At 44.3% G+C, this 72,089-nt stretch overlaps 1 protein-coding gene across 3 annotated transcripts; it reads left to right on the top strand.

Moving 5' to 3' along the window:
* The first annotated feature begins 16,679 nt into the window (after window positions 1-16,679).
* Window positions 16,680-54,751, top strand: tle3b (TLE family member 3, transcriptional corepressor b). Of its 3 annotated transcripts, none has more exons than XM_062989963.1 (21): window positions 16,680-17,062; window positions 17,555-17,681; window positions 19,226-19,326; window positions 20,272-20,335; window positions 22,411-22,455; window positions 31,232-31,294; window positions 31,519-31,623; window positions 38,088-38,292; window positions 39,127-39,143; window positions 41,678-41,797; window positions 42,120-42,170; window positions 42,261-42,413; window positions 43,263-43,395; window positions 44,256-44,416; window positions 44,623-44,699; window positions 44,788-45,037; window positions 45,948-46,195; window positions 49,347-49,494; window positions 49,635-49,785; window positions 50,757-50,833; window positions 53,799-54,751. In XM_062989963.1, exons 2-21 carry the CDS (start codon window positions 17,658-17,660, stop codon window positions 53,904-53,906), a joined length of 2,301 nt encoding a protein of 766 aa, XP_062846033.1. In that variant the 5' UTR covers window positions 16,680-17,062; window positions 17,555-17,657; the 3' UTR covers window positions 53,907-54,751. The 3 variants fall into 3 exon arrangements, with proteins under 3 accessions (XP_062846033.1, XP_062846034.1, XP_062846035.1); XM_062989964.1 differs by having other exon boundaries at window positions 38,091-38,292; XM_062989965.1 differs by having other exon boundaries at window positions 31,519-31,593.
* Window positions 54,752-72,089: the final 17,338 nt, after the last annotated feature.

Consider the following 72,089-nt stretch of genomic DNA (forward strand, 5'->3'; position numbering starts at 1 on the left):
CCAGATTTGATCCACAGAGCAACCCACACCTTTTATGTAATAGACGCAACAGCCAGTATTCTATGCCGGGTCATATTTGACCCATAACACCACAAATGTCACTTTTTTTATTAGAGACATTCAGAATGGACTAAAATTATGAAAATGTATTTTGTTGTGTTAAAATAGCTGTTTCTGAGGATATCATGAAATCTTGTTCCAATACTAAAAAGCAAAGGGTACTTTTTACATACCTGAACTTAAAAACGGGTCAAATTTGACCCAAACACAATATAAGGGTTAATATGTGGGGATTTGTGACTGAGAGTGTGTGTGTATACATGTACAAGCTAAAAAACAGCCTTGGGCTTGTTTGATTCTGTGTCTAAACCCCCGCTGGCTGTTTTTTTTGATAGCTCTATGTTAAAAGAATGCTCTGTTTTTCCCACAACTACCTTGTTTTTTTTTTTTTACTTCTATCCTTCTCTCCCCGGCCACCTCCAGCTACATATCGGCCTCTACTCGAGCGCTTCTGACAGGAGGTGCAGCTCAAGAACGATCCATCGCCGGTGTAGGAGATATTTTTAGAGCGCTCATGTCAGTCACCGGGCGTGGAAATTTTCGTGTGAAGTCAATTTTGCCCGGAGGGGGAGTTCTCGATCACAGTGTGGCAGCAGGCATGAGCCCCAGAAAAAAAAAAAACGAGACTGCGATGAAAGTGTGAGTAGAAGACAGCTTCTCACATCTTTTTTCTTCTTCTTGGTTTCTGGTAAGGTCACAAAATTAGCAGGCTGTGTGACAGAGGCCCTGCAGGGACAGATAGCCTTTACGTCTAGCAGGCTGCCTGGTACTGACGGCTAAATACACTGGACCGGTCCTGACATGTCAGCCTGCTCCATTCTCCACTGTGCTTACAAACATTTCCACTGCCTGAATCCTACCATGCTGGACTGGTAATCTGAAGGTTGCTTATTCAAGCCCCATCACTGTCTGGTTGCTACTGTTGGACCCTTACTTTGTTTGATGGATGGATGGATGGATGGATGGATGGATGGATGGATGGATGGATGGATGGATGGATGGATGGATGGATAGATAGATGGATAGATAGAAGAATGGATGGATGGATGGATGGATGGATGGATGGATGGATGGATGGATGGATGGATGGATGGATGGATGGATGGATGGATGGATGGATGGATGGATAGATAGATAGATAGATAGATAGATAGATAGATAGATAGATAGATAGATAGATAGATAGATAGATAGATAGATAGATAGATAGATAGATAGATAGATAGCAGAATGGACGGACGTACGGACGAACGGATGGATGGATACTTTATTGATCCCGAAGGTTTGGACTGCATTCTGTCCAAATTAAAAGTCGCTTTGGATAAAAGTAAAACTATATTTTGTTTTTGATACATGCAAACCCAGGGTGCATGCTTTATTCTTCTTTCTGCCTCCATTATTCCACTCTCATCAGCACCGAATTGACTCTTCACTACGTGCCAATATCTCTGTGCAAATTAGAACCCGCTACAGATTGCTTCAGACAGACCATGAAGAAGTGATGCTCGCATGTGTGCATCTGTGCGCCTGATGATGTTCCCCGGCTCTTCCTCCTACTTGAACCTCTCTCCGGCGAGCTGAAGTGTATATACGCGTATGAAAGCGATAGCCAGACGGAGAGCCTCTCAGCTCTGACCTCGCACCGTTGATCACGTTTTGTCTGAAACTCATCTGCTCCGGCCCGGCTCTGAAGAGGCCTGTGAGAGGCTCTGTCATTCACAGGGAGCCACTCGAACCCTGACGCCCTCAGCCCCCCCCCCTTCCCCAGCAGATCCCAATTAATGAGCAAAAGGCCTAAAGGAGGTGCTTGAATCTGACAGACGCTCTTTAATTGTTCTCCTCCATTCCCCTGGTAACTGCATGTCTAACATTCAGATACTGAGAGCTCTTGTTTCTTTCTTTGTTGATGGATAAAATGTTGCTTAATCAGGATACAGTTTTAGTCTCGGCATTATCAGGGTCGCAGTTGGGGCGGCACCACCCAGAATTACACCCTGGACAAGGCGCCAATCTACTGCAGGGCACTACACGTTCACCTGTTCACTTACTACCACCTATGGGCAGTGTGGTAGTAAGATGTTGACCCAGATCTCTATGAGCTCTAGTCACTGTCCATTTTATCACGTAGAAGCACTTTGTAGTTCTACAATTACTGACTGTAGTCCATCTGTTTCTCTGCATGCTTGTTAGCCCCCTTCCATGCTGTTGATCATTCTCAGCACTGCAGTGACACTGACATGGTGGTGGTGTGTTAGTGTGTGTTGTGCTGGTATGAGTGGATCAGACACAGCAGCGCTGCTGGAGTTTTTAAATACTGTGTCCACTCAGCGTCCACTCTATTAGACACTCCTACCTGGTTGGTCCACCTTGTAGATGTAAAGTCAGAGACGATCGCTCATCTATTGATGCTGTTTGAGTCGGTCATCTTCTAGACCTTCATCAGTGGGCACAGGACGCTGCCCACGGGGCGCTGTTTGCTGGATATTTTTGGTTGGTGGACTATTGTCAGTCCAGAAGCATTACTCATACCAGCAAAACAGTGCAGTGCTGAGAATGATCCACCACCCAAATGTCTACCACCCTGACTACAGTCAGTAATTGTAGAACTACAAAGTGCTTCTATATGGTAAGTGGAGCTGATAACATGGACAGTGTGTGTAGAAACAAGGAGGTGGTTTGAATGTTATGGCTGATCGTGTGTATCACACTCATCACCCTGATATTCTGTGCCCTAGGGGACAAACGTTTAGGCGTACACTGTTCTCTTGGTGTATGCTACACATGCACTAAATGCACTACATTGTCAAATCATAATTAAGGCCCAATAATTCTGGTTTGCAGTACTTCTCTTAGAAAACCTCTGACTCATTTATTTTGGTTCTTTCTTCACTTTGTCATCAGTCTGGATGTACAAAGTTTGCTTTTATGGCTGTTTAAGTTAAAGAGTGCTTTCAAAGCTTAAGCCTCTGTTTGTCGTATTGACTTTTACTCATGACTCAGCGTTAAAGCCGGAGACATTGATTTCACCGGCTTTTCCTGTTTGTCTTAACCTGCACTAACAATTCAAAGCCAGCCGGGGTATGCCAGGCGCAAATCAGATTTCATGCCTGGGACACCGAGCTGTGCAGGCCCGTCTTTTTCTAATGATCGTGTCTGGCTTCTCAGAATTGATCTTGTTCCGAGCATGCTAAAATCTGATTCCCTCAGTTTTCTGCTCAAGCGTGTGTACCTAATGTGTAGCTAATGCTTATAGCTGCAGTCTGCAAAGGTGGCACAGTGGTACATAGCAGCCATAACATCGGTCCTGGATTTGATCCACGTCTTTGGTCACTTTTGTGTAATCTGAACACCCAAAACTACAATCAGTTAGTGTTGGTATTGATCCCTAGTGTTGGTGAGTTAAAGAGGTAATTTTGTGTTGCCCTGCCATGTTCTCTGTGTTGACAGTTGGCACCAGACCCTACATGACCCTGATGAGCCTTCATCAGCACTTTGTAGTTCTACAATTACTGACTGTAGTCCATCTGTTTCTCTACATGCTTTGTTACCCGCTTTCCTGCTGTTCTTCAATGGTCAGGACCAAGGTATTATTTAGGTGGTAGTGTGTTACTGACATGGTGGTGGTGTGTTAGTGTGTGTTGTGCTGGTATGAGTGGATCAGACACAGCAGCGCTGGTGGAGTTTTTAAACACCTCACTATCACTGCTTGACTGAGAATAGTCCACCAACCAAAAATATACAGCCAACAGCGCCCAGTGACCACTGATGAAGGTCCAGAAGATGACCAACTCAAACAGCACCAATAGATGAACGATCGTCTCTGACTTTACATCTACAAGGTGGACCAACTAGGTAGGAGTGTCTAATAGAGTGGACGGTGAGTGGACACGGTATTTAAAAACTTCCACTCATACCAGCAGAACACACACTAACACACCACCACCATGTCTTCTGTATCACTGCAGTGCTGAGAATGATCCACCACCTAAATAATACCTGATTATTACTACGAAGTGGAGCTGATAAAATGGACCAGGAGGTGATTCTAATGCTATGGCTGGTCGGTGTAGATCCGTATTCTTTATGACACATTACAGACCTGCTGCTTTGGCCGCCTTTGCCGGGCCATTAGAGCATCATGCATGCTGGGAAAGTGCTGCCCGAGCCATTAATGGAGGCTTTAAAAACTGAAGGTTAAAAGCAGTCCATCCGACTTGGATCAATTATTTTATTGTGCAAAGACGAGCACGACTTTTTCACCTTGTTAACATAATGCACGCTTTAAAAAGCAACAGCAAGAATGTTTCCACATAAATAATGCAAGTGACAGGAGCTCACTAACAGCAACAGGTCAGGGATAAGTCATCAATTTTAAAGCTATTCCTATACGCACTTTAAAAGCTTTTTTTTTTTTCTTTCAGGAGACGGGGACTGAGTAACCTTATTACACGAGAAAATCTCATCCCTGAGAAAGAGGAGTGAATAGTTTGGAATCACACTGTTGTTAATTCATGTATTATTACTCACCACCTCTATAATATATCGATGTTAACATAAACCGATCAGCCATAACAATTACTGACTGTAGTCCATCTGTTTCTCTGCATGCTTTGTTAGCCCCCTTTCATGCTGTTCACAGGACCACTACAGAGCAGGTATTATTTAGTAGTGACACTGACATGGTGGTGGTGTGTTAGTGTGTGTTCTGCTGGTATGAGTGGATCAGACACAGCAACGCTCACCTCACTGTCACTGCTGGAATGATAATAGTCCACCAACCAAAAATATACAGCCAACAGCGCCCCCTGGGCAAGCGTCCTGTGACCACTGATGAAGGTCTAGAAGATGGCCGACTCAAACAGCAGCAATAGACTTTACATCTACAAAGTGGACCAACTAGGTTGGAGTGTCTAATGGAGTGGACAGTGAGTGGACACGGTATTTAAAAACTCCAGCGGCGCTGCTGTGTCTGATCCACTCATGCCAGCACAACACACACTAACACACCACCACCATGCCATGTCACCTAAATAATACCTGACCATTGAAGAACAGGGTGAAAGCAGGCTATAAAGATATGTAGAGAAACAGATGGACTACAGTCAGTAATTGTAGAACTACAAAGTGCCTCTATATGGTAAGTGGAGCTGATAAAATGAACAGTTAGTGTCGAAACAAGGAGGTGGTTTTAATGTTATGGCTGATCTGTGTATTCCACCATATTCACTAGTAATGTTAGAATTCACCACTGTTCTCATTAGTGTGCCCACTGTTTGTTTGACTGATTTTGTTCTTTTAGATGGTTATAAAGCTACAACCCTCCAGAACCTGAGGTTGACACCCCTGATCCAAAGTCTGGAAGATCTCAAACACCGAACAAGCCTGCTATTAACAGTAGGCTAATATTTAATCTATCACTATGTAAAACTGGAATCAGCTGGATTATAACACTCGGTAGGAACTGATCCTCCAACACATCCACACTGTCTGTCAGTACCGTTATAGAGTGCTCAGGCTCATCAGGGCTTAAAAGCATGATTGGCTGGGGAGTGATGGAAGCCATCCAAGCCTCTCAGAGCGGTGTATTCACAGTGTCAAGCCCTCTGTTGATAGGCTAATCAACGTAAATAAGGCTACAATTACAAGTTGGTCAAATAGACGATCGGGCTAATTGGATCTCTGGGATTTTAAGCTGGCTGGTCAGTCTGACTATAATACAGAGTATACAGAGCGCCTAATGTTGTTCATTAGTTTATATGGTCATCTTCTGTAACAGGGTGAGGGTGAGGGTGAGCCTGAACACTGGGTATATTGCTTATCCTGGACGGGGCATACTGCCAGGGCATTCTACCTGCTGTATAATATCATCATATAGTTGTATAGTTACTGGATGACAATGAAGCAACGGGAATGGCTGTTTGTCCTCCGTCTCATTGTGCAGGTGCCACTGATCAGCCAAAAGAGCCCGGCTGATAGCAGAGCTGAGATTCAACATTTGTGTTGTGCTGGCATGCAGTACCAGCATCACTACGACCTGGGGTCAGACCTTTGTTTTACTCTCTGTCTTTTTAGTTTTCAGTATAGGTGTAATTGAGTGAATGGATATGTGATGCCCTGCACTGGACTGGCACCTCTACAAGTGCTTTCCAGCCCATGTGGCTATATTTATCACAATAGCATGACATTTCTGTCTGTTGAATTTAAGGTCATGCACATTCAACAGGTTTCTGACCTCTCCCTTCACAGACTGAGAGTTCTCTGGGTTCCCTGAATCTTTTAACAATATTATGTATAGTAGATGGTGAAAAACCTAAATGATCTGCAATCTTAGGGGTTTGTGCATGTACCCATAATACCCATGAGGCATAACATAATGGCCACCTTCTTAATATTGTGTTGGACCCCTTTTGCTGCCCCATACGCAACAAACTGTGATGCACTGTGTATTCTGACACCTTTCTATCAGAACCAGCATTAACTCCTTCAGCAATTTGAGCTACAGTAGCTCGTCTGTTGGATCGGACCATCGGTTCGTTCCCCATGTGCATCGATGAGCCTTGGCCGCCCATGACCCTGTCGCCGGTTTATCACCGTTCCTTCCGAGGAGATCGAAGCTAACCCACATCCCCTCCGACACGGGAGCAGCAAGCCGTATGCATCTTGCCACCCACACATTGACGAGTGTGGAGCCACCTAGCGTTGCGTGCGGAGAGACACACCCTAAGAGCACTGCTTCCTCATCTAATCAGCCAGCAGAGGTCGTAACTGCACCATTCTGACAGAGAGAGACCCACTTCCGACCTTAGTCCCACCCATCTGAACAACAGGCCAATCGTTGTTCATACAGGTGACCAGCCTCGGTCGGTAAGGCAGAGCTGGATTCGATACGACGTACTCGAGATCCAGCTCCAAGCACCTGAGCAGCCCCTTGGACCACTTTTGATAGATACTGACCACTGCAGACCGGAAACACCCCACAAGAGCTGCAGTTTTGGAGATGCTCGGGTTAGGGGTAGGGTTAGGGTTAGGGTTAGCCATCACAATTAATGTTTACTTGGTGCCTAATATATCCCACCCACTAACAGGTGCCGTGATGAAGAGATAATCAGTGTTATTCACTTCACCTGTCAGTGATCATAATGTTATGCCTGGTCAGTGTATATCACCTACATATTTTGTGTATTCTTATTTCAATGTTTCTTTACAAGCATTAGAATAGCATAAAGGGATAAATAGTTGAAGTTAACTGTGATGTCATAAAGAAACGGTTGTTATTTAGAATGGAACTTGCTTTGTTCTGCATTAAGCTGTTCTCCACAGTGAAAGCGGTCTTTAGCCGTACATCCCACAACATTAACACAGTGACCTTTGCTTCCTGCATTGCTGCTTTCTGAAGATTCTCCGAACGTTCTTGGCTTCCGTTATTTCACCTCTAGACAATAAGCACGTCCATTTTCCTCCCCGCAAAGGTGCGCCGATTTTACTCGCCGGCCTCCGGGACTCGGAAACGTGTTTCCTTGGAAACGGGGCAGAGAGGCCGTCGAGCTCTTGTGACCCGAACAACAAAAGAGCGTTGACCTTTCTCCCGGCGCTAAAAAGCCTCGACAGAAACCCGGCTCTTGATTTGTCTCAGCGGGGCACGTTACAACCACAAAGCACGGTCGGGTAAAGGGAGTGAAGCCGAGTTCTTTCTTTTTTTTCACGGCGGCTTCTGTGAAACACAGTAAACAGAAGTAGATTTTTGGAAGAGGCGGAACTACAATAAGGGGGTTGCTACGTTGGGTAGGAAGTGGCAGCATTAAGGGATGTGAGATTAGAGTGTGCTAACCACTTAGCACCAGTGTGTGTGTGTGTGTGTGTGTTAATGAGACTCTTAGGACGGAACAGAAGTGACTCCTGTTTGCTAACTCGAGAGGAAGTGATACCACGGTCTCGCTAGGGCTTTTCTATTGGACGAGTGGTTACCCCGACAACTCGGGGAGAACCAGGGTGACAGGGTTAACTGTCATTCACGGGTAGTAGAAAGACCCACAATGGCGTCCGTTAGGTAGATGTCATTGTGTATTCACTGACTGAAAGACCGGGAGTCAAACATTAACCAGTAACCACCCTGTCGTTTTGCTTCACACTTCGGGGATTGTCCTCCTGGGACAATTTGGCAGACGCTTTGAAGTATCCACAATAGGCAGGAACAGCAGGCCGAATCAGGTGAGCCGAGAAGACAATAGAAGAATGCGACCAGTCAAAGGGAAAGAAGACAAAGTGTCAGAACAAAATTAGCACCACTGAAGTGCGTTACACACGCAGGATCGTCTGTGAAAGCCACTCGTCGAGAAAGCAGCTGTGAAAAGCTTTTTAAAGAGCAATTTTACGGCTAGAGAGGAGCGCTATTGTAAGCTCTGCTGTGAAGTATACAGACGCCGGTGGGTATAAGTATGCACGAGTGTCTCCACGTAGGTGTTACAGGTGTGGATGGAGAGCAGCTGAGCCAGCTCATAATGCCGCTTGGCATCGTAAGTGCTGAAGAGGTGCTTCACACCTTCGGCCCGACGTTCTCCCCACTCGGCGAGGAGCACTGGACCACTTTGTTGACCCGCTTTCAAAAACTTAACACTCGTGTCTCCATCAAAAATAACACCACCTTTCCAAAGACACGTACTCTAGGCGTTGTTTCGATGACTCTGGCTTTATGAGCAGAGCTTGCTGAAATGAATTTTAAACAAAGTATTTATGATTTGCATGTAAAGGACCTGGTTTGGTTAAGTTGACCATTTCGGTCAGTGATGTTCCCTGTTCTTTTTTCTTTGAAGCCACGTTTTTTTGTCTTCTGTATACACAGATCAGCCATAACATTAAAACCACCTCCTTGTTTCTACACTCACTGTCCATTTGATCAGCTCCACTTACCATATAGAAGCACTTTGTAGTTCTACAATTACGGACATACAGTGTATCACAAAAGTGAGTACACCCCTCACATTTCTGCAGATATTTAAGTATATCTTTTCATGGGACAACACTGACAAAATGACACTTTGACACAATGAAAAGTAGTCTGTGTGCAGCTTATATAACAGTGTAAATTTATTCTTCCCTCAAAATAACTCAATATACAGCCATTAATGTCTAAACCACCGGCAACAAAAGTGAGTACACCCCTTAGTGAAAGTTCCTGAAGTGTCAATATTTTGTGTGGCCACCATTATTTCCCAGAACTGCCTTAACTCTCCTGGGCATGGAGTTTACCAGAGCTTCACAGGTTGCCACTGGAATGCTTTTCCACTCCTCCATGACGACATCACGGAGCTGGCGGATATTCGAGACTTTGTGCTCCTCCACCTTCCGCTTGAGGATGCCCCAAAGATGTTCTATTGGGTTTAGGTCTGGAGACATGCTTGGCCAGTCCATCACCTTTACCCTCAGCCTCTTCAATAAAGCAGTGGTCGTCTTAGAGGTGTGTTTGGGGTCATTATCATGCTGGAACACTGCACTGCGACTCCAAGTTTCCGGAGGGAGGGGATCATGCTCTGCTTCAGTATTTCACAGTACATATTGGAGTTCATGTGTCCCTCAATGAAATGTAACTCCCCAACACCTGCTGCACTCATGCAGCCCCAGACCATGGCATTCCCACCACCATGCTTGACTGTAGGCATGACACACTTATCTTTGTACTCCTCACCTGATTGCCGCCACACATGCTTGAGACCATCTGAACCAAACAAATTAATCTTGGTCTCATCAGACCATAGGACATGGTTCCAGTAATCCATGTCCTTTGTTGACATGTCTTCAGCAAACTGTTTGCGGGCTTTCTTGTGTAGAGACTTCAGAAGAGTCTTCCTACTGGGGTGACAGCCATGCAGACCAATTTGATGTAGTGTGCGGCGTATGGTCTGAGCACTGACGGGCTGACCCCCCACCTTTTCAATCTCTGCAGCAATGCTGACAGCACTCCTGCGCCTATCTTTCAAAGACAGCAGTTGGATGTGACGCTGAGCACGTGCACTCAGCTTCTTTGGACGACCAACGCAAGGTCTGTTCTGAGTGGACCCTGCTCTTTTAAAACGCTGGATGATCTTGGCAACTGTGCTGCAGCTCAGTTTCAGGGTGTTGGCAATCTTCTTGTAGCCTTGGCCATCTTCATGTAGCGCAACAATTCGTCTTTTAAGATCCTCAGAGAGTTCTTTGCCATGAGGTGCCATGTTGGAACTTTCAGTGACCAGTATGAGAGAGTGTGAGAGCTGTACTACTAAATTGAACACACCTGCTCCCTATGCACACCTGAGACCTAGTAACACTAACAAATCACATGACATTTTGGAGGGAAAATGACAAGCAGTGCTCAATTTGGACATTTAGGGGTGTAGTCTCTTAGGGGTGTACTCACTTTTGTTGCCGGTGGTTTAGACATTAATGGCTGTATATCGAGTTATTTTGAGGGAAGAATAAATTTACACTGTTGTATAAGCTGCACACAGACTACTTTTCATTGTGTCAAAGTGTCATTTTGTCAGTGTTGTCCCATGAAAAGATATACTTAAATATCTGCAGAAATGTGAGGGGTGTACTCACTTTTGTGATACACTGTATGTTGCTCTACATACCTTTTTAACTTTTTAACTTGCTTTCACCCTGTTCTTCAATGGTCAGGACCCCCACAGGACCACTACAGAGCAGGTATTATTTAGGTGGTGGATCATTCTCAGCACTGCAGTGACACTGACATGGTGGTGGTGTGTTTGTGTGTGTTGTGCTGGTATGAGTGGAGTTTTTAAATACCGTGTCCACTCACTGTCCACTCTATTAGACACTCCTACCTAGTCGGTCCACCTTGTAGATGTAAAGTCGGAGACGATCGCTCATCTATTGCTGCTGTTTGAGTCGGTCATCTTCTAGACCTTCATCAGTGGTCACGTGGGCAGCGTTGGCTGGATATATTTGGTTGGTGGACCATTCTCAGTCCAGCATGGACAGTGAGGTGTTTTAAAAACTCCATCAGCGCTGCTGTGTCTGATCTCATACCAGCACAACACACACTAGCACACCACCACCATGTCAGTCACTGAATAATCCACCAATGACCATATTTAAAAATTACATTTTGTTTGACTATTTTGTTTAAGGAGGGAAATTATTTTTAATTATTAATTATATGTGGCCTGTCAGTGTAGGATAATGTTTTTGTTTAAAAATAAAATGACATACTCGTGTTGTGCTATTTGGCAGTAATTGGCCGTACTGATGACAACAGACTAATGCTCCACAGGTTGTGCAAGGGCTTTCAGGCCTTCATTGTGGAATTAAAGCAAATCCGTCAGAGCAGATAGGATTGGACTGGACTCCCTAAAGAGATGGCCTATTCTTTTCCCATCATCACTGGCAGCTTCCCATTAGCAGCGTGGGATTAGCAGACTTAGATCCACCACTGTGGAGCCCTTTTATATGGATATATCATCCCAGTGATGTATGCTGATGTATGCTAAATCTGTTGGCAGTGAACGAATTATCACTGACATTGTCACCGCTACTGTTCTCAAGATATAGCTATGAAGCTATTGATGTTGGAGAATTTGAATTTCAGAGAGCTTATTGGCTCTGTTCCTTTCCTCCTTTTTAGCATTCGCCGAACAACAGGGCCTGCAGCCAAACCTCCTCGTGTTTTTTCTTCCTCTTTGCATTGGTGACAGTGCTCATGTCTGTGTTTGTCTCCTTTGATAAGGCCTTTCATCCTGTTTGCATTGATTGCCGTTTGACGAGTCGCCCTGATACGCTGCAGCCTATTCAGGGCCCCGAGCGGCATACTGGCGCTATTATGGACGTGAATGTGTCTCTTTTTAGAGCTGCAGCCCACGAATGAAAGCATGTCAATAATCCCAAGACACCGGTGCAGCACAATGCAGACATGCCACGCAGAGTCAGGCCTTCTTTTCTGCTCCACTACCGGGCAAATCAGGCGAGGAGCAGCGAGAGAGTCGAGAAACGTTCCTCCCCTGCTGAGAATAATCCTACTAGCTATCATTTAGAGCCACATTAACATGCAAACTCACTTAAACTCTTGAGTAGAACCGAGACGGAGCCGTGAATAACTCGCAGGTTTGCCAAAATGTACTTAAATCAAGCATTAGTATTTAGAATATCTAATCAAAAATGCAAACATTGTTTTTATTTTATTTTATTATTTATATCAGCTCCACTTACCATATAGACGCACTTTGTAGTTCTACAATTACTAACTGTAGTCCATCTGTTTCTCTGCATGCTTTGTTAGCCCCCTTTCATGCTGTTCTTCAATGGTCAGGACTCTCCCAGGACCACCATGAAGGTGGTGGTGCGTTAGTGTGTGTTGTGCTGATATGAGTGGATCAGACACAGCAGCGCTGCTGGAGTTTTTAAATACCGTGTCCACTCACTGTCCACTCTTGTAGATGTAAAGTCAGAGACGATCGCTCATCTATTGCTGCTGTTTGAGTTATCTTGTAAACCTTCATCAGTGGTCACAGGACGCTGCCCACGGGGCGCTGTTGGCTGTATATTTTCGGTTGGTGGACTATTCTCAGTCCAGCAGTGACAGTGAGGTGTTTAAAAACTCCAGCAGCGCTGCTGTGTCTGATCCGCTCATACCAGCACACAGTAAAAAACACAGTATGTAAATATAATTTATTCACTTACATTTAATACCCAGGACAGGGGATATTTTTATTTTAGAAAATATTCATTCATTTGCTTTAACTGCTGTTTCTGGTCAGGGTTGGGGTGGGTCCACCATGTGGAACAGAGCACTAGTGGCAATTTAGAGCTACGTGTTGTTGTGACGGGGTTAAAATCAGACAGCCCAGAGAAAATCCACACAGGGAAGACCGTGCCAAGAGGTGCGGGTCGAACCTAGGACCCATTTTCCTTTAAGGCAGCCACACTACCAGATATAATACTGTCACCTTCTGTGTTTCTATCTTTTTTTTCTCAACAGGAACTCACCAAACTGTCTTTAAATCTGGCTACGATTGCATAACTACATCAGACGCCTGAAGGAATACTGCCAAGTCAAGTTTTTACAATGGACATTGTCTCAAAGCAACTTTACAGAATCCAGGACCAACAGACCAAAAACCCCTGCTGAGCAAGCCGAGGGCGACAATTCGCATCATGTACATGAATTGATAACATTTCACAATGTCATCATCATGTATTTTGCCATAAAATGATGCACTGTTGAATGTTTTAATAAACAGAATAAACTCTAATGTCTTGTAATGCGCAGCGGGCACAGGTCGTCGTGTTGACGGTACTACTTATCGACCTTCCTGACCACCCCATGTATCACCACAGGCAAAAAAAGAATATACATAATGTTGTTTAAATACCTGGTTATCAATGCACATGCTGGAGATGCTGGACATCATGGTGAGGTTATGGGTAATTAGAAGAACGGGATGGACAGATGACCGCCACCCTTCAGCTGGAAAAGTCAAACTCTGAATAGAAACCCATTATTTTTCCTTACAGTATTAAATTGCTTTGCATGAAATGTTAAATATATGTAGGGATGGAAAGGGGTTAGTTATGTTTCCTTTGGGTACACCAGTCCATCTATCTTTCAAAATGTACTATCAAGTGAAATGAAAAGACAGAGTTTGCTGCCGCCTGGCACCCAGAGTTTCCAAGTGGTGTCGAACACACTGCAGCTTAAACAGGATTAAGCAGCACAGTTTTTAATAGCAAAATGCTTATGCTGTCAGGTTTAATGTGTTTTTACTACAGTATATTGAAATACTGTATTATAATATAGTTGTTAATCCTTCAATATAACTTACTTTTAATACCAATGGAAATAGACATGTAGAATTAGATCTAGGTGATGTGGTGCTCTATTAAACCTAATATACTACTCAATATAAATAGTTTCACTAGTGTGTATGCGTGTGTGTGTGTGTGTGTGTGTGTGTGTGTGCGTGTCTGCCCGAGATCACATGGTGAAAGTTTTACAGCATCTGGGGTTTCTGTGTAAATAAACAGCGCTGGGGTCTCCATTACATGTAGGTGCTGGTTTCCATTTGTTTGCACTAATAGCACCTACTATTGAGGAGAATAAAGGGCTTTCCACGAGAGATATGATAATTATGTAGCAGCTTCTCTCTCACACATATTGAATAGTTGTGGCCGTAATCATGAATGAAAAGCAACTGCAGTGAAGGGACAGATGTCTGGACTAAAGTCCTGATTATGTGACGTCCAGTAGTTCACTCACATGCATGCTACATTCAGAATTATGAATTAAGTAGTATAATAAAAACACTACTGTACTGAAATATTGTGTATACATTGTGTCAGTTCATTGCAGGGTATTACACACACACAGTGTTCCTAAATTTTATGATCTAATGCGGCTCTGGTTCAGAATAAATCGGTCACTAAAAATATATGAAACATTAATACTTTAATAAGCAATTCACTTTTTGTCCCATCAAGTACCACATAATGGAAGAGGGTACTGTCTGTGGTACGTCTCATTCACATTTGCAACTTACTGGGGGTTTAAGGGCCTTACTCAGGGGCCCAACAGGGGTAACTTGGCAGTGCTGGGATTAAACTGGCAACATTTTGGTACTGGATCAACAGTCCAGTATCATAACCATTGCCACTGAAATCAAAACAAGTACAGTTGTAAGTAGGTAAACGTGTGCTGTCCCACAATGGACTGACATCCAGTCCAGTGTTTATATCCACCTTGCACCCAGTGTCCTAAGATTGGCTACAAACCCATCACAGTCACAACCAAAATAAAAACAAACTGAATGAATGTTAAATGTCTGATAGCTACACTACAAACCTACTGTTATATATTTATTATACTGTATATTACCACACACTAATAACAGCCTGATGGCTCTATGTGACCTAATTACTTTTAGTCCATTGTAGTACAGCTAATAAAAAGACTAGACTAGAATCACTCTAAAAAAGTTTACTAATTGACTCAAGTAGAGGCGAAATTCAACCACCCAATCACAGACTAGCATTTAGAGGGCGGACCTTCTGCGATTGGCCAGTGGTGGGCGAGCGTTTGTTTTAACATGTACCTGAGCCAACGACAGATAATATCGATCAAAATTGTAACCAGTTCACTCCAAAAGGAGGATTTTTTAAGTGTCCGTCCTAGCGTTGCATGGGCGGAGGACTGGCAGCTGAAAAACCGGACTGTCCGACCTAAAGCCGGACGGCTGGCCACCCCACTGACAACGTGCACATCCAATGACTACGTCGTAATACCAGCATCACTGTTGATTTAATAATACACCTTTATTTGTCATATATGCATATACACATGTACAGCACAGCGAAAGTCATTCTTCGCGTATCCCAGCTTGTGTTCGGAAGCTGGGGTCAGAGCGCAGGGTCAGCCATCATGCGACGCCCCTGGAGCAGACAGGGTTAAGGGCCGTGCTCAAGCCAAGGGCCCAACAGGCGACAACTGTTCCATCATATTACTGATATTATTCCCAGAATTGCCCGTACAGTCTGTGTTGAAAAATGCAAAATGTATTTAAATGCAAAATAAAATGAAGGTAATTTCACTGCATCATAAAGCATAAATGTGGAATCAGACTGGCATTGTGCTCAGATGAGAAGACAGTTGGCAGCCATGTGCCAGGGTCTGAGCCGAATAAACGCTTTGTTTAGCGCTAATACAAATGCAGACGTGAGTTAAAAAAAATCTAACTGATATTTAGCCCCTGCTAGCTTTTTTTCCCCCTCTTTTGTTTTACGCACGGCTCTTTTTTACCACATGGTAGTGACAGATTGTTTGAGCTGGAAGGAAAAGCCATTCGGAGCTAATTAAGCAGCCATTCCGGGCGCTATTCGCAGGGAGAGAGAGAGGAGCGGCCATTTGTCAGCGCTCACCCCTCGTGGGCTTGAGTGACAACGCGCTGCTTGGCCTGACAAGCCTGGGTGCTCGGGACCAATCAGATGCGCGTATGGAAATGAGCCTGCTTTGGATTGGTCAGGACCCCACGTGGGGGTGGGAGGGCAGGATAACGCTGATTGGTGCAGACATGACGCGCCTGTGTTGTTGTTGTTGTTGAGCTAAGAGCATGAATCGGGCTTGATTTTACGGATTTATTTATTTGTTTCGGTCATTAGGAATATGGAATATCTATTATTAGTATATATTTAGGTGCTAAATGTGAATAAAAACACTAGCGCAGTGTGTTAGTGCAGACTAACCTAAAACAAGAGTATTATATCAAGTTTAGAAGCCAGATGTGATTCAAAATAGCACATCTGCATCAAAACAACCTGTTTGCTATTTTCCTGTCACACTGATCAACCGCTTCGGTTGCTAATTTCTCCTTTAGAACGAATTTCAGTCTCTCTTTGTAAGCTGTTCGTCTAAAACAAGCTCAACTCCAAGATGGCGAGCGTGATGTCAGATATGTACAGGCCAATCACAAAGCAAGGCGGAGGAAACCCCCACGTGGGGTGGGCGAATCCGATTGGCGCAGCGAGATAAACTCCTCGCTGTGTTTTGATTGGACCGGTTGAATCCTGGTGTCAGTGGGCAAGGCTGTGTGTGGTAGGTACGGAGAGCGGTGCGGAGTAAACCGGGTGAAAGCGAGCGCAGGAGACACGCACGGGTCCCGGGATCAACTCTTCTCTTCGTCGTTGAGCTTCCCGACGAGCGATTGATGTGGATTTTTTGAATCGTAACGGTTACTCGTGATCAGAGGGTGCCGACTTTGATGTTTGAAGTTTGAAATTTAAAATTTGAATCGTTGCTTTATTACGTCGGAAAGGATTCGACCGTTGGAGCTTTGGACCGTTGGAGTGGAAAAGCGCCTCAGCCGTCCGGAGTCGTTTCAGTTCTTGGAATAAACACGACAAAACACGACAAAACACGAAGGCAGCACCTAGGGGACGGTTCGGACGCTTGTATTTCAGCGCTGGGGGAATATCTGTCTTCATTCTGTCTCATTTGAGGAGTATTTCACCCAGACAAAAGGTATAACACCGAGGATACGCTACTGAGAGAGAGACGGAGGTTTGGTTGTATCGCCCTGCTGTTTTGAAACCTGTTATCGAAGCGCCATGTATATATAGCCTGTAGACCAAATTTCGGTCTTTATAGCGAGCGGACGGGCTGCACTGTCGCCTCACAGCAAGGTTCGACCCCCAGGTGGAGGGGTCTGGGTCCTTTCTGTGTGGAGTTTGCATGTTCTCCCCGTGTCCACAGTACACAGTGCAAGTGAGGTGAATTGGAGGTACTAAATTGTCCGTGAATGTGTGTATCACGAATGTAACCGAAGTGTGTAAAACATGACGTTAAAATCATAATAAATAAATAAATACATGTTTCACGGACCGATCAATCATCGTAAAGTAAAAACAAACAAGATCTGAGTGAAGTATGAACCCAAACAGGAAGCTTTGATTGGCAGGACGTTTACATTAGGCAATCCGGCCAACGTGTTTTTATTTCGACTGTTTGTATCAGGATCGTGAGGTTAACTCGAACAGGAAAGCTGGGCTGGGTGGAAGGAGACCCTGATCCGATACACCTCCAATACACCCCACACATCGGATAGGATACACCCAAGATGTATCCACAGGGCCGGCATCCGGTGAGTACACAGGTTCAATGATATATATAACGTATGCGTGCATTTATTTTTCTCTCTTTATCTCATAAACCGAGCTGATTACCTTTCTGAGATGTTCACGTTGCTGTAGTGCGCATGTGTAACCGCTCTGAGCACCAAAAGCCCCTCAGTAGTTCTTGTTCAGGGCTAGAATAAACAAAGGAACCCTTCTTGGTCGTGTTTGCTACGCCCGGGCGCACACCAATTGCCCGATTATGTTCAGAATGAAAATACTCCACCAGCTCAAAGCAAGACCAAGACCAAGACCAAGACCAGGCGTCTGAATGTGGTCTGATGATCTGAGGCAATTTTGTACACTAGTACACTACAAGATCCTCAATTAGGGTTTTTGGTTTTTTGTTTTGCTGAAGGAACCTAATAAAGGGTCTGTCTAGAGTTCCCTTCTGTTACAGGACTCCAGGAGAACTCTAGAATGTCTGTTTGAGCTGCATCTATATGGTTCTTCTAATAATAATTTACTAACTAGAACCCAAACCCTTATGGAACCAACTTACTTTAGTGTTTTTGGTATTGATATTCATGTCTATATTTGTTCTTCAGATAGAAATAGTCGACCTTCATCAGTAAACATCTAGTGAACTTTTTGGAAGCTAGTATTCTCAGATCCCAAGCTGTTTAGGACCTTCCAGTGGTTCCTTAAAATGGTTTAGCCAAAAACCATTTGCCTTCCAAAGGAAACCATTAATGTTCAGAGGTATTAAAGTACGAATGGTTCGACCAAGAACCCGAAATCGTTCATTAGTGTGAAAATGTTGAGCTGCAACCAGAATCTGTAACCATAAACACAACACAAGGAGAACCTTAAGTGCTGAAAGTGCTTTATCTTTCCTGGAGAGTAGATAGAAAGTTGCTGACAGTACAAATTTGTCCAAGCGTTAAAGTAAACGTGCATTCATTCTTTCATATTGTTTAGTTAATTATTGAGTGCTTAAATATATTTTGTCTTGATTTGTAGTACCATTATCAAATGTTTTGTAAGTCTGTATTTGTACAAAACACTTATAAACTTGCGAAGGGTTTCCTAACATAGAACCCTCAACCATCCGAGGAACTGTTTTCTAAGAGAACGAGAAAGAAGAGGCAGAATAAAAATGATGAAGGTGGTGGAAACGGTGACCATCTTTCTCTAAGGCCGTTAGACGCAGTGACCCATCCATGTGCAGGAATATACAGTTGAGTGATGGCAGCTATTCCCACCAGCCCAAAACTGACTACCGGATTGAGCTCCAGGGGACCGCGCGGCCGCGGCTCTGACAGACTGCTCTCCAGCCCCGCGAGATGAAATAATTTCAAAGAATCAGGCAGCATGAAATGTGTTATTGACACCATGGGCGGTTATTTCCTCGAGTCACATTACTCACTCTCAGTGCACGGGAGTCTAATGTAAAGATCGGGGTGATCGTTTCGGTAACGACAGCAAGCCAGAGTAGTCTCGCAGGCACGGCCTGGAAGTATCGGTTGACTTTGGAACAGATTGTGTGAGCGAAATGATCTCGGTGTTGCAGGCGCCTCATCAACCCGGTCAGCCTGGGTTCAAATTCACAGTGGCGGAGTCCTGTGACAGGATCAAAGATGAGTTTCAGTTCCTGCAAGCACAATATCACAGGTGAGCACTTACTTATGTCTTCAGACTGATAATAATACAAATATAATAATAATATAATATCTATTTAGTATCTCATAGAAATGTTTACGTTAGTATTTACTTTGATGTAACTACAGATTTCTTACTGTGGCTTTCTTGTCTTGTTAAGCAATTTCTAGGTAAAAATAAATATTAGGACACTATTCTAGTCAAACATGTTTTAATGCACCTTGTGCGCTTGGGTGGCTTTATGGCATATTATGTAAGTCTTAAAATGTACTGTGGCACCATGGGTAAATGCCATTGCACCCACAGTGCTGCAGCAGCGACTTTGGGAATGCGGGTAGATGAAGAACTTTGGTTGTTTGTACCCTTTTCAAGTGAACACATAAAAACTAAACTATTAGTGTAATTATAATCTAGCCTGTACGATGTTTTTGACATTGATTAATAGTTTGTCTTTTATTGCAGTTACCAGTCAGTTAAATTTCCATAATTCAGATCTTTTTTTATTGCTCTCAAATTTGCTTACGGGCGGCACGGTGGCTTAATGGGTAGCACTGTCGCCTCACAGCAAGAAGGTCCTGGGTTCGATCCCCAGGCGAGGCGGTCCGGGTCCTCTCTGTGCGGAGTTTGCATGTTCTCCTCCGGGAGCTCCGGTTTCCTCACACAGTCCAAAAACTTACAGTCAGGTTAATTGGAGACACCGAAATGCCCTGTAGGTGAACGGGTGTGTGTATGTGTGTCTGCACTGCGATGGACTAGCGTCCCGTCCAGGGTGGTACTGTGTGCCTTGCGCCCATTGAAAAGCTGGGATAGGCCCCCCCCCAAACCCCCCCACTGCGACCCTAATTGGATAAGCGGATAAGAAAACGAACGAATGAATAAATCTGCTTAAGAATGATGTCATTGTTTTTAATGAAGTAGCCTTAACCATTTTGTTTATTATGTTCTGCTTTATTTCAGTCTCAAGGTAGAGTACGACAAACTGGCCAACGAAAAGACGGAGATGCAGCGTCACTATGTCATGGTAAGGCCCCGTATGCTGTGTGCCATGTTATCAGCATGTTCTCCAAAAGATCAGAGCCAGAGTTCAGCCACACAGGCTAATGTTTAGTGTTTACGATTCTCGCTTATCTTACTGATAGTGTTTGCAGTGATAGTTTGTGAGGATCAGTTGTGATTAGAGGTACGTGTGTGTGTGTGTGTGTGTGCTTATATTGTGAAATGCCAGCGGGGTCAGAGTTTAGGACCGGCTACAATTCATCTCGTTCTGAATTACAACCTGACATGACGGTGTCTGTAATTCTGTAATCCATGTACAGTCGGTGTTACAGACCTGTGTTGTCTAGCGTAGTTAATGTTGTACTTGAGGGGGTAGGTATGGTTTAATCTTGGTGGCAGTGTAAACAATTCAAATTCTTAGTAGATGTCTATCATTATGCTGCTGGAAACGATCGATTTAGAATGATAGTACTTATTGGCTTACTGTTCGCCCTTGTTTGGGTTTTTTTGGGGTTTGCTTTGCGAGTGGACAGCAGTTCCTGCAGTCTGAACTGTTTTAACCAGCCGTTCTTATCTTATTTGGCCATGCAAGGATTGACGTGACATGCCAGTACGTTTGTTAAATATTATTTTTCGTCGGAATGCAGGCCGTAGGAGATAAAAGGCCGGTACTAGATAAAGAGTCTGATGCGGACGGGAGGGGTTATTCTCACTGACCGCAGGAAAATCAGCTGATGCGAGTTACAGATTAGATGTACCTAACTAGAGTCTCATGTTTTAAAGTGCTGCAGTACAGTTAAAGTAAACATGGGTGATCTTATATAAAATAAAATAAATGAGCGTGGCAGGCTGCGTCCCAAACCGCATACGTGCACTAATCACAATGTCACGGTAGGAACTCGGGTGGCACGGTGGCTCAGTGGGTAGCACCGTCGCCTCACAGCAAGAAGGTCCAAGAAGAGTTTGCATGTCCTCCCCGTGTCTGTGTGGGTTTACTCCATGTGCTCCGGTTTCCTCCCACAGTCCAAAGACATGCAAGTGAGGTGAACTGGAGATACTAAATTGTCCATGACTGTGTTCGATATAACCTCGTGTGAACTAATGAACCAGTTACGGTCATGAATGTAACCAAAAGTGTAAAACATGATGTTATAATCCTAATAAACAAACAAACAGTAGGAATTCTATTGGTTCTATAGTGTACTCATTTAAATCTGGAAGCTTTTAGGTTGGAAAGATGATCATAAAAGTGTTGCAGTACTTTGTCTTGTTATAATAAAGCAAACGAGGTTCATAAGAGGTAATTTATGTTAAAATAAAGTGTCATTTATGTTATTTCGCAACCAGTAAACCCACATTGATATCCAGGTATTTTAATGTTGGTTGTAACTATTATCCCAACCAGTTACATTCTGGTTAGACAGAATGTGTGGAACGTACTCGATCTGTATCTCTAAAGCCTCCACACTGTAACCGGTTTATTTAAAAGAACGTTAGAATGCACCGTTTGACCAAAGTAGCTGGTTGTATAGAAGTCGATAAGATCTGAGGGTGGTGAGTGGAGATCCGATTGCAGCAGGAGGAGATTGATTAAAGTGTAAACAAAGTGTGACTCATTGATAAACCAATATCTTCTGTCTGTGTGTGTGTGTGTGTGTGTGTGTGTGTGTGTGTGTGTGTGTGTGTGTGTTCTGTTTGTGACTCATCCCAAAACCATCACAGCTGGCATGCATCCGCAGCGTGGGTCCTGATTTGTGACTGCTATTTGTTCTCAATCAATGCCGATTTTTGCTAATTGTATCGTTACTGGCTGAAAGTGCCTGACATTTAAAGCGCGCTTCCACTTCACACCGACATGTCACCTTGAAAACAGGAACAGGCAGCAGCCTGCATGTCGTGATCATTTCTCTTCACGCTAATGTGTGTGTGTGTGCCTGACATAATGATTCAGTCATTATAGTAATGTCAGGACGCATATTCTTCCCCTCATTCCTTTGTGTTTAGAGTAGCTATGCTTGTACTGCTAAAACGTTTATAGTACTGTTGCAGTGCTGATGTGTGTGTGTGTTTACTAAATCATATCCATTTCTTCTCTTGCAGTACTATGAGATGTCGTATGGACTCAACATTGAAATGCACAAACAGGTATTTAAGCTCAGATTTTCATCAGCTTAATGATGGTGTTTGTATGTAAGGAATAGATGAACCAGTTGTGTACAAGCATAAGGAGATATATGACATGAAGCAGAGGCACATTTGGAGACGTTGTGGACTAGCAGTTCTTCATGAGTAATAACATGAAGGCATGAATGCCGATCTACAATCAATATATATAATAATTGGTATACAATGATTAGGCATAACATTAAAACCACCTTCTTGTTTCTACCCTCACTGTCCATTTTATCAGCTCCACTTACCATATAGAAGCATTTTGTAGTTCTACAATTACTGACTGTAGTCCATCTGTTTCTCTACATCCTTTTTAACCTGCTTTGACCCTGTTCTTCAATGGTCAGGACCCCCACAGCACCACTACGGAGCGGGTATTATTTAGGTGGTGGATCATTCTCAGCACTGCAGTGTGTGTTGTGCTGGTACGAGTGGATCAGACACAGCAGCGCTGCTGGAGTTTTTAAATATCGTGTCCACTCACTGTCCACTCTATTAGACACTCCTACCTAGTCGGTCCACCTTGTTGATGTAAAGTCGGAGACGATCGCTCATCTATTGCTGCTGTTTGAGTCGCTCATCTTTGAGATCTTCACCGCTGCCCACGGTGCGCTGTTGGCTGGATACTTTCGGTTGGTGGACTATTCTCAGTCCAGCAGTGACAGTAAGGTGTTAAAAAAACTCTGATCCACTCATACCAGCACAACACACACTAACACACCACCACCATGTCAGTGTCACTGCAGTGCTGAGAATGATCCACCACCTAAATAATACCTGCTCTGTGGTGGTCCTGACCATTGAAGAACAGGGTGAAAGGGGGCTAACAAAGCATGCAGAGAAACAGATGGACTACAGTCAGTAATTGTAGAACTATAAAGTGCTTCTATATGGTAAGTGGAGTGTAGAAACAAGGAGGTGGTTTTAATGTTTGTGATGGGGTTTAAGCTGGAGGTTGAAAGCACAGACGGAACCATGCGCCGGATCATGTGTCGCTCGTAAACGCTTCGGTAACCACGTCCACATGGAACGACCAGCACGTGGTGGATGGGTGGTGTAGCGCGACCACAGTCGTGTCTTGTGTTCGTTCATTGTGAAACTTTGCAACGTTTCGGCTCATGCAGCTTTGAAAGGAAAGGGGAAACGTGGGGTTTTGTTTTTGTGTGTTTTGGAAACAAAGTGTAGTTTATTTATTTGAACTGATCGTGCCAAACTTCAAGAGAAAATTGTCAGTGGTGAGACACAACTCATCGCTGCGTGTAAAGACCTGACGCTTGGTGGTGGATCAGTCACCAAACTCGCACTTGTTACTAATTTACCTGCTTGTTGTGGAACGTTTTATAACAGTGTAATCTGAATATTCTGAAAACGTTTAAACTTTTATTTTGTCCCGTCCCAAATAATGTTGGCCAGGTTGAGTATAGAGGTTAATCTGTTGGATCTCACTTAGCGGGTAGATTGCGAGTCACTTGGCAGGTATGCTTAATAAGGGCTTTATTACACTTACTTTGCTCAAGGTTAATGTTCACAGGTATGTGTGTGTGTGTGTGTGTACAAGGGTGTAGTAGCTCTGCATTTCCTTTAGGCATAGATAATAAACCAGCTAATCAACTGGCAGGTTTGTGAGCTGCTGTTTTATCAATAAAGCTCTCGGCAAGTGAATTTAATCACTGATTCACACACATGGGCGTGAATTAACCGCTCACTACTCGTACAACAATAATGACATTAAGTATAATGTTTCATACGTTAGGTAAAATGGGTGATTAGTATGAAAGGTGTGGCAACTGTCACTGGTCCCTTGACCGATTGTGGTCACGGGGGCTCTGGGCTGACACGTTCAACAGTCCGCTTGATTTTTGGCGGTCATGTGCTATCTCCTGGGTCTTTGCAAAGCTCCTCTGGGTCCATTCTGAGATGTTCTCGGCCCACTTCTGTCTCTGCCTGCCTTTTCTTCTGGATCCTTGGACGGTTCCTTGCAGAATGACCTTCTCAAGGCCGTTGCTTCTTGTGACGTGGCCATACCGTTTCAGTGAGGAGGTCTTCGTATCGTCCGACGACTTGCTTGATGGTGCTGCGATGTGGTCTACATAGGAGATATGCATGACCGTTGTTGCATGCTTAAACAGGCTGCCAATCCAATAGAGGGCAGAACTCACCTAGGGGCAATTTCCAGCAGTCAGTCCTCCTTCCATTTGTTTGTAAGAGGCGCCAACTTCCACTTGCAATTACTGGCGATATATTACTATTCAATCCGAGCGTGTGCATGTAAGCGAGTAAGTGTCCATCCCAGTCAGGTTGCGGCTTAGTGAGTCGTGGGGCGTCGTTAAAGAGGATCGAGTCTGGCTCTTTAATTACCGTGCCTCGTCGGCCTGCCTCGTTATTGTGGCACCCCGCTGATCCGCAGCAGACCACGCTCTTTTCCCGACTTCTTTTTCATTAACTATACTCACCACGGATGCTTTTTCTAGTCTGCGTAGAAGCTTTCACTCGTCGATACGAAGCTTTTACAGAAAGCTGCTTCGTTAAAGGGATCTGTCTGTGTCTGGAGAGACGAAGGAAGAGGGCTCGGAGCGAAACAGAGCTCGTTCACGTGAATAATTCATTGAGGTTTCCGGGAATTGTTTGCCAAGGTGATGATGGTTGACTCGTCTGCCAGCCAAAGCAAACCGGGGCAGGCTTCCTTCGGGTCTCGGTGTGGACGGACGCTTGCCGTATGGACCCACAGCGCAGTTCACGGATCGACTTTTCAGTAGTCGAAGCAGACATTTCTCAGGCTGTAGGCTCATAGATTGAGATGCTGTGTGGGATGAAATAGGTCTGCACCCTGTAGTGAGCGATTCAAGGAAGCACCAGACCAGGAAAGCGCAATCACACTTAGGCTAGGTTATTACCTAACAGAGATTCGGTAACAGTGCGGTGCAAAGAATGTCTGTGTGGTTTTTGGACGGTGGGTGGAAATCCAAGCAGACACAGGAAAAACAGAGCTACTCAAACAGTGACTCGGGGCAAGATCCAAACCTAAGTAATCATGATGCATATTATAGTGTAGCATCTATCCTACCGGGTATTAGGATACCAAGGTGCAGAATCAGCCACACCAACACCTGATAACAGGAGGAAAACCCTTAACCTGTGATCTGCCAAACACCTATTACGATAAAGCACATCCTAACTTAATGCCCTAAATAGACCAGGGAAAGACAAGAAGTACAAATTTCTGGAACCTTAAACGAAATCATTACACAAGACAATGCACGTTCGTTCGTTCGTTCGTTCTGAAAACACCGTGTGGTGCAACTTGGACACATCTTCAGTGATGAACCCAGGATCATAGGGTGTTTCGGGTCTTAGATCATCAGACACCCTCACCTGGGCAACCCAGTCGAGGTTGATCAGCTTCCGACTCGTGTCCAAGTAGCAAGCTATCCCTTTTGAAACACAGCCACCTTGATGCCTTTTCAGCTGCATCACTGATGTTTTTGGTGGCTTTCCTCTCCTGCAATCCTCAAATCCCAAGGAGGCCGAGCGTCCGATGCAGAGACTGCCCTGCAAAGCCCCGGCAGCCGACTTCAATGGGCTCGCCGCGGCTCTTCCACCCATTCCTTGTACACTCCTCCGTGAGCTCCAGATATTTTGCCTTCGGTCTTCCCAGGGGACACTGAGCTCCACTAACACCACCTGCTCAGAAGAGTCTGATGATAACACCGAATCTGGCCCGAGTGACGTCCTTGCGATGTGCTGTGGGAACCTCGACTGCTTTCCTAGGTCGACCTCCAGCTGCCAGTCACGAGCTAAGGCTAACATCCCAGTTGAGGACCTGGGCTCAGGTTGCCGTCTTTCTCCAGCTTCGACAAAGGCGATGTTATGCCTCGTGTGGAGCTGATCGTGGTGCTCTGCTGAATACCAGTACGGATAGTGTCAGCTACTGCCTTCAACACCTGGTCATGGTGCCACCTGTACCTCCAATCTCCCAGGGCTTTTGGGCAGCAGATTAAGATGTGCTCCAGGGAGCCTCTTCCCTGGCACAGGGGGCAAACCCCATCGATGCAAGAACGGTTTTAACCTACCAATGGTGCCAAATTATAAAGATATGTCACATTTGTGTTAAACATGGCATTAAATCCAATTAAATACTTAAATAGATACCAGCCATGACACCAAACAGTCCTGGGTAATTAAAAAAAAAACTATATTATTTCTTGGTAAAATATGAGATTAACCACAAATCCAATTTGAAATTTACCAGTCAAACATGTACTGTAATTATGAAAATGCACCTAAATAATGAGCACCCGTTTTCAGTGACCTTCTGTTCCAGACTTATATTTGCATGGCAAGGTCAGTAGCTCGCTGGAGACTGTGCTTGCAAAATAGGCATTTTAATACAATGGTACGAAGTATTGAATGTATAACAGTGTAAAACATGTCAATCAAAGAGCAATGCTAGTAGAACCAGAGTTAATTCTCATAGTAGGTTGGTTTGGTTTTGAAAACGTTGTTTTAATAACTGTTAGTAAAAGGAATGTATTATTTAACATCTGACCCCCCCACGTTCCTGTGTCTACTGGGTTACACAATGTCTAATAAATCCCCCTATTAAAAGTCTTACTTTATAATACTGTGGGTTTGTATTGACTAAACCCTGATTACTATCTCTAATGAGTCTATAATGAGCTCGACTTTAATACGTTCTATCACCATAGTCAGGGCTGGTTTTAAATGTCTGTCTGTGTGTGCATATGGGGTTTCAGCAGCATCTGGCAGGACTCCCCCCTTCCTGAGTTGGGCTGGTTGGGTTGTGACCCTTGGCCCTGCTCCCAGGAGATAAGCACTCTGGGAAACATAGACGTCAATAAACAGTTAGGGTAGGATTTGCTGCACATTAACAATGGTCTGACATCGGTGCTCAATACAGCCTTTCTGCCTCAGGCCAGAGAGGATTAGACTCACGGGGGTGGAAGAGTGGGTCGTGTTTGTGTGCGCTGGAACGGTTGTGTGGTTTTTATTCAGTGTTATTGGGAATTATGAAGGAAATCGTTTTTAATAGCTTTTTTACATAGATTTAAATCCACTTTAACTGTATTTAAATACCTCAAAGATTATTTCCATCAACACAACAATGAGTGAAAATCTATTGGCTTTAATCATGTTTTCTAGCTGGGGTCTCCGAGACCCCAAACAGATGTGCTGCAACACAATATCAGTATAAAAATCTCAATCTCAAGTATCGAGCTGATTTAAAAACACTATTTTTTGAGCTGTTAAATAGACGCGTGGGTCCGTGGGACCCCAAACAAAACATGAGGGTTAATTTAACTCCATCTCACCTAAAGAAAACATTTCTGACTCCCCCTTAGACCCTAGAAAGATTTCTGTTTTCGTTATTTGTACCTCTCTTCTACTTCCACCGATTTGTGCGAGCTGCACTCTTTGCCATATTTAATCCTCATCAGTGTCTCCCTCCACTCAACCAACGCCAGTAGCAACAAGCAAATGGCTCCCCGTGTGCCACTGAGCGTGTGCGAGCGTGAGAGTGCTCTTCACGGGGTGCTAGACAGCTGAGCACCTGGAATTGTGAAGCCGAGCAAAAAGCCTCCTCAGCGCTCAAGGGCTTCTGTTTTCACAGCCCTATTTTTTATCGCGCCGGGTGACGGAGCAGCACTAAAAGCTTTCAGCACGCCTCGGTAGAAAAGGCCGTTGAATGAGGACCTTAGCACCTAATCGCCACCCTTACCCCCCCCCCTCCCTCCCACTTCCCTTTACCTTATCTGTGTAGCTGAAGGCAAAACCATGGGGGCTTTTTTTCACGTCGCTGTAGCATGGAGCGTGCGCGCTGGCGCTGAGTTTAGCTAGCTTTTTCATCTGTGGTGGCCGATCAATCACGTGTGCATTAGTGGCCTCAACTGAAGATTTGTGGTCTCATGCAAATCTTTATGGAAAATAGTTCGATGTGATGCTGTTCAAGTGGTGGAGAAAAGCTGGGCGGCGTTTTGCATAGATTTTGACACTTTTTCCACAGTAGCTGCACAGAAACTTGGTGGTTTATGTTGTGTTTATCATGAAAATGGACGGGTTCAGGACATAACATGTTTGTTTTAAACTCGCATGGATAATGAAGCACCAAAATCTAGTCTTAATTCTTCAATTCTTTACTTTTCATGAATTTTCGGGGCGGCACGGTGGCTCAGTGGGTAGCACTGTCGCCTTACAATAATAAACCCATATTCAATAGTTTAGTTGCTGTATGTTCCACAAGCCTATTCCTACACTATGTTTTTAATGTGGGCTATTAGTGCTTTAAAACCATTGTTATTTAATGTACTGAGAAACTTATAGGGCAATTTGAACCTAATTCCAGTTATTTTCCTCATTAAATAAAATCATAATCATGATACTGATCATTTATTACAAATTGCTGAATATACTTGTTGTATTCCTCACCCTTAGCATCATGCACGTTTTGTGTTATGTTCAAACTGATCAGTTTGTAATCCACTTCTATAGATTAGAGATGGGACGATCGATCGGCTATGAATCGGTATCGGCCGATTTTTAATCAAAATATGCGATCGGCGATATTTCCTAAAAGTAGCCGATCCGATCGTGTGATATATAAAGATCACGTTAAGTTAACAGCTCAGTGTATTGATCCAGACTTTGAGCTAAGAAGCGCCAACTATCACATCACCATTCATCAACCATCGTACAGAAACCATCGTGAAAGCTCTTCATGACCTAAAATAACATCATTAACGTTGTGCATCATACATACGATGTAATTTTGCTGATTGTAATATTTACTTTAAAAAGATAATTCAACCCGGTCACATCTGAGTCGATTCTATCAGCACGTTATATAAACTCCTGGTTCACTTTGGTAAATCGTGAGCGGTTCTTACTTGTGATGTAGATGAGAACAGAAAACGTTACAGAGCCAATCCGAGGCAAAAGTTTATTCATTAGCAAATTCGTTAGTTCAGGATCATCTGCTGAACTTTTAGCTCCTTAGACGGAACGAGTCTGACGGTCGGTTACAGATCTGTGGTAATAGCAGTTTAATTAAGCTTTTTAATGTAAGAGAGTAACACAGAATGTTCTGTAGTAGCTGGTGTTTATTTAAAACCACGACATTTAATTAATAACAGTAAACACGGAGAGATAACTGAGAAGAGACACTTACACTTCGCGAAAAATGAATCGACTCGTGAATCAATGAATCACTTATAGCGATACTGTGAACAAAGCGTATCTTCTAAAGGCGCACACACAAACACGCGCGGTTTATCTTCACTGTGAGGCTCTTTTTAAGTTTATTTATTTTATTTACTGCTACAACCCCCACCCCCCCACCCCCGATCGGAATCGGCTATCGACCGATGTCCCTGAAAGGAGATCGGAGATCGGAATCGGTGCCAAAAACCCCGATCGGTACATCTCTACTATAGATCATTGGAAAAAATGACTTTTGTTCACGTTGCTATGGTTTTGGCACATATTGTCCCCTCTTGATTTTTGTACACCCCCTTTCTAACGTCAAAACGCCCCCCCCCCCTCCCTTCCCCAAATAGAAGCTGTTAGTCCCCGTCCCCCCTCGCCCCGTTTATCCGCATTAATTGGCTGAGTTGATCTGACGGACAGGCTGAAAATCTGGCTTAATGACCCACCACTGTGTGCATAATATGATTTTGCTGCCTGCTCTGGTCAAACAGAGCTCCAATTTCCATAATGATCTTAGAGCTCGATAGGGCCGGCTCAGTTGCTGGGGCAACCTGGGAGAGCGGCTCAGGAACGAAGGCACCGAGGCTCAAAGGGGGCCCCGGAGGGGTGGGCGTGTGAGTGGATGTGTGTGTGTGTGTGTGTGTGTGTGTGTGTATGGTGGGCAATGCTTACGATTGGGGAAAGGTTATGTATATGTGGTTGTTTCATTAGTACGAGAATGAGTACGCTGGATGCTGGATGGAGTGGGCAACCCACTGCCTCACACCGTACCCCCCTCGTCCCCTTGATTCTTTCAGCATCAAGACAGGGTCAGCACCCTGTCATAGTCCCTCAGGGCAAATCGACCCAGAAATGACTGGAATGTGACGGGGGAGTGAAAGAACCGGGTTTGTTCCTTCCTTCACCTGCTGAGCCATCTGCTCTCTTCTATAATCAATTTGTTCACCGCGTCGCTGTTCATCGCCCCTCTGACACACTTATCTCTCTCTTTCTCTCTCTCTCTCTCTCTCTCTCTCTCTCTCGCGAGCTTCTTGACGCCCCCAAATCTCTCCCCCTTTTTTCATCACTTCCACCTTCTGTGTTGTTCTCTGTCCTCGTGTCCTCGGTGCCCAGTGTCCCGGCAGAGGCAAATGGAGAAATGGTAATTGGACAGCATTACTGTCATCTTGCAGCCTCGAATCAACATTAGCATATTTCACCATCATAATGAAATAATCTGTCTAGGTAATGACTGAAAGCGGTGGAAACCAGATGCTCCTCGGGTTGCTCGTTCTTTCTGTCCCGTGTTCATGTCCGGGACAGATGAACGGTACTCTGCGTACTGGATGACCTGCCAATTCTTATTACGTTTCAGCCAGTTTAATGATGGAATTCTTTAAGTAACCAGGCAATATATCGATGTATAGGGGCACTACAATAATGTCCAGTCCTGCTGGCACTCAATAGTCATAATCTACAGATGATGATGTATTAATAACATGCTTGAATTATATGGTTGTATAATAATCTAATTCTTTATTTCTTTCAGACCGAGATTGCAAAGCGCCTCAATGCAATTCTTGCTCAAATTATGCCTTTTCTGTCACAAGAGGTAAATACATGTTATTATTTAAAGCTTTTTTTAGGCGTTCCTCCTTCTGGGAGACACTGTAGTAGACTTACTCATATTAAGCTAAAAGCTCTTACTTTTCACTGCATTTACCCTCGATTTTGAAAGTCGATATGCTAATGCTTGTCTTGCCCTTGCTGAAACTACTGTATATGCTAATAGTTTGAGGTATTTTTTTTTCTCTCTCCCCTCTTTTTTTAATGCAGCACCAACAGCAGGTCGCACAGGCTGTTGAGCGTGCTAAGCAAGTGACAATGACCGAGCTTAATGCCATCATCGGGGTACGTGGACTTCCAAATCTACCTCTCACCGTGTGTATACCCCTCTTACTCCTTCATTTGACCAGGGATAGGGCGAACCTGCAACCACTTCACTGACCTTGAACTGAACCTGCTGTGAGCGATTTCATCAGCATCGGGCTTTAAATCTTTATCGCTGTACCTAGAAGCTCTCACTGGTCAGAGCAAGTTCGAATTAAAATCCAGCACGAGCTATAACCAGAAGGTCAGAGTTGATTTGTGCAGATTCGCCCTTCGCCATTAATGGTCTGATTTACTTTTATTTACTTTGTGATGTAATTTGACACCTTGTTTTTTTCATGCCATCATTATTCTCGTCGGAGAACGTTAGATTTACTAATCAGCATCGTCACACACAAGCACATGGGCAGTCTGACGTAAAAGTGCTGTGTATGTACGGAGGATTAGATGAACATGGAGAACACACACCAGTCATTAAAGCCTGGTTTCATCTTCCAGTCAGACAGACATCAAAGCATTCCAATGATCAAATAGGTGCTTTGGATGGGTGGGGTCAAAGACTCCACCGGCCTTGTCAGTGGTTGACCATTACAGCTGTGCAAATTGGTCTGGGTGAAGCTTCAATATATGGCAAATTGTAGCCAGTTGAGTTTGTACTATGTGGTTTGGGACACAGCATCTGGTTAAAGTAGAATGTGTATTAACTATCGGTGCAATATTAGCATACACCTTTCTATTGGTCGGTGTTCTATGGGAAGTCGAGCACATCTTATGTTGTATGTAGCTAGGCACTCTGTGGCACAGCAGTAAATTGTGCTAGCCCACTACTACGGTATCCAGGATTCGAATCCCAAGGTTGGCCAAGGTGCTGTGATGAATTGGTCTCCTGCGCCCAATGATTCCGATGAGGCTGAACACCCCAAAAGGATAAAGCAAGGATAAATATGAAACATATTTATTATAGTTGCTATTAATAACAGTATTGGTTGTGCAATATGATACTATATACAGTCCGGCATCAGTAATATACTGTCCGGGAAACACTTAATGCCTTTCATTGCAGGCCTTTAGCAATCCCTTTACCCTCCAAACAAAGATGATTCGACAATTCCAACCTGAATAATTTATTTAAAGCTTCATTTCACTTAGTACTGTGATTTGTAGGTCTTTTTAATACACGCTAGGCATGGACTGGTGTGCAGATGTTCCACCTTTTCTTTGTGGTGCTACCGTATACCACATTCAGATCAATACGACAGCCTTTGCCTGACTGATGGGAAAACAACAAGGGCTTCTCCAATTTATTGACCTTTGCAATTACAGGCCAATCCATGTGCCAGTTGTTTGATCTTCGGGCTATTTTAGGGTTAGGATAATGACTGTGAGTAGTGTGTAGTGGAGGTAAGAGGTTAGAGTCACTGACCCCTCTGTGATTAGCCCAGTCGGGGGCTCGGATTCCGGCTTGGACTTCCTGAGCCGGGTCGGGGCTGCTAGAGCCAGATATCGGAATTCAATTAAAGCAAATGAGGCAAGACTCTGACCCCCATTTTCAAGGTAATTGCTTCCTCCAATTGGGCTGAATGCAACTGTCCACGGGACCACAGCGCCATTTAGCAGACAGCCATTCAGCACAGGGCTTGGAAAGGAAGGGTGGGGGGGTGTGCTGCTAATGCTCGCACACACACACACACACACACACACACACACACGTCCTCAGTGTCTCCTTGTTATCATGATGGCTGGAAAATAGAGGAAGGCAGTCAGGCAGACACATGCTCTGCTGTGGCAGGCACACACACACACACACACACAGTGACTGAAAAAAACAAGCTTTTATTTGTTGGATATAGAGATGGCAAAAGATCAATCTGTGTGCCCTGGCAGTGAGTGGGAGCGGAAAGGGAGGGGTGGTGGGGTCATTAAAGATTCACTGGTAATCGGGAGCCAGCAGCGTTTGGCACAAACACGCACACACTATGTATGAGGAAGGGTGGGGGTTGGGTTGGGCTGGGCTGGGTTGGGTTGGGGGATGTTGGATAGGAAGGGGGGTTTTAAAGAGGCATGGAAGAGAAAAGTGAAGAGCAAAGCAGGGTGAGTGACTGAGAGTGAAGATACAAGATCAGTATTCCGACTCACAGAAGGAAGAAAAGAGATGAAATGAGGGTTCGGGTTGTTTTGTACGATTATCCCAGCAGGTTCTAGTCGGGGGGGGGGGGGGGGGGGGGGGATGGATGTAAGTAATAGAAAGCCGTCAATCCGCTTAGCTGTTTACAGTATTTGTGTAGCACTCAAGCACTTATTTGAATGGGTTTTACCACTTAGTGAAGAGCTGGCTGCCACATATACCCCTAACAATGAGTTCACTAGCACTGGAAGCTTTAAGAGAAGCTGCATATATATTATTGTAACCCGACACAGCTCGGAGAACAAGGGCAGCATTTGATTTAACAGTTTTGAGCTAATAATATCAGATTTTAGAGGTTCAAATGGAGTAGTGTGAAGCAAGGGGGTTGCTTAGACATTGCTTCATCATAAATATTTATGTAACTGCCTATAAATGATCGTTTTTGTACTTATTATCTGCACAGGCAGAAGATGACATTTTGATATTGAATCGGTTCTGATATAAGGAGGCAGAGGTGTTTGCTTTCGTACAGCCTTGATCCAGCTAGTGTACCAGATCAAGATGGCGCAGGCCCGGCTCAGGGAGGGAAGTCCAAAATCACTAGTATTAATTTCTCCAGGCCACCAAAGGGGATGGGTCCCTGCTGAATCTGGTTCCTCTCAAGGTTTCTCCCTGTAATTTTAAGGGAGTTTTTCCTTGCAGCTGTCGCCCTCGGCTTGCTCAATAGGGGTTTTTGGTCTGTTGGTCCTGGATTGTGTAAAGTTGCTTTAAGACACTGTCTATTGTAAAAAGCGCTATATAAATAAATTTGACTTGACTTGACTTGACTAGTATATTTGCAGCCCTGCTGAACATCTCAACGACTCTGAGTCTCTAGAATCACAGCTGTGGAGAAGATCGCGAATCAGTTATTGTGGCTCGAGTTACTGTGGTGGATGTGTGGCCTTGGTAATGAAACTGGTTTGGGGTTTAAAGATTGTAAGAGAAATGGAATATGCCAGAACTCAAGGGTGCGCCTTTTCAGGAATAGTCTGCTGATAAAGGTAAGGTGGCAGCACTGATTGGAAGACGGCTGCCTGTGAGCACCCCTTACTGTTTTCGAACCACTTCAACCCATTCAGGGCGGCACGGTTGCTCGGTGGGTAGCACTGCCGTCTCACAGCGAGAAGGTCCTGGGTTTGATTCCCAGATGGAGCGCTCCGGGTCCTTTCTGTGTGGAGTCTGTGTGGGTGTCCTCTGGGAGCTCCGGTTTCCAGGTGAACTGGAGATACAAAATTGTCCTACTTAAACTAATGAATCTTGTGTAACCAGTAATTACCTGTCCAGTCATGAATGTAACCAGTGTGTCAAACACAAAAACAACCCAGTCATGTGACCGTAACGATCATACCTTGCATCATGCATTTTTCATGGAGTGCGGTTGAAAGGGTTGTTCCATCAGCGTTTGATGATTCACTTTGAGTCAAAATCTTGCCCTAGTAGAGAGTTTGATCCACACATGCATGCATGCAAAATGCATTGCTCGTTTTGAATGACACAAAATTCTGTGTGTGTGTGTGTGTGTGTGTGTGTGTGTGTGTGTGTGTGTGTGAGATCTGGAACCTTTGAGGTTGGTTTGAATGCTCTAAGGAAACAGTTGACTAAAATTGAAACACCGCTTTGCATATTGGAGGTTTCTGTGACGCTTCAAAAGCCAAACCTGCAATACCAACTAACAAACTACTGTATATTTTCATCTCTCGGAATAGAGAAACATGCCAAGCACTGATAGCGAGGAACATGTAATTGGATCATGTGACCTCGCTAATGAATTTAATAGAGAGAAAGTATACGGGCTAAAGTGAGCCGTGCGCTGTTTGTTTTTCCCAACCGTAACAGTTTATGTTTGTCAAATACGCATCTACATCTCTGTGGTGTTTGTGTTAATGGTTGACTAGTCCTGAGATGAACTATGGTAATGACATGGTCGCTGCACATTAGGTACACAGTGAAGACATGTTTACAGAATGAGAGTAGCTCTCTCTCTCACACACACACACATACATACACATGTAAGCCCACACACCTGTTTGAAAAGACAAAGGCCCGGCTGCTGTAGTGGTTATCTGTTAGGGGTAATGTAAATGTTAATCTTTACACTTATCAGTCAACATTTCTCTCGTATGTAAAACCGGCTCGGCTTTGTTATTGACGTGGTCGTTGTTGTAATGAGGAACCTGGCGCTCTGTTTGCATGCTGTGGCTACGCATTTGGGTGTCAAATCCAGATTTCCATACAAGACTATGTCGATTTGGCTTGACCTGCTAAGACAGGTCTGTATTTTACATAAGCTGGCCGATAGGGTGGGAAGCTTTGTCTTTGAATGTTGTTTGCCTTTGGTGAAACCATAACACGCACACCTTTTGTATTTGAAATATATGAGTGTTACACAAGTTAGCCTGTGTGTGTGTGTGTATGTCTGTCTTGTATTTGTGTTATAAACTGGGATATTACAGCATTTAATGTCATTTTAAATATATATACGTACATACAGTTCTATAAATGCTCGAGTAGAAAGCACGTAATTATCTACCCAGCATTCTATCCCCTCGCGCACAGACAAACTCACCTGTTTATACTCAGCTATCTACTGAACCAACTATATCTACATAGCGATGAATCCATTATTCTACCTGTTCAAGCACGCCTACTGATCCAGCTACACTCCTGGGCAAAGGAGTATTTTCTGTTCATGCATTGCCCCCTCATTTTCTCCCAATCTAGTCGTATCTAATTACCCCATTGTGATTATCCTGACCGTGGAAGGTCGCAACGGTCACACGTCCCTTCCTGCACGATTCATATGGGGGGGATCAGTTTTGCGCATGTAGAGTCATGCACCGAACTCCATCATCCCTCATTTCATTGCCCAGGCACCATCGATCAACCACCAGTCGCAGCATTTATAAATAAAACCATTGTCCCGCCCTCTACAAATACACAGCCACTCGGGTGTATGTGTAAGCGCCCGGCCGATAGCAGACCTGAGATTTGAGCTCGAGATCTCAGCACTGGTGGGTTAGTGTGTTTTATCGCTGCTCCACCTGAGCACTCTGAAGTTTTGTGTGTAAATAAGTGAAGAACATTGCTGAGCTAGTTTGCAGTAAATGTAAAACTAGGTACTCTTTATAGGGTTTAAATTTGGACTCTGACCAGACCAAAACCAGGAGGGTAAATACAAGTATACATACCTCTTTAGACCCATCTCATCTGCTTACCTACCAATCTACACATCTACACATTCCTCCCTCCCAACCAATGATATTACTCGGTCTCCTACTCCACATTTTTCACTCTGTTTAACATATTTCACTCCCTGAGTGCCATGCTATGCTGTCCATGGTGTTCTGATGGTCAGTGTTTAAAGCCCTCGGTCAGGTTTGTGTATTCGTGTGTGCATGTTTAATGAACCGTCACTAGATTTTCGTGCACACACATTTCTTTGTGGGATTTTTACAAAACTGTGCTGTTAGACAGGAGTGCTCGACAATTGGTTCTTTAATTCCGCGCCTGCACCTCCGGAGGGAAGCGATGCATCTCTAATGAGGTGGTTTTATGAGTCTTAACGTGCAGTACTCATCAACGACACACACCCCACGCGAGAGTCGTCCTTTTTATTACCTTTCTAATGCCCGCCCTCGCTTGCTGTCTTCCCCCTTATTCCCCATCATTACCTCTCTCCTTCGCACTCATAAACAAGCGTTTTTTTTTGTGTGTCCCGGCAACATTATTGATGACTGAATTAATGAGAGCACAGTGTAGCAGCTAATTGCCCGTTGTTAAGGAGGCATGGCACAGTAGTTTACTGCGGTACAGGATACACAGGCTTTTTCTGTTATGCCTGATGTCCATTACTGTTTAATTACTTTTCGGTTCCTATCAGTTTTGGTTTGCTGGGTGTGTGTGTGTGTGTAAGCAGAAATATTACTAAACCAATTTTTCCAGAGTGTATCTAAGCAGCAGACTGCTATATGTAGAAGAATGCACACATCTGTTTTGGCACAGTTTTACACCGGATGCCCTTCCTGAAGCAGCCCTGCTTATCTTATCTGGGCTTAGGACCAACCGCATTTCAGAAGAGCGCAGGCATTTATCTACCACGGCCTTTCTGTGTGGGTGTTGTCTTGGTCATGCCCGACTTGACGATCAGCTTAATAATTCAAATCACGTTTGCTTTTTCTATATGAATGAATGTAATTTACATGTTCTGTGGTCTAGATTCCCCAGGTGTAAACATGTCGTTGTAGGTGGTGTTCAGATTGTTCGGGTTGCAGCATATCTTGCGATATCTTTGCCTTTTTCCCACGACCCACTTGGAGTTGTTTTGTGTGTGTCGGTGTTTATTTCACAGCAGCAGCAGCTCCAGGCTCAGCACCTCTCTCATGCGGCTCATGGTCCTCCTGTCCAGCTGCCGCCCCACCCGTCAGGCCTGCAGCCCCCCGGCTTGCCCCCGGTCACCGGCTCCAGCTCCGGTCTGCTTGCGCTCGGAGCGCTGGGGAACCCGGCACACCTTCCGGTCAAAGATGAGAAGAACCATCACGATCTGGAGCACAGAGGTACCATAGCAACATACATTAAAACCACCTCCTTGTTTCTACACACACTGTCCATTTTATCAGCTCCACTTACCATATAGAAGCACTTTGTAGCTCTACAATTACTGACTGTAGTCCATCTATTTCTCTACATACCTTTTTAGCCTGCTTTCACTTTGTTCTTCAATGGTCAGTACCAACACAGAGCAGGTATTATTTGGGTGGAGATTGATTCCCAGTACTAACAATGACATGGTGGTGGTGTGTTAGTGTGTGTTGTGCTGGTATGAGTGGATCAGACACAGCAGTCCACTCACTGTCCACTCTATTAGACACTCCTACCTTGTAGATGTAAAGTCAGAGACGATCGCTGACCTGTTGCTGCCGTTTAAGTTGGTCATCTTCTAGACCTTCATCGGTGGTCACAGGACGCCGCCCACGGGGCGCTGTTGGCTGGATATTTAAAAACTCCAGCAGCGCTGCTGTGTCTGATCCACTCATACCAGCACAACACACACTAACACACCACCACCATGTCAGTGTCACTGCAGTGCTGAGAATGATCCACCACCCAAATAATACCTGCTCTGTCGTGGTCCTGTGGGGGTCCTGAGAAACAGATGGAGTACAGTCAGTAATTGTAGAACTACAAAGTGCTTCTATATGGTAAGTGGAGCTGATCAAATGGACAGTGAGTGTAGAAACAAGGAGGTCATAATGTTATGCCTGAAAACTGTTCAGATGACGACAGTGAAGGACGTTTGTGCTTAACTTGGTGTTTTCTCTCCCCTTTTCCTTTTGTGCCCCCTGCTGTGCCAACCTCCTTCTCCCTCCCCCCCCCCGGATCGGACGCAGATCGGGAGTCGAGCACGGTGAGTAGCTTCGGCCGCACCTTGGCGTCTGCTTGACATTGACTCTGAGCCGCTCTGTTTGCTGATGGGGGGCTCTTTGCGTGGCATTAGCGAGCCGGCCCGCATTACCGCCAGACTAAGCCGTTTTAAATAAAGTAATAAAAGGGAAAAGGAGTCTGAGGTTTAATCCAGCGCCGCCTTTAATCCAGGTGAAAAATGAACGACTGCACAGGTCGAGGATTAGCAGCGCTGTAATTTCATCACAATTAAAACAGACTTTGACTTTGTTTCTTGAAGGATTTGTCCTCTGTGCTCGGCTGGTTTCACCTCCTTCTCTTTTTCTCTCTATCAGAGACTGGTCCTAGCCGGTTCCATACACCCCCCCCCCCCCCCCCCCCCCCCCTCAATTCCTCATCAGACAGTTAAGGTTCAGAGCCCCTGAGGCAATCCCTTATTGTTTGATCCTTCTGTATCAAATGCCTGTTTGTATTTTCTTTGTCCAGTAAGCTGACTATAAGAGAACCTGTGTGTGTGTGTGTGTGTGTGTGTGTGTGTGTGTGTGTGGACTTGGCAACATGCTGAATGGGTGCAGTCATGTCTGCAGAAATCAGAGCCTGCTGTTGATTAGCGCTTAGCGCTGTGGTGGCCTTTCCACTCCGCCCAGCCTTCCTGTTGTCATGGGTCATCTGATAGGCCGCTTGAGCTTCGCTTGTTGAGGGATGTTAAGCCTGCCTTAAAAGGGCAGCCAATTAAACCTGAAGAAAACCACACACACACACACACACACACATACACAAACCTTCTCTTCCTTGTTGAGTCTAGTCGAGCTTAATTTATTATTTCAGGATTTAAAACCTAGATTAATCAGACCGACAATAGATGCATTGAACCCGCTTGGCACGGCTGGGCACAAGGACTTGTCTGGCACTGTCGCCGTGCAAGAGGAGACTTCCCCAGCCCGACCACATCCTCCTTTTCATCTCATACTTCCACACTCATTCCCGGGATCAATAGGGGACACAGAGTCTAGGCTTGGCATGCAGCTTTAGTTGGCTTCTCCGCCCTGGCAGTGCCTCTTTTTGGTTCCGAGAGTATGCCACTCTGCCAAGGCAGGCCCACAAGGCCACTCGGTGGCCAGCCAACGTGGCTGCCAATTCTCCTTTCCATTTTTTTTTTTTCTTCCTCTCACTCTTCACATCTTCAGTTCTGTGATTCTTCACCGTGCAGTTCTCCCCAGATACCCATGCTGCCAGTCTCTAAGTACCTCATTCACTTCCCTCCTCCTTGTTCACCCACTTTGTCTTCCTCGCTCCTTTCCTGTCTTTTTTTCCTGCCATGGACCCACCAAAAGCAATAAAGCGAGTGAATGGTTTTGGCAGGGGACCAAGACGAACACACACTTGCGCGCGCACACACACACACACACACACACACACTCTCTCTCTCTCGCTCTCTCCTGCTGCGTCTCTGTTGAGCTCGGCTAAATGTACAGAGAGGTTAACTGCTGGTTTGTGTTGATGCGCCGGGAAGGCTGTCCTCTGGCTGGTTAACTCGACGAAAGGGAGGGTTCATTCTGCTCAGCCGGTTTAGGTTCTGCTTTGCTGCCCCTTCCACCGCGTCGGTCGGGATCACGTCCCTCGCACCCCGCTGTCCAGTTGGCGTGTTGCGACTGTGTGAGGGCTGCAGGGTTGGCTCGGAGCATTCGAAGTGTACTGCCACATTTACGCTTCTCTCTTTAGGCCCGGTTTGCTCAGCTGTCCTGTCTGCTTTGCTTCACTGAATGTGGACGCCCCTCCTCAGCCTTCCTCTGTGCCGCGCTTTATCAGAAATGGACTGCCGGCCTTAACCCCCCTTATCATGTTTACTTTTAACTGGCTGATTTACACGCACACACACGCCTTGTCTAAAGCCTGGTGGTCAGTAGTAATATCAGGTTGGGCTTGGAGAAATTAGGCTGCTTTATTATAGTTTCTAATATACAATTAATGTTAAAGGCTATTGCTTTTATGAAAGATACATTTAAAGATATACGTACATTGATGAGCCAAAACATTAGGACCAAAATGTGCATTGCAATGCCTATTGTGTATCAGTTGTATGTGTCACCGTAAGGGACATAGCAAATCTTGGACTGATGATAGATACCTGTAATACATTTGCTAAATGCAGCAGATATGATCAGACCTAAAGACCTGAGTGACTTTGATAAGGGCTAACAGTGCTCACAGGCAGACATGATGCATTATAGGACCTTGGTACTAGACACCGCCAAACGTCTTGACCATTTACATGTCTAGTGGAGTCCATATCTCAGTGGGTCAGAGCTGTTTGACAGCATATCAGGCAGCTGGTTCTAATCCCTGTTTTGTCTTTTCACTAGGAGCCTTAACCTGTTTAAATATTGGGTTGGTAGTCAAAAGATCAAAAGAGAAGAGTGTCTTTAATAGGGGAACAAGACATAATCAAGACACACTAGGGTGGATGGTTTCATCTAATTCTATGTGTATAGCTTTGTAGCCATGATGAAACGAACGTGTCTCCACTTTTATTTCCAGAATAACTCCGTGTCACCGTCCGACAGCTTGAGGGCCAGCGAGAAGCACAGGGCTTCATCTGACTACAGTCTGGATTCAAAGAAACGCAAGATGGAGGAGAAGGAGAACATGAGCAGATATGTAAGTGGACACCAAGCGGCTTTTGTTATTTGTGTATAATGCAGCACTTCATTTTCTTTACTATTTAAGGGACTGCGTTTGCCTAGTGGTTAGAGCATTGGGCTGTCGATTGAAAGGTTGAGAGTTCGAATCCCAGCTCTGCCATGCAGCCACTGTTGAACCCTTGAGCAAGGCCCTCAACCCCCTTAGCTCCAGAAGCGTCGTGCAATGGCTGACCCCAGCTTGTATGCGAAGAATGACTTTCATTGTACTGTACTGTACGTGTATATGTATAAATGGCAAATAAAGGCATTCTATTTTATTCTATCCTTTTCTGACATAGGACAGTGATGGCGACAAAAGCGACGACCTGGTAGTCGACGTCTCCAACGAGGTACCTAATCTAATACAGACTACTCACAGCTTTACCAGCTTTATCCGTCAATGATCAGTGTGTAACCAGCAGTCATTCGTTTCTGTGTAGGACCCAGCCACACCGAGGGTCAGTCCCTCTCACTCGCCTCCAGAGAACGGCCTGGACAAAGCAAGGGTGCTGAAGAAAGATGCCCCGAACAGCCCGGCCTCCGTGGCTTCATCTGGGAGCACGCCATCTTCCAAAGCTAAAGAGCACCCTCATGTAAGGACTAGTGGTAGTGATACTATATTAGTGCATAGCTCTAGTTCTGATGGGATGGGTGGGGTTTGCCATGGATTGGTCATTTGTTTTTTTAAACTGCTGGACTTTGGCTCCATGCTTTAATTTGTACTATTGGGAAGCAGGGTAGCACTGTCGCCTCACAGCAAGAAGGTCCTGGGTTCGATCCCCAGGCGGGGCGGTCCGGGTCCTTTCTGTGCGGAGTTTGCGTGTTCTCCCCGTGTCCGTGTGGGTTTCCTCCCACAGTCCAAAAACATGCAGCCAGGTAAATTGGAGACACTGAATTGCCCTATAGGTGAATGGGTGTGTGTATGTGTGTCTGCCCTGCGATGGACTGGCGCCCCGTCCAGGGTGTTACTGTGTGCCTTGCGCCCATTGAAAAGCTGGTACAGGCTCCAGCACCCCCCTGCGACCCTGATTGGATAAGTGGTAAAGAAAGAATGTGAGTGAGTGAGTACTGGGAAGCAATGGGAACCCCGTTTCTGAACAGGTGCCTTGACCAGACAGTAATAAAATCCTGTCAACTTCCTTCCTTCAGACAAAACCAATTATGGCTGCTGAATGCCCGGCCAGGTCGATAGCACAGCTGAGATTTGAACTTTAAGTCCATCCTAGCAGGTCTCTATTAAAACAGCCAGTGCCTAAACTTCAGCCAGCAATGGCGCGACAACCGTCCCTCCCTGTGTGGGACTGTGCGGAGCTTCGATTTCATACGACTAATAAGCTGCCAGCGTTTGACTGGATTAGCAGCGGAGTGTTTCGCCGTCGCCTCTCGCTGGATTTGTGCATTTGCAGTTTCTAATTCTAAATCCATGTCGCTGATTTCTACAGAACGACAAATCCTCCACGCCGGGCCTGAAGTCCAACACTCCCACTCCAAGAAATGATGCGCCCACACCAGGAACCAGCAGCACGCCGGGACTGAGGCCTATACCCGGCAAGCCTCTTGGCATGGAGGTCCTGGGTAAGACATTACATGTTCAGTTTAGAGCAACATCGTTTAGAGCAAACCGATTTAGATTCTTAATAAGCCATGCTGAACTGTTACAGCTGTTTATCCTTCCTCAGGTTCTATGGTCGTTTTGATTTTATTAAATTCAGTGTGGTCGCCAACCTACCACTGTTGTCCCTGCCTGCTCCTTGTTATTGAACAGAATAGAATAGAACGCCTTTATTTGTCGTATATACATATACAGGTGTACAGTGCAACGAAATTCTTTCTTTGCATATCCCAGCTTGTTTGGAAGCTGGGGTCAGAGCGTAGGGTCAGCCATTGTACGGCGCCCCTGGAGCAGAGAGGGTTAAGGGCCTTGCTCAAGGGCCCAACAGTGGCTGCATGGCAGAGCTGAGATTCGAACTCTCAATCTGTAAGTTGATAGCCCAAAGCTCCATCCACTAGGCTACCACTGTCCCTTATAGGGGTCAACAAGGCAGATCTGGTCCGCCTACCAGAATTGTACCTGCTTACCTGGGCTTGAGTGCTCCTCCCAAGGTCCAAGGTCGCAATAGCTAGTCTTTATCAGCCATCGTGTCTATGCAGATGCCTAACCGGCAGATAGCACCACTGAGATTTAAACACAGGGTCACCAGATCCTGGCAGTAGTGGGTTAGCATACCCAATTTTATTTAATGTGATTTTAAAAATATATATATCATTTCCAGATTAGTCAAAACATAATAAAATACATTTTCCCAGTGCTGTGCCGTCCTGATTTGTTTAGACTTTGCTGTTCGTTCCATGCACCAGTGTTACTCTGGGTCAGTTTGGTTTATTTTGATTTAGCGACAATGCAAATGACAATGCGTTTTAAATTGTGTCTGCAGCTCCTGCCCTGCGAGCTCCCCTGTCCTACGCCAGTCCGTTCGCAATGATGGGCCATCACCCAGAAATGAACGGTTCTCTGGCCAGTCCCGGAGTCTATAGCCTCATCCCTTCTCAGATGAGCGCAGCCGCCACTGCAGCGCATTACGGCCGGCCGCCCATGGTAAGATCTGTGTCCTTTTGTTCACCATCTCTGTTTCCTGGCTAAAATCGCATTTTCAGTTCACTGCCTGAGCTTCTGTAAGTGTGAAATAGGCTTGAGGCAGAAAAATTGAGTTCTTATTGCAAAGAGAAGAGGTTTGAAGTGGTAGAACGAGCTGTGGTATGTTCTGCTGTGTTATTTATAACTGCGTGTGGTTGTTTTCACAGCCGGGATTCGATGCGCATCCGCACATGCGGGCTCCCGTTCTCCCGACCGGCCTCACGTCCATCTCTGGAGGAAAACCGTAAGTGTCTAGCAAGTCATATTTCGAATATACTTGTTTAAATGTGCAGTATTTATTTATTTATTTTTCTTCTGTACATCCCGAACAGAGCGTACTCTTTTCACGTCAGCGCAGACGGTCAGATGCAGCCTGTCCCCTTTCCTCCGGATGCGCTGATCGGGCAGGGCATCCCACGTCACGCGCGCCAGATCAACACCCTCAGCCACGGTGAAGTGGTGTGCGCCGTCACCATCAGCAACCCCACGCGCCACGTTTACACCGGAGGCAAGGGCTGTGTTAAGATCTGGGACATCAGCCAGCCTGGCAGCAAGAGCCCCGTGTCCCAGCTGGACTGCCTGGTAAATTTCTGGGGAGATGCTGGGTTAAAATATGCATTTGTATTGACTTCCATTCCTGACCACTTCTTTTCACCTGCACGAGGCAGGTTCATAAGGAGATCCGTATCGCACACGGAGAGTCACATGCCGATCTCTATTCTGTGCAGGCGCCATTAATCACCCAGCATAGGTCATAATTGCAGCAGTTAGGAAGGAATCCCTGCAGCCCTCCCTCCCTCGGACTAGCCAATCACCACAGTGGCCGTTAGCAGAGCTCAGGTTCTAACTTGCGAGCCTTACTGCTGCACCATTCAAGCTCTCTGACCTAATGTTAAGGACATTTAGGTCAAACCACAAACTCTGACTGTATTAAACAAAAAAAAAACTACATTTTATTAGATGATGCAGTTCTTAAACGTAATTGACTGGATGGAATTCGACAATATTGGCTTTTAGTGGGTGGTGCTTTAGCGTTTTAGCATTTCAGCGTTTCGCTACACCCGAGTGAGAGCAGCGTGGATGTGATGAGCTGTTTAGTGGCTATCATAAAGTGATTTAATTTGTCTGAAAGCTCCCAGTTATCGATCCGACCCAGCCAACGATCCAACCTTCTGTTGTTAATCTGAAAATGTGCTGCATCCTCTCTGGAACGGCAAGAAGAAACCTTTTAAAAGCCTCAACCCACTCTGCTGCGAGCTCTTATCAGCTTTTCCTCGCTCTCCAGTAACCTTCATAATGGCTGTTGTGAAAGGCGTGAGCCCTGCAAGCTTGCCGGAAGCTGTGGCATTTAGTTCTTGCCTCCTCCAAACCAATGATTATCGCAGGGAGTCGGAACAAAGAAAATAATATTCAATTGCAAGTTATTCTCTGTATATTTTAATGCGAGTGAATTCCATTTTTATGCTCACTGTTGTATCTTTCCGGTCTTCAGAACAGGGATAATTACATCCGCTCCTGTAAGCTGCTTCCTGACGGCCGCACTCTAATCGTGGGCGGCGAAGCCAGCACTCTGACCATTTGGGACTTGGCTTCTCAGACGCCGCGCATCAAGGCTGAGCTGACCTCGTCGGCCCCGGCCTGCTACGCTCTGGCTATCAGCCCCGACGCCAAGGTCTGCTTCTCCTGCTGCAGTGACGGCAACATCGCCGTCTGGGACCTGCACAACCAGACGCTTGTTAGGTGAGCAAAGACGTGTGGGTGTGTGTGGTGTACCAGGGCTCTAGAGTGCGACCAATTTGGTCGCACATGCGACCTAATTTCTCAATGGTGCGACTTAAAAAAATCTCAGGTCGCACCGGTGCGACCAGGCATCCGAGGGAAAAAAGAACCAGACACACATTAGGCCAATAACATGGTCTAAACCAATCAGAGATAGCGAAGGGCGGGACATTATTGTAGCGGTGATATGTGAGCGACATTCAGCTCAGCCAATCAGAATGCAGCACCAGGTTTATACACGTGCGTTCGGACGTTCTGCAGTAAGTTTAGTTTTGTATGTGAGACTCGCCGGATGTCTCCAGAATGGAAGTTGGGGTTCTGGAGCTCGGCGGTGTAAAGTGTTGTAACGCTCACTGAAGTCCTGACTAAACAGTTAAAGTGACTCGACCCTGTCGTGTGCCTTTATTCCCACACCTCCACCACCGCACAGCAAAAGACCCGCAGCATCCCCACCGGACAGCGGCTAGGTGAGCCGACCCTCTACAGTAGCAAGGGGCTAATGCTAGCGGTAAAGTGTGGCGATAGTGAAAGTAAAAACACGACAATATTTTCGTTAAGTAAAATATAAAAATAACTAAAAGACCAAAATATATTACAATACATGTAGTCAAAATACGCAGTGAGTGCACCGCAAGCGATTTTGGGAATCTGTGTAAAAGATTCAGTAAAGCCGATAATATAATGCACTGCCTTTAAGATTACACTCTAACACACACACAAACATATACATATAATTTTAAATATACACTCACATATAAATAGATATACACACATACAGTGTATCACAAAAGTGAGTACACCCCTCACATTTCTGCAGATATTTAAGTATATCTTTTCATGGGACAACACTGACAAAATGACACTTTGACACAATGAAAAGTAGTCTGTGTGCAGCTTATATAACAGTGTAAATTTATTCTTCCCTCAAAATAACTCAATATACAGCCATTAATGTCTAAACCACCGGCAACAAAAGTGAGTACACCCCTAAGAGACTACACCCCTAAATGTCCAAATTGAGCACTGCTTGTCATTTTCCCTCCAAAATATCATGTGATTTGTTAGTGTTACTAGGTCTCAGGTGTGAATAGGGAGCAGGTGTGTTCAATTTAGTAGTACAGCTCTCACACTCTCTCATACTGGTCACTGAAAGTTCCAACATGGCACCTCATGGCAAAGAACTCTCTGAGGATCTTAAAAGATGAATTGTTGCGCTACATGAAGATGGCCAAGGCTACAAGAAGATTGCCAACACCCTGAAACTGAGCTGCAGCACAGTGGCCAAGATCATCCAGCGTTTTAAAAGAGCAGGGTCCACTCAGAACAGACCTCGCGTTGGTCGTCCAAAGAAGCTGAGTGCACGTGCTCAGCGTCACATCCAACTGCTGTCTTTGAAAGATAGGCGCAGGAGTGCTGTCAGCATTGCTGCAGAGATTGAAAAGGTGGGGGGTCAGCCTGTCAGTGCTCAGACCATACGCCGCACACTACATCAAATTGGTCTGCATGGCTGTCACCCCAGAAGGAAGCCTCTTCTGAAGTCTCTACACAAGAAAGCCCGCAAACAGTTTGCTGAAGACATGTCAACAAAGGACATGGATTACTGGAACCATGTCCTATGGTCTGATGAGACCAAGATTAATTTGTTTGGTTCAGACGGTCTCAAGCATGTGTGGCGGCAATCAGGTGAGGAGTACAAAGATAAGTGTGTCATGCCTACAGTCAAGCATGGTGGTGGGAATGCCATGGTCTGGGGCTGCATGAGTGCAGCAGGTGTTGGGGAGTTACATTTCATTGAGGGACACATGAACTCCAATATGTACTGTGAAATACTGAAGCAGAGCATGATCCCCTCCCTCCGGAAACTGGGTCGCAGGGCAGTGTTCCAGCATGATAATGACCCCAAACACACCTCTAAGACGACCACTGCTTTATTGAAGAGGCTGAGGGTAAAGGTGATGGACTGGCCAAGCATGTCTCCAGACCTAAACCCAATAGAACATCTTTGGGGCATCCTCAAGCGGAAGGTGGAGGAGCACAAAGTCTCGAATATCCGCCAGCTCCGTGATGTCGTCATGGAGGAGTGGAAAAGCATTCCAGTGGCAACCTGTGAAGCTCTGGTAAACTCCATGCCCAGGAGAGTTAAGGCAGTTCTGGGAAATAATGATGGCCACACAAAATATTGACACTTCAGGAACTTTCACTAAGGGGTGTACTCACTTTTGTTGCCGGTGGTTTAGACATTAATGGCTGTATATTGAGTTATTTTGAGGGAAGAATAAATTTACACTGTTATATAAGCTGCACACAGACTACTTTTCATTGTGTCAAAGTGTCATTTTGTCAGTGTTGTCCCATGAAAAGATATACTTCAATATCTGCAGAAATGTGAGGGGTGTACTAATTTTTGTGATACACTGTACATACACATTTACTCTATTATTTTTATAATTTTTACAAGTGTGCTATAATTAGTCTATAATACTATAATTAACTGTATTAACTGTATAATTACTACAGTATATTAACTGTAAAGAGCATGGGAAGACCATGGCCGGCAATAGTATATTTGTGACTGGTTCTAATACATTTTGAATTGAAAGGCTGAAAAAGCCCAATGCATCTATAAAACACATTACATGCCGCGATAAATGCACTGCCCAAGTGTCCCCTCTCCCCACTGCCTTTCAGTGGCAGGCAGTAGCAAACAGATCATCAGACGAGGCCATGTTGACCAGATTGTTAGTTATTTACAAGTCAATATTGCCTGTGTGGACAGTGATTAAAAAAAAAAAGTGAACCTGTAAAACTGCGGTGTTAAATGCGATACGGTCGAAAATTTGGGTGCACCTAACTTTTGTGCTGGTGCACCTAAGAAAAAAAGTTAGGCGCACCAGTGCAACCAGTGCAAAAAGTTAGTCTAGAGCCCTGTGTACTGTAAACTCAAATTCACTGGTCATTCCAGAGTATTCACTGTCCTTTCTTTTCTCCTCAATTGTATTCACTATAGTACTATAGCACTTACAGCTATTTCAGATAGACCAATGAGCACTACTGTCGCACTGGTCTAGCTACTAAGCAAAAGTAACCATATGCATCACTGTTGGTTTTTCAGGCAGTTCCAGGGCCACACAGACGGCGCCAGCTGTATAGACATCTCTCACGATGGCACCAAGCTCTGGACTGGCGGCCTGGACAACACCGTCCGCTCCTGGGACCTGAGGGAAGGACGACAGCTCCAGCAGCATGACTTTACCTCACAGGTAAACCACACAGATCCGGTTACCAATTTAATCAGGCGTATTCCGAGATGTCCACGCTTGTCATGTCTGGTTATTATTGGATGGTTGTCTTACCTAGATAATTCCGTGCAAAGAGCTAACGTGTAACGTTTCTGCTGCAGATCTTTTCTCTTGGTTACTGTCCGACTGGCGAGTGGTTGGCTGTAGGAATGGAAAGTAGCAACGTGGAGGTTCTTCACCATACCAAACCAGATAAATACCAGCTCCACCTACATGAGAGCTGTGTTCTCTCCCTCAAATTCGCCTACTGTGGTAAGTTTTCCAAGATGTTGCAGCAAGTTCATACCTTGGATGCCTGTCCTGTGGCTCCCAGTGGCTAGGATGCCTTAGCCACCCTATGGTCATTAGCCAATTATGTCTGTGTAGATGCCCGACTGGGTGATAGCACCACTAAGATTGGGCTGGCATATTTTATTTGTTAAATACAAATCCTATGGTTCTATACAGATGACTTTTTTTAATGGTCACAACACTTACTGTTTAGTGTTTAATCATTGTCATCTGTTTCTTAGAACCAGACGGCACAGTGGCCAAGTGGGTAGCACGGTCACCTCAAAGCGAGAAGGTCCCGGTCCTTTCTGTGCGGAGTTTGCATGTTCTCCCCGTGTCCGCGTGGGTTTCCTCCGGGAGCTCCGGTTTCCTCCCACAGTCCAAAAACATGCAGCCAGGCTAATTGCAGACACTGAATTGAGACACTATAGGTACCCAGCCACTAAGATGCATAAACCAGTGCATTGTGGTGCAGGTCCCAAGCCCGGATAAATAGGGAGGGTCGTGTCAGGAAGGGCATCCGGCGTAAAAACTGTCCAAATAACGGGAACGGCCGAGGAAATAGATAGATCTGTTTCTTAGAATCATGTTGCCATTATTAATGAACCAATTAATCAAGTTTGACAGGCTGGATTCAGTCAGAAATTAGATATCATCAGATATGATATTAAGTTGAAACATTAAGTCTAATCCAGAAATGACTTTGCTAACTGCACAACAGTAGAGGACGATTTCAATCCCCTATCAACTAGCCAAGTCTATCTAAGCTCCTGGTACGATCACATCCTGCACACAATGCCGCATTGTTCTTATACAGAAGCTGTTTTATATTAAAATCTCTCAGTCACCTCTCTCTGTCCTTGGCCATCTGAGCAGGTGTACATTTTTACTGCAGTACATGAGACACATCTGACTCCGCTTTGAGTCTACTTTGTTTTCTTTCCCCCATAAAGGTAAATGGTTTGTGAGCACAGGGAAGGACAATCTGCTGAACGCCTGGAGGACGCCGTACGGTGCCAGCATTTTCCAGGTATGTGACTCAATAACCAACTCGCTCTCATTCGCATCTCAGCGTGGCTCCGATGGGCCCGAGATTGATGTGGTGGTGTTGTTTTTTGCTGAAGCGTGGCAGGCTGGGATGACTGTTTCTGTCTGAATGCTTTGACCTCACTGACTGAGATTATGATGTGGCGGAAGCACGAGGCTGATGAGCCGAGCTAGCAGTAGGGTTCCTGAATACGGTTTCACACAATTACAATACCACTCTGTGTTTTAGAAAATAAAATAGCTGTAGAGCTGTTCCGAAAGTGAGAAAGCCATCTGTTAACGCCACGCGGTACTGATCCGCCTTTGCTCTAGTGTGCAAACAGCCACTCCGGCTGCATGTTTTCTTTCCAGTCGAGCAGGACCTCCACCTAATTCCACCTTTTTATTTAATAAGCCTGGGTGTTGGACCAATTTCAATTTGATTAAACAAGTGAAATTAGGTGTAGCTTCTGTGCGGCTGGAACAGAAATCTGCAGCCCCAGCGGTTCTCTGCAGATGAGAACGAAATCCCATGAGCCAGCAAATATGCTCCTGAATTTTTCCAGTCACTGTCCCACAAGTGGAAATTAGCTATCGATGGAGATAAATAGTGACTGGATGTGCTTTGCCAGCAGGAAAGCAAGGCTGTTGCAAAAAGGCACAGTCATTTATTACCGGTTACCGCTTTGTTCAGCATGTGGGAGACGGGAGGAATCCGGAGTAGCCCAAGGAACAAAGGCTGACGCAAAGAACATGCCAAACTTCAGGGTTAAACTTGGATCCCTGGTACTTTTAAGCATTGGACAATCTATCCAAATGGCAGTATTTGTAGACCAGGCGTAACATTATAACCACTGACGGGTGAAGTGAATAACACTGATTATTTCTTCATCATGGCACCTGTTAGTGGGTGGGATATATCAAGCAGCAAGTGAACATTTTATCATCTAAGCTGATGTATTAGAAGTAGGAAAAATGGGCGAGCGTGAGGATTTGAGCGAGTTTGACGAGGGCCAAATTGTGATGGCTAGACGTGGGGTGTTCCCGGTCTGCAGTGGTCAGTATCTATCAAAAGTGCTCCAAGGAAGGAACAGTGGCAGATCGGTGACAGGGTGACCAAGGCTCACTGATGCACGTGGGGAGCGAAGGCTGGCCCATGTGGTCCGATCTAACAGACGAGCTCCTGTAGCTCGAACTGCTGAAGGAGTTAATGCTGGTTCTGATAGAAAGGTGTCAGAATACACAGAGCATCACAGTTGCAGGGCTAAAGAGGGACCAACACAATATTAGGAAAGTGGTCATATACAGTATATATACAGTGCCTTGCAAAAGTATTCAGCCCCCTTGAACTTTTCAACCTTTTGCCACATTTCAGGCTTCAAACATAACGATATGAAATTGTAATTTTTTGTGAAGAATCAACAAGTGGGACACAATCGTGAAGTGGAACGAAATTTATTGGATATTTTAAACTTTTTTTAGAAATAAAAAACTGAAAAGTGGGGCGTGCAATATTATTCAGCCCCCTTGCGTTAATACTTTGTAGCGCCACCTTTTGCTGCGATTACAGCTGCAAGTCGCTTGGGGTATGTCTCTATCAGTTTTGCACATCGAGAGACAGAAATTTTTGCCCATTCTTCCTTGCAAAACAGCTCGAGCTCAGTGAGGTCGGATGGAGAGCGTTTGTGAACAGCAGTTTTCAGCACTTTCCACAGATTCTCGATGGGATTCAGGTCTGGACTTTGACTTGGCCATTCTAACACCTGGATACGTTTATTTGTGAACCATTCCATTGTAGATTTTGCTTTATGTTTTGGTTCATTGTCTTGTTGGAAGATAAATCTCCGTCCCAGTCTCAGGTCTTTTGCAGACTGCAACAGGTTTTCTTCCAGAATGGTCCTGTATTTGGCTCCATCCATCTTCCCATCAATTTTAACCATCTTCCCTGTCCCTGCTGAAGAAAAGCAGGCCCAAACCATGATGCTGCCACCACCATGTTTGACAGTGGGGATGGTGTGTTCTGGGTGATGAGCTGTGTTGCTTTTACGCCAAACATAACGTTTTGCATTGTGGCCAAAAAGTTCGATTTTGGTTTCATCTGACCAGAGCACCTTCTTCCACATGTTTGGTGTGTCTCCCAGGTGACTTTTTATAGATATCTTTGAGAAATGGCTTTCTTCTTGCCACTCTTCCATAAAGGCCAGATTTGTGCAGTGTACGACTGATTGTGTCCTATGGACAGATTCTCCCACCTCAGCTGTAGATCTCTGCAGTTCATTCAGAGTGATCATGGGCCTCTTGGCTGCATCTCTGATCAGTCTTCTCCTTGTTTGAGCTGAAAGTTTAGAGGGACGGCCGGGTCTTGGTAGATTTGCAGTGGTCTGATACTCCTTCCATTTCAATATGATCGCTTGCACAGTGCTCCTTGAGATGTTTAAAGCTTGGGAAATCTTTTTGTATCCAAATCCGGCTTTAAACTTCTCCACAACAGTATCTCGGACCTGCCTGGTGTGTTCCTTGGTCTTCATGATGCTCTCTGCGCTTTAAACAGAACTCTGAGACTGTCACAGAGCAGGTGCATTTATACGGAGACTTGATTACACACAGGTGGATTCTATTTATCACCATCAGTCATTTAGGTCAACATTGGATCATTCAGAGATCCTCACTGAACTTCTGGAGTGAGTTTGCTGCACTGAAAGTAAAGGGGCCGAATAATATTGCACGCCCCACTTTTTAGTTTTTTATTTCTAAAAAAAGTTTAAAATATCCAATAAATTTCGTTCCACTTCACGATTGTGTCGCACTTGTTATTGATTCTTCACAAAAAATTACAATTTCATATCTTTATGTTTGAAGCCTGAAATGTGGCAAAAGATTGAAAAGTTCAAGGGGGCTGAATACTTTTGCAAGGCACTGTATATATATATATCTGATAGTTATCTAATACTGTCGTATTCTTTCCACAGTCGAAAGAATCCTCATCTGTCCTGAGCTGTGACATCTCTGCTGACGACAAATACATCGTGACTGGATCCGGAGACAAGAAGGCCACAGTGTACGAAGTGATCTACTAGACTTCTGAACAATCCACTAGATCCATCTAAGGACCTCTGACTTTATCTCCTATTTTTTGCCTTTCTTGTGGCCTCCTATTGGAATCGGGACAGCGCTGACTCTTTCTCCAAAGACCTCCGGACCTTAAACCCATGCGCGACGCCTACAGTCGGGTTCAGAATTCACAAATGATGTTTGAGATTTTTTTCTCTTTTAATAAGGGAACGACCCGTTCCTGGATCTTTTTTGGTACAATGATCTTTACTAAATTTCGGACCTGTCTCAGACGGCACTAGAAGTACACACGGTCTTGCCTTTTCTTTAAGTGGACTCACAAGGATTTCTGGATGTGTGCTTATTTTTTTTGTTTTGCTTTTTTTTTTTGCAGCTGAAGCAACCGATCTGTGATGCACTGTGAAGCAGTGCTTCATTTTTAGCCTCCCATTCCCTGGACAACTTGTGAAAAGTGTATATATGGAATAATAAACATTTTATAAATATATATGATTATATGTACATATATATATTTCCTTGTCCTGGTATACTTGTGTTGGGTAACTTTGTCCTAAATGCTTGATAAACGTAGACTTAGGGACGACTTTTTTAAAGGTGGAATTGTCTTGTTTTTAATTTTTGTAAGACTCTCTGGGTTACAAATCGCCAGTGGATGGACACTGGACATTCAGTGGAAGGACGTTCAGTAGCTTGGTAGCTAGCTATGTGACCGTGGATGCACGACTGGTGGACACTGAGAATGGTATTTCCCTGGACGATGCCAATTTGCATTAGACTCTGCCAAATACTGGAGAGCACCCAGGGGAATGTGGGGAGGTGTTTGTAAATTAAAACCAATATTAAACTTGGACTGTGTTTCGGTTCTCTTGGCTCAGTCTCAAGTGGTGTCGCTGTTAGAAATGGATGGTCGGTAGGAGAAGGGGTGTGTTGTGCTGTTGGGTCAGGCAATCCATTGTGCTTGGAAAGGAAGTGAATCCAGCTTTCTGCCAATCCCTACTTTCTGTGGTTCATAACACAACCACATACTATAAAACATATATTTAAATTCATTAATAATATAGGATTGAATGCATACGTATAATACAAGCACCAAACACAGCTTCCTGATGTGAATATCACTAATGTAAAAACACGGTGTTACAAAAACTAACAAACAAATAAGAGCTTCTTATTTCAGAGTTGAGGCATGCTGCTTGCCGTGGGAGTGTGTAAGACGGTTGATAGCAAAGGTGGATCTGTTCATTTCCTGCCAAGAAACTCTACATTCCTGAAAGCTAGCGATGAACAGATCTAATTAATAAGTTACAAGGTGGGGGTTGTAGAGGTGCCCAAATGTGACACAGCAAAATAGGTGCTGTGTTCTAAATGTGTCTGTCCAAAAGGACATTTCAAGAGAACGTACACTGTTGTTGGAGGAAGGAATTAACCCAGTGCTAAGGTCACTGCATGTGTTTACTGTAAAAACACCCCCCCAAATGTTCCTTAATGTTGGGACACTGCATGAGACAAGAGTAAATAAGAGACTCTTTGAATGTGGGATAGGAGTTTGATAGGGGTCCAGAGCTTAAGCAATTTATACAACCTGACAATCTGAAATCTTGGTCATTCTAATGGGTTAAACACTTTTTTAATAATAGTTGCAAATCAAGTCATTACCGCCTCCGCAATCTCCTCAAGCAGCAAGCGAGTCTCAACACTGTTCACGTACAGCTGTTAACCATTCAACAAAACATTTTTATAGAGAACCACCACTCAGCACTTATAGTATACAAGCAGCTTTGCTTGACATGCTCCTTTAACGATGAAGCTGAAGCTTTACTGTAGCATTTTCAATCCTTATTCAAACCATTATTTCAAACACTGTAATAACTGATAGGGCCTAATAGACAAACCATGTTGAAAAGAAATAATGATTAAAAAGCTAAAATGGATTAATTATAAGTAAATAAAACAACAAACGTCTAATTCTCCACCTAATGTGACTAATGGCATTGTTTATGCTAAGGAGCTATGGGTTGTTACTCCTCATTATTCACATTATCATTTTGTTTCATCTGTTTCTTTAATTACAGCATAATTTATTATTGCAGAATTTATTTTATACAACCGTTATCGGTGGGTGTGGCTAGTTCACATACGTTTGGCTGTATAGTATACTTTTATTTATGTTAATACTCTATTAGGACATATTTATTAATATATACATATCAGTGTATGCCCACTTTTGGACTTTTTTGTACTATAAATTCTTAAAAGGTTAAGTGTGTGGGTGGCACACGGGTGGAAATGCCATCAGGCTGCCCCCGGTTTCTTTATTATAATTTGACTGCTGACTTTGAGCGTGTATATAGTTGAAATTGAATGCAATCTGATTAGCAAACTCGGCAGTATACCGTCACCTTGAGTATGGTTCATTTACTGTACGTTAGATGATCGAGCAGCTTATTTTGTCAGCTTGTTCCTCCATTCAGTGACAACTGCACTGAAAGAACTGGACAGATAGATAGAGAGAATACACTGGGGCTCCGAGCCGTAAGTATACTGTACATTCCAGCATGGTGTCAGGCTGTTAAAAAGACTGATATAAAAGTGGAGACGTGTGTATGTGTGTGTGTGTGAGAGGGATTCCGCTGGCTCATCTTCGGACTGTAACCACAAACCTAGCTGACACAAATTTGTCCTCTTTCTCATCCCACAGAAGCTCAGAGTCATCAGTGTTGAGAGGTAAAGTGTCAAGTGGTGGAGGTATTACAGACAGGTAACAAATAAAAAAGAAAGGAGTGGAGGAATGAAGGTGTGGATGGTTTCAGACAGATGTGTGATGTATTTTTTGAGCAACAAACTGCTCTGCAGTAAATAAACCAGTCAAAAGAAAGACAAATTAGTGTAATGGTGCAAAAACCCTTTAGTATATAACATTTACATTTACATTTTCAGCATTTAGCAGACGCTCTTATCCAGAGCGACTTACAGAAGTGCTTCTATAGTGAACATTTTATTTCTCAAGTTTAGGTAAACAACAGTCGAAGAACATAAATCTGCTAAAACCTGTTAGAACCAAGGTGCCTTTTTTTTTGTTTCTTTTTTTTTTTTTCTTTTTTTGGAAATGGAAAAGAATGGAACAAAATGTTAGTAAATAAGTACAAGTCAGCCTAAGTGTTTAGTAAAAAGGTGTGTTTTTAATCGTTTTTTAAAGACAGCAAGAGACTCAGATGTTCGGACAGACAGAGGAAGTTCATTCCACCACTTCGGCGCTAGAACAGAGAACAGCCTTGATGCTTGTCTTCCTTTAGTCCTGGATGGAGGATCAAGTCGAGCGAGACTAGAGGCTCGGAGGTTGCGTGGTACAGAGCGGGGTTTGATTAGACCCCGAAGGTAGCTTGGGGCTGGTCCGTTTTTGGCTTTGTAGGCGAGCGTCAGTGTTTTAAACTGAATGCGTGCAGCTACAGGAAGCCAGTGAAGAGAACGTAGCAGTGGGGTGATGTGGCAGTGTTTGGGTTGGTTAAAAACCAGACGTGCAGCTGCATTTTGAATGAGCTGTAAGGGTTTAATCGTGGACATGGGAGCTCCAGCCAGAAGGGAGTTGCAGTAGTCCAACCGTGAGATTACAAGTGATTGCACCAGAATCTGGGTAGCTTCCCTGGAGAGAAATGGACGAATCTTCCTGATGTTGTAAAGGAGGAACCGACACGCTCTTGTCATGTTGGCTATATGAGGAGAGAATGTCAGCTGGTTATCAAGGACAACACCAAGACTTCTTACATTATCAGATGGTCTGATCTGGGAGTCATCCAGAGAAATGACTAGGTCCTGGGTTGGAGACTGATCTCCAGGAATGAGCAACATCTCTGTCTTGCTGGGATTAAGTTTTAGATGATAATAATAATTATTAATAATTATTATATATATATATATATATATATTTGATAAAGGCATGTGCACTGCACCAAAAAAAACAGGTTAAATAAACTGTATTTCTTGTTTTTAGCGAATTAACTTGCATGAATGCATTGATGCTTTAAATGACCTGATTGCCGAATCGAGTGCTGGGAGTCGATTCCATGACTCCAGTTAAAAGCTTAGAATTCGATTCTTTGATTCGGATTTTTAAAGTCCTCGTACCGGCAACGCTAGCTAACCTAGCTAGGCTAATTAAATTAGCGTTTTCTTTGTATTTTAGCAGTTTTTAACGATAAATATTATATAATATTATTATAATATTATTATATTTTGACAACGCACCATTAATTTCGTGAGTCAATATTTAGTATTATTATGTTTGTTTGCTTTGCTTCATTGTTTACAAACGCCTGTGAATACACACCACTGTTCTCACACACACACCACTGTTCTCACACACACCACTGTTCTCTCACACACCACTGTTCTCACACACACCACTGTTCTCACACACACACCACTGTTCTCACACACACCACTGTTCTCACACACACACCACTGTTCTCACACACACCACTGTTCTCTCACACACCACTGTTCTCACACACACCACTGTTCTCACACACACCCACTGTTCTCTCACACACACCACTGTTCTCTCACACACCACTGTTCTCTCACACACCACTGTTCTCTCACACACCACTGTTCTCTCACACACCACTGTTCTCACACACACCACTGTTCTCTCACACACCACTGTTCTCACACACACCACTGTTCTCTCACACACCACTGTTCCCACACACACCACTGTTCTCTCACACACCACTGTTCTCACACACACCACTGTTCTCACACACACCACTGTTCTCTCACACACCACTGTTCTCTCACACACCACTGTTCTCACACACACCACTGTTCTCACACACACACACCACTGTTCTCTCACACACCACTGTTCTCACACACACCACTGTTCTCACACACACCACTGTTCTCACACACACCACTGTTCTCTCACACACCACTGTTCTCTCACACACACCACTGTTCTCACACACACCACTGTTCTCACACACACCACTGTTCTCTCACACACACCACTGTTCTCTCACACACCACTGTTCTCTCACACACCACTGTTCTCACACACACACACCACTGTTCTCTCACACACCACTGTTCTCACACACACCACTGTTCTCACACACACCACTGTTCTCACACACACCACTGTTCTCTCACACACCACTGTTCTCTCACACACACCACTGTTCTCACACACACCACTGTTCTCACACACACACACCACTGTTCTCTCACACACCACTGTTCTCACACACACCACTGTTCTCACACACACCACTGTTCTCTCACACACCACTGTTCTCTCACACACACCACTGTTCTCACACACACCACTGTTCTCACACACACCACTGTTCTCTCACACACACCACTGTTCTCTCACACACCACTGTTCTCTCACACACCACTGTTCTCACACACACCACTGTTCTCACACACACCACTGTTCTCACACACACCACTGTTCCCACACACACCACTGTTCTCTCACACACCACTGTTCTCTCACACACCACTGTTCTCTCACACACCACTGTTCTCACACACACACACCACTGTTCTCTCACACACCACTGTTCTCTCACACACCACTGTTCCCACACACACCACTGTTCTCACACACACACACCACTGTTCTCACACACACCACTGTTCCCACACACACCACTGTTCTCTCACACACCACTGTTCTCTCACACACCACTGTTCTCTCACACACCACTGTTCTCACACACACACACCACTGTTCTCACACACACCACTGTTCTCTCACACACCACTGTTCTCTCACACACCACTGTTCTCACACACACACACCACTGTTCTCTCACACACCACTGTTCTCACACACACACACCACTGTTCTCACACACACCACTGTTCTCTCACACACCACTGTTCTCTCACACACCACTGTTCTCACACACACACACCACTGTTCTCACACACACCACTGTTCTCACACACACCACTGTTCCCACACACACCACTGTTCTCTCACACACCACTGTTCTCTCACACACCACTGTTCTCTCACACACCACTGTTCTCACACACACACACCACTGTTCTCTCACACACCACTGTTCTCACACACACCACTGTTCTCACACACACCACTGTTCTCACACACACCACTGTTCTCACACACTCAAGTTATTCAAATATTCATTTTTATTACCATTACCATATAGCAGTACCAATTTGCCTAAATTGTTGCCTTTTACACACCTCAAGCATGTTATTAATTTTAATCCTCTTTCCCCAAACAATATATACAAACCCAATTACCTGTTGACTTGCAGTTTGTGAAATATAGTACAAATAAGACATTTAATATATATATAAAATATCTAAAGTAACATTAGTAAGCATAACAGCATGGAACATGTGCACTTATGCACTTATGTAACCATTTTTGTTTACTGCTTACCAGTCTTGGGTCTCCAGTGTGGACTACAGATAGACCAGTCTAACACTAGACTCTTATAAGTTATTAAAATATTCATTTTTATTATCATATAGCAGCACCAGTTTGCCTAAATTGTTGCCTTTTACACACCTCAAGCATGTTATTAATTTTAATACACTCATTGAGTGTAATAGCTCCTCTTTCCCCAAACCATGTAACCATGTAACCATGTATACAAACCAAGTTCCTGTGTAAATCAGTACTGACCTGTTGACTTTCAGTTTGTGACATATAGTACAAATAAGACATTTAATATCTATATATTATATATGCATAACAACATGACACGTGCATATTTATCACTTGTGGACTTATGTAACCATGTAAGAACTGAAGGCATTAATGATTGTTGATCATATGCTTGCTTGATGCACTACTCAAGCTGCTTAACAGTCTTGGGTCTCCAGTGTCAATGTGAGACTGGTCTGCAGTTTTTGAAATATAGTACAAATAAGATGTTTAATATCCATCCATCCATCCATCCATCCATCCATCCATCCATCCATCCATCCATCCATCCATCCATCCATCCATCCATCCATCCATCCATCCATCCATCCATCCATCCATCCATCCATCCATCCATCCATCCATCCATCCATCCATCCATCCATCCGGGTCTGTGTGTGTTTCATAGCTGCAAGTGGTTGCCGTTGGCTTGAGTGACATTATATTTTACATCTTTACTGTTGATTAAAATATTTATGTACTATGTATTATTAATGTATTATTTTTAATTGTGTTTACTTTTTAAAATAGTCAATTATTATCATAGTGACATCCCTGGATGAAGTTTAACAATGGCTGTACTAGTGTCTAGTGTCAACAACCTGACATCTCCAGTGGCTGCTTTTTTAACATAACAAATAAATGACATTCGTTGCCCCTGAGTGTAAGTTGTTAAGTTTTAGCAACTAAACACCTCTAAACTGGCTCAACCTAGTCATTAAAATCATGATTTGTTTGTAAATCAAGCATCACTGCTTATGTGTGTGTTAGTTTACTGGCATTTTACACAGTATTAACTCCGGCCACATGGTTCTTTATATCACACTGTTTTCCATCTGCATTTTCCCACTTGTTTATCCTCCCCAGTTTCAAGTCACAGGTAGTCCTTAAACTCATTTGCACTCAGCCTAGGGTGCCTGCACTGCTGACCGGAACAGACCTACCTCACTTTTTCATACATAATAGACCCGTTGAAGGTGTGTGTGCTGTCACTAGCACAAGTTCAATGCACCACAGAGAACAGCTCCGTTAAGTTCACAGCAAGGCCGATGGTTTTCGGCATGGACCTGGTCTCAATAATACAGACCTTTCATTTATCAGTGTGAAATTTTCTAACCTTGAAGTGTCCGACTGCACACTCGACACACTCGACACACTGGAGCATTATATATATATATATATATATACACACAAGTTCTAATCCAGCTCAGCTCTCGGAACTGTCCACTAAGAAAAGTAGTTCATAATGTAAAATTAACTGACCGTGTAATGCAACAATCACTTCTTTTTAAGTTCCAGGATGCCTGTGCATGCAAAGAAATGTCAGGTTTTAAGGATGTAGATGCCTGGCTGGTCGAAAGCACCACTGAGATTGTAACCTGGATCTCAGAGGTGGTGGTGGGGTGGCATAATAGACCGCTTTGCCCCCTGAGCAACACAATTAAGTGGCCATTTCTCTATACTTGATAGTTATGAATAAACAATTACATATTAATGTATATGGCCTTGGAAATGATGTTCGGTTGTTGGGTGCCTATTTGACTATTTAGAAATCACTTTTAAGATTTAGAGTGGTCTTGCACAATTGTTGGACCAGTATTGTAACTGACCCTTGAACAGACTTTCGTTATTATTTAATTATTTAACTCTAATAGTGTAAATATGTGCTATCCGTCACATATTAATAGCTGCTCATCTTTTAGGTCTTTTTCTATGCTGGTACTGCGGCAGTGTTGTTCTTCCTTTTCGGTCTTCAGCCCGCAACCATCCTTCTGTTGAAGTACCTTCATTTCTCTCCCTCTCCTTCATCTCCCTATTTCTCTCTCATTTCTCTGCCTCTCTGAAGTAGTGTTTTTAGAGAGGACGGCAATGACTGGGCTTTTTTCTCGTGTTCCACTCTTAACAAAAGAGTGCTAGAATAGGTTGAGATTAAAGGGCTTTGCTGCTGAGTGGCAGAACACACACACGCATACAGAAGAGCCGGGCGATGAGAGCGGCCAGCATTTTGATAAAAATTCAGCCGTCCTTTTTTTTTTTTTTTCCTTTATAAGAGCTTTCATCAGGCTTGGACACAAGTGGCCTCTCCACCCAGGCCCCAAATTAGCGTTGGCTTAGTGAGAGGGATGAAATGGGTGCCTCTTGTACCTCTCTCATTTTCTCTTCTTTTTACTTCTGTTTTGAGGAGGTTGCTCAGGAATCCTGTCTTCAGGGGGGTTGTGGGTAACTCTTAGTAAATTGAGTCTGAATAGACTACTTTCTAATGGATTTGTTCCCAGAAAGTGACAGAAGTGTGGAGTTTTTTTGCACCACTTTGCCAGTAAACAATATGTTGCACGCTGTATGTCAAATATTGACTACATTGATCAGCCATAACATTTATCAGCTCCACTTACCATATAGGAGCACTTTGTAGTTCTACAATTACTGACTGTAGTCCATCTGTTTCTCTGCATGCTTTTTTTAGCCTGATTTCATGCTGTTCTTCAATGGTCAGGACCCATACAGGACCACCACAGAGCAGGTATTATTTAGGTGGTGGATGATTCTCAGCACTGCAGTGACACTGACATGGTGGTGGTGTGTTAGTGTGTGTTGTGCACGTGTCCACTCACTGTCCACTTTATTAGACATTCATACCTAGTTGGTCCACCTCGTAGATGTAAAGTCAGAGACGATCGCTCATCTATTGCTGCTGTTTGAGTCGGTCATCTTCTAGACCTTCATCAGTGGTGACAGGACGCTGCCCACGGGACGCTGTTGGCTGGATATTTTTAGTTGGTGGACTATTCTCAGTCCAGCAGTGACAGTGAGTACGACAAGGATGTGGTTTTAATGTTATGGCTCTACAACAGGATCTACTATTCTGGAAAGCATTAAAGGCTGATTCTCTAGCTTTGACAAATGGCTACAGGGATTCACATTCACATTCATGAAAGCGTATATGAGGTCAGAGACTAAGGACTCTGTGTGGGCGAGTGAAGTTTTTTCACTTTACTTTTACTTATAGGAGCATTTCATGCTTAAATCAGGGCATTCCCCAAACTGGTTTCTTTAATGTTGGAAGCACACAGATCTCTAGAACATGTTGAGTCATATGCTGTAGCTTTAGGATTTTTATTTATTGAAAGTAGGGGACTGCTTTACAGTCCTATAGCAGTGTGCCTTACATCACCTTGATGTGTCTATATTAATGGACCATGCACGTTAACGTAAAGTGGCCTCACTTTAGGGCTAAAAAAGGCTTCATTCTTCTGGTACAGGAATATTTCTGAGGACATGTATTGATGTTTTATTGGTTTAATACACCTGTAACCATATAGTGAATAACTGGAGGGGATGTCCACATAGTGTGTAGGATGACAACTGTATAGACACACACTCAAAAAAAGTTCATGTTTGTATTCGTTCAACCAGCCCACCAATTACGTAAAACTTTAGACATGCCTCTGCACTTGCACAAGCTGCTTTCCAACTCAAAAACACATGCCGTGCCTGACTGAACATCACATTTGCGTTGCATGTTGTTATATGTAAATGTAAAAGTAAATGCATGTTGGAATAGTGGCCTTTTCTTTTTAATGCACACTCTTGTCTGTATTCACTGGCCATGTTGGGTAATCATTATAGATATAACTCAGGTCCAAAAGTTTAATAGTCATGGCAGGCTTGACATTTAAATGATTCCTAGTGTTTTTGTGACTTTTCTGTAGCCCTATCAATAAAAATGTAACTCCACTGCATTTCTGCACGTTATTGCTTACAGTTGCAACTGACCGTGGATAGTAATTATGTTAAAATGATTTGCTTTAAGCATAATAGTCATTATTTCATTTTCTTCTTCTTTGTTTAGCCTGAAGCAGAATATGAGGAAGAGGAGGAACAACGTCTGTTAACTACAAGGCCACAATGAAGTTTCAGTAAGGTAAGCTTACACTATTGTTTATCTACCATTGTTTGTTTAGTTGGCTCCCAAATCGAGCAGATTCAGATGGGGTACAGTTTGTGTGGAAAAACCTAAACCTGCTTGAATGATTATGATAGAGCAGTTGGCAATCCCTGGATCCAAAGGGCACAATAAATCACTTATTGGTATATTATTATTATTATTATGTATTATTATTCTTATTATTCTTATTATTATTCTTATTATTATTATTATTATTATTATTATTATTATTAATAATTATTATTAATTATTATTATTATTATTATTAATAATAATATTATTATTAATATTATTATTAAATTTTTAAATTATTAATTATTATTGTTCTTCTTATTATTATTATTGTTATTGTTATTATTATTAATTATTATTAATAATTATTATTATTAATTATTATTATTAATTATTAAATGATTATTATTTTCATTATTTTTATTATTACTGCATGTTGTTAGATTGAATTTCAACTTCTGGCAACCATACAAATAGTGTTTCAGAGCATCTATTGTTTGTGTCTTCAGGCTTCTTTATGGCTCATTTATTATTCTTCTAATTGTATCCGTCTATCTTGTTGCTGCCAGTCCTCTTCCTCTTTTACCTTCAACTTTTCCAAGCATAATACTCTTTATTTAAGTTTGCCACTACACTGATGTTTCTCACTTGACCTGATTCGACCGACCCTTATTTGCTTTGTATGCTGATTGCAGTCAGAGTTTAGTGAGCATTAGTATGCAAATATTTCTCCTTCAAGTCTGGGATTCGTTTCTTTTAAAATAGGGTGAGTTTACTTAACACTGAACTAAAGAAACCAGTAAAGGTCAGGCATTTGTCAGTGCTACTGCAATATCTACACACTATTAAAAACACAAGAAAATCTAATCCAATATTTAATAAAGTGTCACCATGTCTAAGCCAGAGACAGGATTATTAAGTGCAAGGCTGATCTCAGTGAATTCACCTTGCAGCCGAATGTCATGCCTGGTTGGTGTTCGTATCTGTTTTGTTGGGTTTACCTGGTCTTTACAGACGAACGCAAAATCCTAGCAGCATCTTCACAGCTTCGATTGAAACCACATTTGCATTCCAGTGCAGATACCTCAGCAGCTTTTCATTTTCTCCCCTAAAATGGTCTTGTGATGAAACAATATAAAATCTGATCTGTGTTAAAACCTGATTTTGGGGTTTTTATACAATCCAACCGAATCAAGTGTTAGACGCTTAACTGACTGCTCACAGATGCTTTTGGCAGACGATTGTGATTTAGCTTAACATCATTTCTTGAAGTAGAAAATGATTCTGACTCCACATTCTTTTGTTGGTCCTGGAAGAGTTTTGTGTTGGACTAATAATTGTCGTCTGATATCTTCAGTGTGGGCCTGACATTCCAGAGCTGTTTAAGATAGCTATTATGTAGCTCTTTATTTCACTTCATACAATCAGTCATTTGTTTTTAAAAAAACGGAAATAATTATGATTGTGATTCGTCACTCCAGAGAACACGTCTCCACTGCTCTAGAGTCCAGTAGCGGCGTGCTTTACGCCACCGCATCCGACGCTTTGCATCTCGCTTGGTGATGTAAGGCTTGGATGCAGCTGCTCGGCCATTGAAACACATTCCATGAAGCTCTACACACTGTTCTTGGGCTAATCTGAAGGCCACATGAAGTTTGGAGGTCTGTAGCGATCGACTCTGCAGAAAGCTGGCGACCTCTGTCCACTCCGCTGACCCCGCTCTGTCATTTTACATGGCTATCACTTCGTGGCTGAGTTGCTGTCAATCCCAATTGCTTCTACTTTGTTATAACACCACTGACAGTCGACTGTGGAATATTTAGTAGAGAGGAAATTTCACGACTGGACTTGTTGTACAGGTGGCATCCTATCACGGTACCACGCTGGAATTCACTGAGCTCCTGAGAGCGACCCAATCTTTCACTAATGTTTTTAGAAGGAGTCTGCATGCCTAGGTGCTTGGTTTTATGATTGCTGTACTGTACTGGTGCTGGAGTGTATCAGGTGCAGCAGGGTTGGGATTTATAAACAAGCCGGGTCAATGCTGAAAATTGTCCACCACCAACATCTGGTCAATTGGGTTTTATGAAGAGCCTTTCAGTTGGTAAACGATGTGCCTAAGGGGTTACAATGTACGTACAGATTCATGTGTAAATAGTACACTAGACATTGCTTAGTTACTTATTTAGTTAAATACTTAACTAAGCAAAGTTAAATATTGATTGATAAGTAATCTTGTCAGAACATGCTTCAGGTAGAGTCAGTGCCACACATCTCCTGGATCCAGTGTTGAAACCTATCCTCTGATTAGTGCCTATGTGAAATATAGCACGTGTGGGGTCTAAGTGGCGTCTGTTATGTATATGTGGGTTCTTCTGGGCACTCCGTTGGCGTCGTCTTACCACCTTCCTACAAAACGTGCCAGTAGATAACTAAATCGCCCCCAGGAGCAAGCAAGAGTAAATGAATGAATGTGGGATGGCATTGTTAAACCAGTCCAGGGTTTTACTTTCTCTGTGTTTCTTGGAGCGTGTCTCAAATCCCAGTAAGACCAGAACCAGCCACTACAACTATGGGTAACAAGAAGAAGATCACCTTCCTTACTATTAGCATCCAGTCCCTGATTGCATTGCTAGATCAGTGCTAAAAACAGACCCTGTTCCTTCAGCTTTAGCACACAGAGCTTCTGTGCTAATATGCTACACTGGGGCCTGGATTTCCCTAGACGGCTCTTGCTGATGAAGAGGGCTTCACACTGGCATAATTGCAGCTGCCACCAGCTAATTCAGAGGTGAAAGGGGGTTGTAATGGGTTCAGTAAAGCAAATAATTGGGACAAATAAGTAATTAAGAGATTGGTAAGGGGTGAGATTGGATCTAAAGTACCTCTAATTTAACATGATTATGAAGTTCTCCTCTTAGCTCCTCAATCAACCCAGGCAGCGCCGCAATAGACCCTTACTGCTAATGACATCCTGGTGCTCGAGCGACGCGAGTCTGTGTTTCGGAAGAGTCGTCAAAATGTGACGTGAAGTAAATGAGTCGTCTTCTTCTTTTCCTTGGCCTTTTGTCCCGTTCGGTTGCCGGGTCGGCTCTCGGCGGATCATGATCCGCGCATCGATTTGGCACAATTTTTACGCCGGATGCCCTTCCTGACACGACCCTCCCTATTTTATCCGGGCTTGGGACCTGCACTACGATGCACCGGTTTGTGCATCTAGCGGCCGGGTATCTATAGGACAATTCAGTGTTTCCAATTAGCCTGGTGGCATGTTTTTGGACTGTGGGAGGAAACCGGAGCACCCGGAGGAAACCCACGCGGACACGGGGGGAACATGCAAACTCCGCACAGAAAGGACCCGGACCGCCCCACCTGGGGATCGAACCCAGGACCTTCTTGTTGTCAGGCGACAGTGCTACTCACTAAGTCACCGTGCCGCCCACGTGAAGTAAATGAGTCTAAACCTGCATTTTTACTGCTTAGTGTTGTATTGCACCTGCACTGATCGTGTGCTAAAGGCTAATCTGTCTCCGCTCTAATTCACACATGCACACAAGAACGTAGAGAGAGCCGTAGACCAAGTGTGTCCTCAGGTTAGCGATTATAGCTATCACAGTTAAGAAACTGAAATGGCTGAGCGCCCTAGTTAGACCATCATGAATAAACACACCCCTCCGACACGTGCTCAGTACAGACTGCATTTTTCACCCACGCGAATGGAGTTCATATATACCGATCAGCACTGTGCACGGAGAGCCACACCCTGATCAGTACTGTTCCTCAGCCCTGTGCAGGCGCCATCAATCAGCTAGCAGGGGTCGTAATTGCACCAGTAGTAAATCCCGTGCGTGGTATTCCTCCGGGACCCTCGCTTTCCTCCTCCAGTCTTTCCTCCTCCTATAGTCGTCAGCACTGTGCACGGAGAGCCACACCCTGATCAGCACTGTTCCTCAGCCCTGTGCAGGCGCCATCAATCAGCCAGCAGGTGGTCACCTCTTTCCTCCTCCTCTAGTCGTGTCCAATTACCCTGATTGCATCCTCCACTGATTCAACCCTCCACCGCTGACTGAGGACGCTTCTCAACTGACACACGCCCCCTCTGACACGTGCTTGAGTCGAGTTCATATATACCGATCAGCACTGTGCACGGAGAGCCACACCCTGATCAGCGTTATTCCTCAGCCCTGTGCAGGCGCCGTAATCGCACCAGTTATGAGGACCCATCATCCGGCTTGTCCCTGACCCTAAGAACAACAGACAATCGTTGTTCATGCAGCCGCCCAGCCCAGCCGGGTGGCAGAGCTGAGTTTCGATACGTTGTATTCGGAAACCCAGCTCTTGTGTGCTAGCGTATTCTATCACTGCGCCACCTGAGCGGCCATAAATCAATATATGTACATCCTAGTGATAGACCCGAGGTTGCATGTGTCTGATGGAAAGCAACAAGCGACATTGGACCGAAAGAACCAAGTTTTACTACCAGCAGGGTGTTTCTATTATTAGTGACTGTATCACTAATACCCACACCCTCTACCACACTCCTTTCCCATCTCCCTGCAGGCGCCACCAACCAGCCAGCAGAGGTCGTAATCGCACTAGTCTGAGAGAGAGTCCCCACCCGGCTTAATCCCGCCCCTATCTGAACAACAGGCCAATCGTTGTTCATGTAGCCGCTCATCCTCAGCCGGCAGGCAGAGCCAAGATTTGATACGATGTACAGTGTATCACAAAAGTGAGTACACCCCTCACATTTCTGCAGATATTTAAGTATATCTTTTCATGGGACAACACTGACAAAATGACACTTTGACACAATGAAAAGTAGTCTGTGTGCAGCTTATATAACAGTGTAAATTTATTCTTCCCTCAAAATAACTCAATATACAGCCATTAATGTCTAAACCACCGGCAACAAAAGTGAGTACACCCCTAAGAGACTACACCCCTAAATGTCCAAATTGAGCACTGCTTGTCATTTTCCCTCCAAAATGTCATGTGACTCGTTAGTGTTACTAGGTCTCAGGTGTGCATAGGGAGCAGGTGTGTTCAATTTAGTAGTACAGCTCTCACACTCTCTCATACTGGTCACTGAAAGTTCCAACATGGCACCTCATGGCAAAGAACTCTCTGAGGATCTTAAAAGACGAATTGTTGCGCTACATGAAGATGGCCAAGGCTACAAGAAGATTGCCAACACCCTGAAACTGAGCTGCAGCACAGTGGCCAAGATCATCCAGCGTTTTAAAAGAGCAGGGTCCACTCAGAACAGACCTCGCGTTGGTCGTCCAAAGAAGCTGAGTGCACGTGCTCAGCGTCACATCCAACTGCTGTCTTTGAAAGATAGGTGCAGGAGTGCTGTCAGCATTGCTGCAGAGATTGAAAAGGTGGGGGGTCAGCCTGTCAGTGCTCAGACCATACGCCGCACACTACATCAAATTGGTCTGCATGGCTGTCACCCCAGAAGGAAGCCTCTTCTGAAGTCTCTACACAAAAAAGCCCGCAAACAGTTTGCTGAAGACATGTCAACAAAGGACATGGATTACTGGAACCATGTCCTATGGTCTGATGAGACCAAGATTAATTTATTTGGTTCAGATGGTCTCAAGCATGTGTGGCGGCAATCAGGTGAGGAGTACAAGATAAGTGTGTCATGCCTACAGTCAAGCATGGTGGTGGGAATGCCATGGTCTGGGGCTGCATGAGTGCAGCAGGTGTTGGGGAGTTACATTTCATTGAGGGACACATGAACTCCAATATGTACTGTGAAATACTGAAGCAGAGCATGATCCCCTCCCTCCGGAAACTGGGTCGCAGGGCAGTGTTCCAGCATGATAATGACCCCAAACACACCTCTAAGACGACCACTGCTTTATTGAAGAGGCTGAGGGTAAAGGTGATGGACTGGCCAAGCATGTCTCCAGACCTAAACCCAATAGAACATCTTTGGGGCATCCTCAAGCGGAAGGTGGAGGAGCGCAAAGTCTCGAATATCCGCCAGCTCCGTGATGTCGTCATGGAGGAGTGGAAAAGCATTCCAGTGGCAACCTGTGAAGCTCTGGTAAACTCCATGCCCAGGAGAGTTAAGGCAGTTCTGGGAAATAATGGTGGCCACACAAAATATTGACACTTCAGGAACTTTCACTTAGGGGTGTACTCACTTTTGTTGCCAGTGGTTTAGACATTAATGGCTGTATATTGAGTTATTTTGAGGGAAGAATAAATTTACACTGTTATATAAGCTGCACACAGACTACTTTTCATTGTGTCAAAGTGTCATTTTGTCAGTGTTGTCCCATGAAAAGATATACTTAAATATCTGCAGAAATGTGAGGGGTGTACTCACTTTTGTGATACACTGTATGTTTTTACCGCTGCGCCACCTGAGCGGCGACTGTATAAGTTTTTAATGTAAACGAATGCAGCCATATCATAGATCTATGAAAATGTTATTCTTCTAATTGAAGCGAGTGAAGCTGTTATTAGTTTAGTCCTGGGTGAACCTTGATGGTGTAAGGATGAGATAAATTGCAGTAATGAGGATAATTAGAGTGATGAGGGTAATGATAGCGGAGAGGTTGAGCAGATGGGATTCCTTCTGGTGCTCTGTTCTTGACAGCGTCGGTGTCTTGATAGACAACACACACTTTCTCTCTTTCTCTCTCTTGTTCTCCTTCTCCATCTCTCTCCTCACCTCTTTCTCTATCTTTCTGGATTCCAGGCAGCTAGCAGGAGCAGCCCTGAGCGCTTAGGTTTGGTCTTTTGTTGCTGATGGCTGACAGGACCTGGAGGATTTCTCTCTCGCTTTTCACACACCTACACACACACAGCAAGATGGTAAACAAATCATGATGCTTTTGCGCGGCTGTAAATTAATCCTGCCCTGGGCCTGTTTTTGTGCGCAGGAGCAGATGGTGTGTGTGTGTGTTTGTGTGGGGGGGGGTGTGTGTGGGGGGGTGTTCTTTGATTAGCACGTTGTTCTAAGTGTTGGTATGGAGCACATGATAATGTGTTTGGACGGCATGAACTGTAGAAACACAACACACAGTTTCTATTTAGTTTTTTGCATGTCCTTTTACCCCTCAACCTAGTCATTTTCTAGTCAACATCCCAGTTCTGGCCTAAGAGAGCAGCAGACTAGCACTTTACTCCCACTGTCTCTATCAGGTGTTTATAGGTGAGTTGTTTGTAATTAAAGCTGGACGATGCTCTGCATCAGGATTAACACTTCATGTACATTTAGCAGACGCTTTTATCCAAAGCGACTTACAGTACTATGACAGTATATTGTCTGAGGGTTAAGGGCCTTGCTCAAGGGCCCAACAGTGGCAACCTGGCAGTGGGGCTTGAACCGGCAACCTTCTGAATACTGGACCAGTACCTTAACCGCTAGGCTACAGCTGCCCCTGTAGAATTCTCATGCACCAGGTCTAGTGTGAATCCGTTTTCTTCATGACCCATGACACATTGTGGAAGCACCGCTTATGTGATTAGTCTGGAGTGAATTCTGGGTAATGTAGAATGAATACCTGCAGATTA

This window comes from Trichomycterus rosablanca, chromosome 27, assembly GCF_030014385.1.
Source record: "Trichomycterus rosablanca isolate fTriRos1 chromosome 27, fTriRos1.hap1, whole genome shotgun sequence".
NCBI lineage: Eukaryota > Metazoa > Chordata > Actinopteri > Siluriformes > Trichomycteridae > Trichomycterus > Trichomycterus rosablanca.

What these genes read in the sequence shown, in the direction of transcription:
- tle3b (XM_062989963.1), top strand. Translation starts at nt 17,658, where the DNA reads ATGTATCCACAGGGCCGGCATCCG. An exon ending in TTCCAAATCTACCTCTCACC is followed by an intron (nt 31,624 to 38,087) that starts GTGTGTATACCC and finishes TTTATTTCACAG; the next exon opens with CAGCAGCAGCTCCAGGCTCA. An exon ending in AAGCTAAAGAGCACCCTCAT is followed by an intron (nt 42,414 to 43,262) that starts GTAAGGACTAGT and finishes TGATTTCTACAG; the next exon opens with AACGACAAATCCTCCACGCC.